The sequence below is a fragment of the Urtica dioica genome, chromosome 8 (genome assembly GCF_054948205.1).
Source record: "Urtica dioica subsp. dioica isolate 48M chromosome 8, U.dioica_male_clone48M_v1_H2, whole genome shotgun sequence".
Classification (NCBI taxonomy): domain Eukaryota; kingdom Viridiplantae; phylum Streptophyta; class Magnoliopsida; order Rosales; family Urticaceae; genus Urtica; species Urtica dioica.
Window position 1 is genome coordinate 37,500,595 of NC_142763.1, and position 72,089 is coordinate 37,572,683.

The following is a 72,089-nucleotide window of genomic DNA, read 5'->3' on the forward strand; positions in this document are numbered from 1 at the left end:
ACTAAGTTGAACGAAAAAGGGAGATTTTATGGAAGTCGTGCCCATGGGGACACGACTGTTTATGCTAAAAAGCCAGAGAGATGAACTCTTCTTCTATAGGAGGATGATGATTAAGAAGAAATGGCCGTTAACTTGAATGTCTGAAACTTCTTGTTGTCGCTCGTTTTCGGACAACGATTTAGAAGCCTCAAGCGGTTAGACCCAAGGTCGGACCAAGTGGTCTCGATTTGGCTTGAGCGTGTCGGACTCGATATCTCGAGTCTCCCCTTACCTGTCAATGGTCCTTGAGTTCGCCGGCATACCTGAAAAAGATAAGAGAACCGTGAACTAAGAAGGGAAAACAGAGGGGGCGCCTCTGTTTACCTCTCCGACGCTCAACATTAGTGGGATTGACATGGAGTATAGGGGTTTTAGAGTGTGAGAGGCCAAAGATGAGTGAAACGAGTGACTCGGAGGTTCGGCAGCGTTTCAATGCTCAAAAATGGATTACCTGACTCAAGGGGTCGAGCCTCGTATTTATAGGCGACCAAGGAGTGTTTGGAGACTCCTTGGCCAAGGGAAGGTCCAGGGCCCGCCATTGGCCGAGGGAAGGCCCAGGGGCGGCCATCGGCCGAGGGAAGGTCCAGAGCCCGCCATTGGCGGCCGAGTGAAGGCCCAGGGGCGGCCATTGGCCGAGGGAAGGTCCAGGGCCGGCCATCGGCCGAGGGAAGGTCCAGAGCCTGCCATTGGCCGAGGGAAGGCCCAAGGGCGGCCATCGACCGATGGAGGGTCCAGGGCCGGCCATTGGCGGCCGAGGGAAGGCCCAGGGCCGGCCATCGGCCGAGGGAAGGTTCAGGGCCGGCCATTGACCGAGGGAAGGCCCATGGTCGGCCATCGGTGGCCGAGGGAAGGTCCAGGGTGCCCAGGGGCGGCCATCGGCCGAGGGAAGGTCGAGGGCAGGCCATTGGCCGAGGGAAGGCCCAGGGCCGGCCATCGGCCGAGGGAAGGTCCAGGGCCGGCCATTGGCGGCCGAGGGAAGGCCCAGGGCCGGCCATCGGCCGAGTGAAGGTCCAGGGCTGTCCATTGACCGAGGGAAGGCCCAGGGGCGGCCATCGGTGGCCGAGGGAATGTCCAGGGTTGACCATTGGCCGAGGGAAGGCCCAGGAGTGGCCATCGGCCGAGGGAAGATCCAGGGTCGGCCATTGGCCGAGGGAAGGTCCAGGGCCGGCCATTGGCGGCCGAGGGAAGGCCCAGGGCCGGCCATCGGCCGAGAGCCGGCCATTGGCCGAGGGAAGGCCCGGGGGCGGCCATCGGCCGAGGGAAGGCCCGGGGGCGGCCATCGGCCGAGGGAAGGCCCAGGGCCGGCCATGCGCCGAGGGAAGGTCCAGGGCCGGCCATCGGCCGAGGGAAGGCCCAGGGCCGGCCATCGGCCGAGGGAAGGTCCAGGTCCGGCCATTGGCGGCCGAGGGAAGGTCCAGGGCCGGCCATCGACAGAGGGAAGGCCCAAGGGCGGCCATCGGCCGAGGGAAGGTCCAGGGCCGGCCATTGGCGGCCGAGGGAAGGCCCAGGGCCAGCCATCGGCCGAGGGAAGGTCCAGGGCCGGCCATCGGCCGAGGGAAGGTCCAGGGCCGGCCATTGACCGAGGGAAAGCCCATGGGCGGCCATCGTCCGAGGAAAGGTCCAGGGCCGGCCATTGGCCGAGGGAAGGCCCAGGGGCGGCCATCGGCCAACGGAAGGCCCAGGGGCGGCCATGTGCCGAGGGAAGATCCAGGGCCGGCCATTGGCCGAGGGAAGGCCCAGGGGCGGCTATCGGCCGAGGGAAGGTCGAGGGCCGGCCATTGGCGGCCGAGGGAAGGCCCAGGGGCGGCCATCGGCGAGTGAAGGTCGGACGGGCCTTTGTCGGCCGAGAGTCGAGCAGATGTGCGTTGGCCGGCCGGACGGGACATGGTCAGCCGGGAGGTGTCATGACGATTTCGCCCTTGTCACTCCGGGACGGGCCGACAACACTTCTTAATATTTATATATAAATTTGTGTATGGGTTTTTGTATCACTTGAATGCTTGAAACTTCTTAATATTTATATTTGCGTATGAGTTTTTGTATGATTTGAAAGCCTGAAACTGCTTATTATGTCTATTTACACTATGTTTTATATATCTGTAATGTTATGGATTGAATGCCTAAGTGAAGAACTAAATTTAAATTCATCCATTAGATGTCAACAATTGATGTCATTTGTTGACATTTGATGTCAATTGTTGACATCTAATGTCAACAGTTGACGACAATTCTTGACATCTAATGTCAACAGTTGACGTCAACTATTGACATCGATAATTGTTGACATCTAATGTCAACAGTTGACGTCAATTGTTGACATCAATGTCAACAATAGACGGATTTTGTTGACATCAATCGACAAAAAAAGCAAATAGACGTCAATGCCATCATGTTTAACACAAAAAAGGAGTACTTAATCTATTACATGAACAAACCAAATGAAGAAGAAGTCATAAATAAGTACTTCAATATTACTTTAACCAACCAAAATAAAAAGTTTCCTAATCATCATCCATCTCCATGCACTAGGACAAAAAAGTCATCTGGTGCGACGATTGTCGCACCAAATACCTAATATGTCGCACCTAATAGTTAGGTTCGACATTAGGTGCGAAAAAGTTGCACCTAAAAGTCCGTCGCTAATACCATTAGGTGCGACATGTCGCACCTAATAGTCATACCTTTAGGTGCGACACTATCAGGTGCAACATTGTCGTACCTAATGCCCAAACTATTTTCCTGCCAAATTTATAAAAATTGGCGGGTTATTCATATCGAGTACGACTAGGATCTGCAGGCACAAGCTCGCCAGTGTCGGGATGAGCGTAAACGAAGCGAAACTCGTTATGAATCGAGTTCATAAGAGCCGCCACACTCTGCGCAGGCACATGATTCCAGTCTGGGAGGTCGACTGGAATGGTACTCTTGATCAGGTTTCCTAATCGGTTTTGGAACGTCCCGATCAACGGATTTTGCTCCCTGACGTCTTGGTAGAACACCTGCGCAGTCTGATCGTATCCAGGGGTCCCAGCACCAGCTCTCGCAGAAACGAGGCCAGTCGTTGGTCCCCGCTTCTTCCTCGGCATCTGCGGGGGGTCACGCTCTCCTCCTGATGGGTCCTGACCTGAAGTAGACATCCTGCAAAATGAATTGTACTTAGTATTTTTACTATTTAATTAGTATTCGACGACTATGGTTATTACATGGTGTTAGTCATTCATCGTTGTCACTCGATGTAATGTTAGTATCGATATCAACATCGTCTCCCTCAAAAATGGCTTACGCCTCAAATTCTTCATCCACTTCTTCATCATCTTCAACAACAGTAACAAGCTCGGCCGTAGCGGTTTCGTGTCGATGATTAAGACGGTTGATATTTGACAATTCTATTGTCAATGGAATCGATGCTGAAGTGGTCGGATCAACTTCAAGAATGTCCCATATCCCTCGTTGATTGCATTCCTGAACGATTTCCCATTCGCGACCCTTAACGAGATCTTGGATGTAAAACACTTACTTCGCTTGAGTCGCGAGTATAAACGGCTCTTCTGTAAACCACTCTTTGGCGGTATACGAACTCGTTGCTCTGGTGGTCTTATCAACGTGCACTATACGTCCTGCATTGTACTTGTCACCATACCATATGCATTTGAACAGTACAACACGACAGTTATGTGTATAGTTCAGCACGATTACGTCTTCCATTCGACCGTAAAAGTTGAAGTCGTTCACGGGCACACAAACACCGCATATGCACCGGACCGCCACACAACGCTTCATCTGGTAGATGAATTGCCACGTGAACCATGATCGTGAAAAAAGCTAGCGGAAATATCATCTCAAGCTTACACAATATCTCAATGATTGAATCTTTCGCTTTTTCGAGATCGTCCACTCTCAGGGTTCTAGAACTGATCAACTTGAAAAAGTTGCAGAGCTCGGAGATCATCTCCTGTATCGGTTTTGGCACAAAAGGGTGAATACCATCAGCCAACAGCCTTTGCATGATCACGTGACAATCGTGCGACTTCAAACCTGTGAGCTTCCCGTCAGCGGTTACATTTTTTTTCAAATTTCCAGCGAGCCCGTCTGGGAATTTAACAGATTGGAGGAACTCGGTAAACCGTTGTCTCTGCTCAAGCGTTAACGTGTATGCTGCTGGCGGTTTGTACCACTCATTCCTTTGTTGTCTCAAGTGCATAGAAGACTAGATTTTCAAGTCCATCAAGTCAAATCTCGACTTCTCCGTATCGTAGTTCTTCTTTTCCAAGCTGAGCATCGTCCCGAGAAGATTCTCGCACACGTTCTTCTCTATATGCATGACGTCCATTTTGTGCTTCAACTCCAATTCTAACCAGTAAGACAACTTATACAAGATGCTCTTTTTGGTCCAATTCAATTCGTACTCAGCACGTTTTTGTTTACCGACATTTTTTCCAGTTGTCATGGAAGAATTACTAGCCAACTGATCGAGTGTGTCTTGCGCAGTCAACTTGACAGGTTTACGGCGCTTCTCGTGACGATTTACGTAGTGATCAATGCTTTTCCTCAATCGGTGAGGCGTGGGCAAGAATCAACGATGGTCATACACTACTACAAAATTGAGTTTCTGATGCGCAAGACTATCAGATGCGACTAGTCGCATCTAAAAGTCGCATCTAAATAACTTTTAGATGCGACTAGTCGCATCTGATAATCAATCAGAAGCCGAGAAAATTCGCTCAAATTGTCTTTTAATTTTGACAATCCGATGCGACTAGTCGCACCTGAAAGTATGTTGAAACTTTCAGGTGCGACTATGTCGCATCAGATAGTTTTAAATTTTTAGCCGGGCCTCATCTCCCCCTCTTTTATTTCATTAATCTGACGTGGCGAATGAAATTTTTATTTTTTTTAATTATAATCTGGTGCGACTAGTCGCACCTGAAGAGTTATCAGGTGCGATTATGTCGCACCTGATGATTAGGGTTTGTTTAAAAACCCAGGTTGCGATGCTTTCTTCTCCAGCCGCTCAAACACCATTTTTTCACTCTCCCTCTCTGCTAACTTCCCTTCTCCGACCACCCTCTCCTCTGTCCACGCAGCTCTCCTCCGTCCCTCTCTTCTCGGCCTCTTCCTTCGCCGACCACCACGCCACGTACCCGTACCCGCCTCACAGCCTCGTACACATTCGGCCTCTTCCTTCGCCGACCACCACGCCACGTACCCGTACCCGGCCACCGGACCTCTGCCTCATCCGGCCACCGGACCTCGCCAGTCACCACTGCCTCTCTCCCACTCGGTATTTCTCTCTCTCACTCCCTCTCTGTCTCGCTTCCTCTCTGCCTCGCTCTTTCTCACTCGGTTTAAACTCACAGTCGTCGTCTCGATCGTGCCTCCGGACCTCGCCGTGCTCTCAGCCCCGGCCCCGCTGCCTCCGAGTCACCACTGCCTCTCTCTCTCACTCGGTATTTCTCTCTCTCACTCCCTCTCTGCCTCGCTCCCTCTCTGCCTCGCTCTCTCTCACTCGGTTTAAACTCACAGCCGTCGTCTCGTGCCTCCGGACCTCGCCGTGCGCTCAGCCCCGGCCCCGCTGCCTCCGAGTCACCACTGCCTCTCTCTCTCACTCGGTATTTCTCTCTCTCTCACACCCTCTCTGCCTCGCTCCCTCTCTGCCTCGCTCTCTCTCACTCGGTTTAAACTCACAGCCGTCGTCTCGTGCCTCCGGACCTCGCCGTGCGCTCAGCCCCAGCCCCGCTGCCTCCGAGTCCCAGCCACCGAGCCGTTGTCCCCGAGTCCCAGCCTCCGAGCTGCTGTCCCCGAGTCCCCGGCCGGCCGTCCTAGCAGGTTAGTGTATGTATTAGTTTTTTTTATAAACATATATTACTTAGTTAACTAGGTTAGTTAGGTTGATAAATATATATTAGTGTATATATTAGTTAGTTAGGTTAGTGTATAAATAATATGTTAGTTAATATGTTAGGTTAGTTAATTAATGTGAGATATGTAAGTTAATAATAATGTGTAACTTAATTAGTATTAATTTGATAATTAATTTAACATGTTTAGTAATTTTAATAATTCTATTAGTTTAGGTTAAAAGTTTAAATTGATTGTAAATTAGTTAGTATTAATATGATAATTTCACATGTTTAATAATGTGATTAGTTTATATTAGGTTAAAATTAAGTTTTAATTGTTTTTTGACATATTTTGATATATAGTTTGTGACATTTTTAAATTTTTTGCTTTTAATTAATTTAGATTAATTGTAAGTAAATTATTACCTAGAAATTGTAATTACTTTAATAATTACATTTATGTTGCTTAGTTTATAATTAGTTAATTAATTTGTGATAAGTTTGTGTAGTTGATTTAACATGTAATGAAATTGTAATTTAAATAAGAAAAATAGTTTTGTGGCATGCGTTGATAGTTTGTGACATGTTTTGATAGTTTGTGATATTTTGTTTATTTCGATTTTTCATTTATAAATGTTGTGATCGAACCACAGAGGTTCGGTTTAGGGCTGAGCTAATTTATAGGATAGTTCTGGATGGTTTGTGTATGTTTTTAAATAATTTTGCAGGTTTTTGGTTTGTCAGTATAATAGGGGAAACTCTGCCGAAATTTCGGTAGAGTTTCGAATTAATTAGTTTAAAAACTCCCAACTTATTCAATCCGAGCTCAAAATAACATAGAATTCATAATCTCTCTTTCATTTTGTTCTCCGTCTTCCTTTATCAATAACTCTTCCAAACTTTCATTTCTCCCTCTCATTCAGCGAAATGTCCAATCCAAGTGGAGATTGGATCACGGAGAATAATCGGGCGACATTGCAGTACAAAACCGGTGTTAACGAGTTTATTCGTGCTGCAAGAAGATTCCCTAACGAAAATGGCAAATATCGGTGTCCTTGCAAACCTTGCAACAACGTGAGATGGCACGACATCGGGGTTGTCAGGAATCATTTGCTGAACAAGGGGTTTACCCCAGGCTACACAAAATAGTATCATCACGGCGAGCTCGAGCGTGTCGTCCTTCCTCATGAAGAAGATTCCATCGGAGGAACAGATCAGAGAGGAATAGGAGGATTGCACGGTGCTGTGGAGGATATCAGGGATCACGAGGATTTCGACGATGCTACGGAGCCGACCCAGAGCGAGGTGCGTGCAGAGGAGCAAGTAGAAGACCTCTTCGCCCAGTTGGAAGCAGAATTGTACCCTGGATGCAAAGAGTTTTCTTCTTTGTCGTTCTTGGTTTCGTTGATGCACCTCAAAGTCACGAACCATTCAACGAACAAGTCGTTTACAGAACTCTTGCAGCTCTTGAAGAAGTCTCATCCAGCTGGTAATCGAATTCCGGAGAAGCATTACGAGGCAAAGGCGAAGCTGAAGCGTTTTGGCATGGGATACGAGATGATCGATGCGTGTATTAACGATTGTGTCCTATTTCGAAAAGATCTCGCGGAAGTCGACGTGTGCCCAATATGCAACGGGAGCAGATGGAAGCCAACTGGGAAAATGATACCGCAAAAGATTTTGCGATATTTTCCCCTGAAAGATCGATTGAAGCGGTTGTACGCGTCTCGACACACGTCGCTTCTGATGCAGTGGCACGAAAGAGATCGCGTCAGGGAAGTTGGTGTTCTACGACATCCTGCGGATGGTACGACGTGGAAAAACCTGGACGAGAGATACCCAGGCTTTGCTGCAAAGCCTCGAAACGTGCGGCTTGGACTAGCTGCGGATGGATTCAATCCGTTCGGAGAAATGAGTTTATCGTACAGCATGTGGCCTGTGGTACTAACTGCGTACAACTTGCCGCCTTGGTTATGCATGAAGAAAGAGTACTTGATACTTTTAAATAACTTATTTTGGAGGATATTTAGGTGCGACGTTTGGTGCGAGAAGTCGCACCTAAAATGTCGCACCTGATAGTAATGACTTTCAGGTGCGACTTGCATCAGGTGCGCACTTTCAGATGCGACTTTGTCGCATCTAAAGTCGCACCTGATGATACTTTCAGGTGCGACATTGGTGCTTTCAGGTGCGACTTTTGTCGCACCTAATGCTATTAATTGTACTAGTGATAGTAGACAATCCTGTTTCTAACTTTCATAGATGGCGTCTCAATGTTGCACGTAGGGCACGCAAGATACCCTTGTCCACTCCATCCCAACAAATACGATCGAGCCAGAAAGTCGTTCATCGTCCATAGAAGCGCGGCACGCAACCGAAACACTTCATCGCTCGCCCCGTCTCGCACTTGGAACCCAGTATCCCACAATTCTTTCAGCTCTTCAACTAGTGGTTCTAAAAACACGTCCATGTCTTTTCCAGGTGAGCTCGGTCCAGGTATCAAAAGCGTCAGCATCAAGTACTCTTTTTTCATGCACAACCAAGGTGGCAAGTTGTACGCAGTTAGTACCACGTGCCACATACTATACGCTAGACTCATTTTCCCAAACGGGTTGAACCCATCCGAAGCTAGTCCCAGACATACGTTACAAGGCTCTGCAGCGAAATTTAGGTATCTCTCATCTAGATTCTTCCACGTCGAACCATCCGCAGGATGTCGCAAAACGCCTTCTTCTTTGACGCGATCTCGTTCGTGCCACTGCATCTCAAGCGATGTGTGTCAAGAAGCGTACAATCGCTTCAATTGATCTTTCAAGGGAAAGTATCGTAATATCTTTTGTGATACATTTTTCCCGGTTGGCTTCCATCTGCTCTCATTGCAAATTGGGCACACTTCAGCTTTCTCGAGATCTTTTCGAAATAATACACAATCGTTGATGCACGCGTTGATCATATCGTATCCCATGCCGAAACGCTTCAGCTTCGCCTTTTCCTCGTAGTGTTTTTCCGGAATTCGGTTACCAATTGGATGAGACTTTCTCAAGAGCTGCAACAATTCTGTAAACGACTTGTTCGTCCAATGGTTCGTGACTTTGATGTGCATCAACGAAACCAAGAACGACAAAGACGAAAACTCTTTGCATCCAGGGTACAATTCTGCTTCCAACTCGACGAACAAGTCTTTCACTTGCTCATCTGCACGCACTTCACTCGGAGTCGGATCCGTAAAATCGTTGAAGTCCTCGTGATCTATTATATCATGGAGAGCATCGTGCAATCCACCGACTTCTCTCTGGTTAGTCTCGCTAGCATCTTCTACTTGGGTAAGCACATGACGTTCGCCGTGATGATACCATTCGGTGTATCTCGGGGTAAACCCCTTGTTCAAAAGGTGATTCTTTACAACCCCGATGTCCAGCAATCTCATGTTATTGCAAGACTTACAAGGACAACGATAATGACCGTTTTCGTTCGGGAGTTTGCTTGCAAGGCGGATAAACTCGTTAACCCCTGTTTTATATTGCAAATTCAACCGATTGTTCTCGGTAATCCAATCTCTACTTGGATTTGACAGTCTGCTGAATGACACGGGAAATTGAGAGATAAAAATGAATCGTTAGAATTCATTTTGTAAGAGTGAATTATTAGGAAATTGAGAGGTAAAATTGAGAGTGAATCGTTAATATTTGAAATTTAGAGTGAATTGTTATGAATTTGAGAGTGAATCGTTAATACAAATTCACTTCACTACTGATTTCATTAACGAGTTAACCAATTTCGACAAATTAGTTAATTCGTTAAAATATATTGTCAAAAGAGTTAAGTTTTCTGACAAATACGTTTTATTCTACCAGAAATTCGGCAGAGTTTCCCCTATAATATTGACTAACCAAAATCAGTAATTTAAAAAAAAACCACATATATAACCAACCAAGACTATCCTATTCATATATATTACTAATTAATTAATTAATCAAATTTTCAACAAATTACAATCAAATTAAACAACCAATTCAACTCAACATATATCTAATAAACTAATTAGCTGTCGAAAAATAGTAAATTAAGTTAACTAATTAAATCACATAAACATTTAAATTTCAATTCAAATAATTACGATAATATAAAAACTAAACTAAATTAAACATTTAGATTCAACTTTACTAACGAAATTACTAAGTAACAATCACATAAACATTTCAATTTCAATTTCAATTCAAATAATTACGATAATCTAAAACTAAACTAAATTAAACATTTCAATTCAATTTCACATAAACGTAACGAACCTAACCAATCCAAAATCTCTAACCAATCCAAAATCTCACTAATCCAAAATTTATAACCAAACTAATCACGTTCCAAAAAAAAATCAACAATCAACGAGAGGAACTCATACCTCCACGGTCGCGGGGTGGGCTTGTCGTCAAAGATGGAGCGGGCTCATCGAGGGCTCAGCTGAGGCGCGCGGCTCGGGGCAGGAAATTGGTCAAGGCGGCGGGCGGGCTAGTCCGGTCGACGGGGCGGGCAAGGCTGGTCACGGCCGGCGGGGCTGGAAGAGAGAGAGACAGAGTGAGATTGAGAGACGGTGAGACAGAGAGAGAGAGAGAGAGAGAGAGAGAGAGAGAGGGGGGACGTACCTGAGAGCGTTTGGTCGGACGGCTCGGAAGGGCGGCGCGGGTTAAGGGAGAGTGGGGAGTGGAGGGGGACGGCAGAGATAGCTTATTTGAAGGAGAGCGGTGACGGCGACTTCGCGGCGGCGGTGAGAGAGAGGGCAGTGGAGAGGGAGGAGACTCGGGCGGCGAGAGAGAGAAGGCTGAGAGAAGGAGATTTGAACGAGATTTGAACGAGTGAAAGAGAATGAGTAGGCTCGGTCGGGTTATAACCCATTTTCATATTGTGTGCGACATTGTCGCACCCAATAATCATATTGGGTGCGACAATATCGCACCCACTACTACAAATTAACATATTGGGTGCGGAAGGGTATTAGGTGCGACATGTCGCACCTAATAGTCACACCTAAGCCCATATTAGGTGCGACATGTCGCACCGGATACTCATCCGGATGACTAAAAATTTCGCTAATGTTTAGTGGTATTCGGTGCGACACTGTCGCACCTAATATGAATTTGTCGCACCTAATACCTTTAGGTGCAAAAAATGTCGCACCTAATACCTTTAGGTGCGACAAATGTCGCACCCAATGAGTTTCAAATTTAAACTTCCCCGCCGAATCCCTCCGAAATTTTTCGGATATGGGATTTCATATTGGGTGCGACATTGTCGCACCCAATATGATTATTAGGTGCGACAAAGTCGCACCCAATATGAATTAGGGTTTTTAAACTCGAACTTCCTTCTTCTTTTTCACTCATTCGCTCTATCTCTCTCTCTCTCAGCCAGCCCCGCCCCGCGCGCGCTCTCTCTCAGCCAGCCCCCCGCCTGGACCAGCCCCCCGCCCGCTCCGGTACGTCCCCTCTCTCTCTCTCTCTCTCTCTCTCTCTCTCTCCGTCTCACCGTCTCTCAATCTCACACACTCTCTCTCTCTCTCTCAGCCAGCCCCCCCACCCTACGCCCCGCCGGCCGTGACCAGCCTCCCCCGCCCCACGCTCTCTCTCTCTCTCTCAGCCAGCCCCCTGCCCCGCGCCACGCCGGCCGTGACTAGCCTCCCCCGCCCCGCCGCCTGGACCAGCCCGCCCCCCGCTCCGGTACGTCCTCTTCTCTCTCTCTCTCTGTCTCACCGTCTCTCAATCTCACTCTCTCTCTCTCACTCTCTCTCAGCCAGCCCACGGCCCCGCGCCCCGCCGGCCGTAACCAGCCTCCCCCGCCCTGCCGCCGCCTACATCTCACTCTCTCTTTCTAATTTTTTTTAAATTAAAATAACCTATTAGGTGCGACAAAGTCGCACCTGATATGAAATGACCCGCTTGGGCATTAGGTGCGACATTTCGCACCTAAAAGTGTCGCACCTAAAGGTATACATATTAGGTGCGACATGTCGCACCTAATACCTTTAGATACGGACTATTAGGTGCGACTTTGTCGCACCTAAAGTCGCACCTAATAAACTATTAGGTGCGACTTTTGAGGTATTTGGTGCGACAATCGTCGCACCGGATGACGTTTTTTGTCCTAGTGACCTAATATGAAATCCCAAATCCAAAAATATTCGGAGGGATTTCGCTGACAATTTTAATTTTAAAAAGCATTGGGTGCGACATTTGTCGCACCTAAAGGTATTAGGTGCGACATTTGTCGCACCTAAACGTATTAGGTACGACAATTTTATATTAGGTGCGACATTATCGCACTTAATACCACTAAACATTAGCGAAATTTTTAGTCATCCTGATGAATATCTGGTGCGACATGTCGCACCTAATATTGGCTTAGGTGCGACTATTAGGTGCGACATGTCGCATCTAATACCCTTCCGCACCCAATATTTTAATTTGTAGTAGTGATGTCCGATCCCACTTTGGTCGCTATTTTCACCGCCCCATGTCGGTATAGGTCGATCGTGAACTTCTGTAGGTTCTTCTGCCGTGGCATGTTGGCGTAGGTTTCAACTTTGAACCGCGCTGAACTGGTGTCTTCAATACCCAGGGCCAAGAGTGTTTCAGAGCCTTGTAGCCGCCATCACTACGTACAACAAAGCATAGGCAGAGTATTTGTTGACTTTAGACGTCAACAATTTCCATCTATTGTTGACATTGATGTCAACAAAGTTCATTATTTGTTGACTTCAGATGTCAACAGTTGACGTCCATTGTTGACATCTAAAGTCAACAATTAATGAACTTCGTTGACGATTTCAGAAAACCTGGTGAACATACCCAGACCAAACAGAACATTTAAATCTCTTTAAACAATCTATAAAAATGATATAAAACTTTTTAAACCACAATTTTTTTAAAAATGAAGAAACAACGAACTTTGAGCTTTAGTTTCAACGAGGATCTGTGGTCGGAACTTGGGCGAGGACGTTGTGCGGGGGCTGAACTTGGATTAGGATTTCAGAGCCACAATTTCATAGCTTGGGTGAGGGTTTCAACGCTTGGGTGTGGGTTTGTAGAAGCAGAGGGTTTCAATGTTTGGGTGGGGCTTTCATGGGTGACCGACCTTGGACGAGATTTACAGGAGAGAGAGAGTGAGAGAGCGACGGAGAGAGAGAGAGATGAAGATAAAATGTTTCAGACTTAAATATTTGCTCATTAAAACGAATTGGTGTGTGTTGGTTTGAGATTGTAAGAAAAAATGTAGTTGAATGTAAAATGGTAGTTGTACAAATGAGTTAGTGGAATTTTTGACCAAATTATGGTTTTGGTGGGAAATTGAAAAAAGTTATTGTTTCGATAGTAGATGAGTCAATTTCCCTAATAATAATAATAATAATAATAATAATAATAATAATAATAATAATAATAATAACTGTTTGCATAGGTTTCAATACAGAGGGTAGAAATTAGAATAGAATGCTTTTTTTTCCATCATTATTTTTGGTAGTTGGCTTGGTTGTAGTACTTAAAAAAAAGAGCGTTGCTAATCATCACGGGCCACGACCAGGGAACGATCCACACATATTTTGACACGTGGCACTGTGCTGCCACGTGTCAAAATATGTATGGATCGTTCCCTGTCGTGGCCCGTGTCACAAAGCTTTTCCGTAAAAAAAAAGGCACACGTTTGTGCACAGAACTCGGTAACTCAACACGATCTCAACACGGCTCGGTGTTAATTCATTTGATTGAAAGTTCTTTTAAAGGACGCATTTTTAAATCTGAGCCGATCTCGCCTTGGCTAATCCAAATTGCCAACCCTTTACTTTAAGATGGTGTCAAATTGTTTTTTCTAGGTCAATAAAGGAAGTAAAAACAAGTTGAATTTGTCGACGAAATTAACTATAGCCACATGTCTTAATAGATTACCTATCCAAGACATTCTGATGGACTAGATTTATTTAACAAAAATGGGCAACAGAAACATGACACCGCATATGATAATGATGTTCATTTGAGCCTACTAGTTGTCAAGAAAAATGCGTGTCTGGACTGGCTTCTAAACCCAAATACTTTTGGCCCATCTCATTTACAAACCCCTAACTCGAAAAGTACAAAATTTATTACACAAAGATTATTCTAAAAATCTTTAGTTGGATTCGATTAAAAAAAAAGAAGGTAATCAGGCAGGTACAGAGGATTTAGTATAATCGGAGATCCTTATCCTGCAAATTTTGTTTATTTATTTGCTTGTTTCTATTCAACCGATCACTTAAATTTCAACGCAATTATATTAAGTTAGTAGCGACTATCAACCTTTATTCTTATCATTTGATTCCTTTGTGTAGCTCAATAATTAAAAAAAGAAAAGAAAAAAGAAATTAAATAGAACATTTTTATCTCAAAATTGAATCCGACAAGTTCATCTAATTTACCCATCACAAGATCTAATCAAATAAATTGGAGCCCCTCTACTGAGATGGAAAATCAATCAAGGCCTACTATTTTAAGAAAAATAAATAAATTATAAAGGTGTTTGTCCACTGATGTAACACCAATTTTTTTCCTCTTTTCATTTTCATATATCTTTTTAATATATTATTGCATATATATATATATATATATATATATATATATATATATATATATATATATATATATATATATATATTCCTTAGTTGGAAAGGTTGGTGGGACAGAGACAGGTAATCCTTCATATATATCATAATTCATAATACATTCACTCCACTAATGGCCTTCAGTTTGGTCTTAGCATTTAATATTAAGCCAATGTTTCATTGTCAAATAATAATGTTTAAAAGACAAAGCCAAAACCAGAAGAAACAAGAAACCGTAAGAGCATATTATTTTTTTTTTATTGAACAGAATTTGTTTATTATCATAACTAAATTCTGACAAGTGTACACATTACAAAAAAAAATTACATTTTGAACCTTAAAGGATATTAATTATTAAGAAACAATATGATACGTTCTTAATTTCTTATACGTCCGTCGCAAAAATGTTACACACAAGACACAACACAAATGTAGTTACGCATTACGGTAGCCAACTATTCAGTAATAGCAATTGATAAAGAAGGCCAAAATGTTACACCCAACAGTCTCTTTAAGCGAGCTTTCAACTGCCAAAGATAAATAAAACCATTATTTAATATTGTTTATTAGCATATATTTTATAGTTCACAGAGACAGGCCAGCCATTGAATTTTATTTTTTTATGGCAATGAATGATGTTCTCGGTTCTTACCTTCCCTGGTAAGGTTTGATTAAAATTAATTTTAGGCAATTATATCGGACTATTCAACATAACTTATAAAAAAAAAATATTCAAGTTTTATGCATAAGTATGAACGGAAATTGAATCATATATACTTCTGTTCTTAGAAAAGAAAAGTCTAAAACTATGAAGTAATTTTTTTTATTTTTGGCAAAAAAAACAATGAAGTGTTGCCACAGATAACTGTTGAGAATAAATTTTTATTTTGTTAAACTAGTATGGTGCTTGGGATTTTGAGGTGTAAAAATAATATGGTTGATAAAAGACAGATAAACATAAACATAATAATATTATATAATAATAATAAAAAGGATAGTAATACACTAATACTAATAATAGATATGTGAATATTAGCGCATGTAACATGTTTATTGACGTCATTACCTACGACTAGTCGAAGTCGAGGTACACGTAAGCTAACTCGACCATATCATCATCTAAATTCTAAAGTATAATACAAGGATGATATGAGTAAAACATCTGAAAATCACACTAAAAAAAAAAATAAAAGCGCCATTTTTTAATCTATAGACTTGACAAAATAGGAAATAACATGAAAAAGGTGCTATTTACTTACAATTAGCACACTTGAACTATGATAATTTACTTATTAATGTTTCAGTACAAATTAGAGGGGATTAACTTAAATTAGTACCAAAAATCTAAGAAAAGATACATGGCACTAATAAGTCACAAGGAAGAAAAAGCAAACTAAAGAAAAAGAAAAAAAAAAAGGAAAAAGGAAAAAGGAAAAGGAAAGACATATCTCTGGTGTGGAGTTATTAATCAAGCTTAAAGTAAGACCCCCAAAACAAACAGAACATTATATCATATATCATATTATCAGTAGTATATATAGTGTATCTCTATATATCTATTTAGCCCTGTGTTCAATCACATCCATTGCCATCTCAGTTGGATCAGTGGCTTGAACTTCATAGCTTATTCCATCCAAAACTCTTCTCAGCCCAGCTTTCGATGTCGCGTACAGAATTTTCTCTCTGATCCTTGAACCCGTTGGAGACCTATAAATATATATAAAACAAATTAACTCTGAGAAGAAATGCGATTAATAGGCATTAAAGACCGTAACGATCGAGACTAATGAATACGTCGCACACAAGGTGTTCGACGGAAGTCCCAAGAGAAAGGAAGACGAACCAAGCGATGAAGAAGATCTTGCTCTTGCGGCAATTGTCGACGGTGACGAAATCGAAGTCGAAGACGGCGTAGCGACAGTCATCGTCCGGCAAAGACTTGGCGAGATCGTCGTAGCCTTCGCCGGGACCGCCGATCTTGTCCACCTTGACGAGCCTCGTCTTCTCTTCGATCTTGTACACGATGTACCTGTGAACCTTCTTCCACTTCATCTCCATGAACGAGCTCTTACACTCGTCTGTCACCCACATCCCCGTCGTTGCCTGTCGTTTTAGCAAAAGTCATCATAACCAGACCCGATAATTAACCAGAGAGACGGAGGAAATAAATTTGGAAGAAAGCTAAATACCATCTTGAAAGCCATAGCCATCGTTGCTGTCCTGTTACTTCGTTGAAATCGAAAGCAACAAATATAAGAAATGTTTTTTTTAAGAGAGAAACCGGGTATGAAGTATGAACTGTGAAAGTGAATATTTCAGAAAGTTGACATTAGTGCTTTTATAAAGATGAAGTTATAAAAATGCATATATTCTTTCCGTTATTTACAACTTTGCCACTTTGTCTATTAAACTCGCCCTTGAATGTTTTAGCACATTCCCGTATGCCTTTTTGTTACTTGTCTTCCTTCAATAATACTAAGATAATACCTAGCTAATCTACCTCAAAGAAGAATTTTTTATTTTTTTTTATTTTTATATCTAGCTAACCAAAATCCATATTTTCTGAACAATGACGGATTAAATGTATGGTCTCACTTTCACTATGTATTTTTTTACCACCGTAGTTGCAAAAGTGAAAAAATAGAAAGAATATCCATTATTGTGGTATATTCAACCTTGTTTGAACATATGAACATGGTACAGGTTACCATTCCTCCTCTTCTTCTTCTTCTTCTTCTTCTTCTTCTTCTTTAGCTTCTTTAACTTTAATTATATCTAATCAATTATATTCAATCATATTTATATCTTTCTGTTTATTGTGAATTGTTCAAGTACCTGTAATGTCTTGATGAGCTTGAATTCAACCTATTCTCCGAGTCACACGTTATGCTTTATATTGCTAGTCTAAGTTTCAAGAACACTACTTGTAATACAGACATTGATGCCAACTATTTTTCTTATTTATAAGCCATCGTATTTGTCTTCCTGCTCTTGTCTTTCAATGCTCCATAATTGGTTTAGGTTTCACTCAATGCTATCTTTTCTTACCATGTTCACGTTGTTACTATCAATAATGTATCAAATGACAAAGAAGAGTTTCATGGGGCATTGCTGAAATTATAAAATATGTTTGATAAATGAAGAAATCGGAGGTATAATATATGTTCCTATTTACTTTGGTACTTGTAATAATATCCATTGCTAGAACTTATCATCTATTGTAACACAATATATACAAATTCACCATAGAAGTCCAAAATAAATCACTTTCTGTCTATGTACGTACAGGGGAAAAAAAAGTAGTAGTCAATTGTATCATTTAATTTTACAACGAAACATTATTAGTTTGGCCGCATTGCTCATTTTTCTTTTTTAAATTAAGCGTCTAGACTCATTTTTTCTTTTTAGATAATAATGATAGATAATGACCTAACACGAATCACGACATAGATACACATATCACGTAGATAATATCATATTATACATAATTAACATATTTGACAACATAAACAATAGATTTTTACGTGTGGTTTATTTTACTGTATTTGAATTTTGAAGTACTATGCCTTGGAAAGAACTAGTGAAAACGTAAGTATATGAACTCTATAAAGTAGTGGTCCCTTTCTCGGATCACACAACCTACATCCTCTTTCCTCTTACTCTGATTTTTTGTTCTTCAAAAAGTCTTTGCGTAAAAGCAAAGAAGAGAGTAAGATTTATCACCTTACAAGGAGGAGAAAAATAAATTAAAAGGGGAAAAAAAGCCAATAAGAAAAATATAAAAATGAGAATAAAGTGTTTCTTGGTACAAATGAGTCAATGAATGTACCTCCAATAACCAACTTCTATTCAGCTTCTCTCAATCAAATTAATTAACCCGCTTTGGTCTTATCCTTGTGTTTGTTTATGTACCACATACTTATTATTCTTCTATTGTTTCCATATTGTGTTTCATTTATTTTTTTTATTATAATTATCTCACACTCACTCATATGCTCGAGTTGTTCCACAACTTTGTCTAGAGAGACTGTAGTCCCGGATTGAAACATCATATAGACACTCACCAAATAAAATAGGGGGAATAATAAAAAGTTGGAGAGACGAGGCATGAGAATAAGAAAACGTACAAATGGCTACGATCCATGAAATGTGAAGCGATCATGAACAGAGAGAGTTATGCATGGACGTGTATGGGAAAATACACCTCATCATGTGGAAATGACCTCGCTCATCGACAAAATAAGTCCATCTAAGCCCACGCAACTTGGTTTTCTCATCAATCTATACTACTATCATGTCATATCTTTTTACGGATATCATCATCATTGATTATTTCACATTATAGCAATATTACAATGAACTTGTTAAAAAAAAAAAAAAAAAAAAAAAAAAAAAAAAAAAAAAAAAAAAAAAAAAGTCTTTAGTCTTATTTAGATAACCATTCTGATCACGGAGACAAATATAGATTGATTGACGTTCACAAAATTGAATAAGAAACACCCATCAAATCCCAGCAATGTGTTAGGTATTTTCCAATTGGAAGTACTTAATAGTTAATAGTGTCAAAATGGATATGCAAAAATTGATATGGGTGGGGGTGTAATCAGGTTTGGTTAGTCGGTTTTTTCATGTTTTACCAATCCAAACCGCTACAACTAATTTTTTAATTTTAAAACTCAAACTAACCCGATTGAAAGGTAAAACCAAACCAAACCAACCCGAAAATAATCGGGTTGGTTTGGGTTGGTTTTTTCAGATTATAATTCTCGTCAAATGACTTTATAACTCGAATGAAAATCATATACGTATATTATATCTAGAACGTTTTGTCAAATAAAATTAAAATTTTACTTATCTTTAAAAAAATTACGTATTAAAATAAAAATTACACATATTTTTAATTACCAAGTTTTCATATAGTCGTAAATAATAAAATATAATACTGAGTATTTTTTATTTAATTATAATATTATTAAAAAAATAATTTTTTTTTAATAATAGTACATATAAAATATTTGCTATCTTACAAAAATTAAATAATTAACACTATCGGGTTGATTTGGTTCAACTCAATCTCACGACTATAAAAAAACCAAACCAACTCGAAACAATTTTGGTTTGGGTTGGTTACAACCCAAACTTCATCGGATTTTAATGGGGCGGTTTAAAAAAATGTGCGGTTTGATTTGGATGATCGGATTCTTCGGTTTGGCGGTTTTGATGAACACCCCTATGAGACACTTGTTGAGCCTTGTTTATCGGATATCAGCTCTTCCCTTCCGAGGTTGGACTTGAAGCCTTACCGTGTTATTTGAGCCTGACAGGAATGTTCCAGCTCAACTCTCTAATATGTAACTTATAATATTTGTATTACTATTTAGCAAATAGGTTTACCCGTTAATTTTAACTGCACGGTTATAATTAACCCATCAATTATTCTTTTACCATTTTGACCCGTCAAAAATCCCTTATGAAAAAAAAAAAAAAAAAAAAAAAGATAAGTATAGGCAGTAAACCTAGAGGACAAGAAAAACTGAAATACAGATGAAGCAAAATTTCTAATATTGGAATGGATATATATATATATATACATCATTGTGTAAGTGTTCTTAGAAATGAAGTATGAATGGTCTGGGGGGGAATTAAAAAGATTCCATTCTTATAATTGTGTATTAGTTGTGCAAGAGAGCAAGAGTCACTTTACCGGCATATTTTTTATTTATTTATTTATTTTAGAAGTGACACTATTGACCAAGATTACATTGATATATTAACAGTGCAAAACGCACATGACAGTATCGGCCAAAATAATTTAGGATAAATCCTAAAGAGACATGCTCGAGGTATGTATTGGATTATCACTAGACAAGTCTAGCCAGCTACAACAGCATAATTATTATTATTAGCTTGTTCCTTTTTAATGGAGGGGCTCAAAGGCAATTTGTCTAAATTGCACAAAGGCTTTGAGCTAAACCTGATTGCAGGAGATTCAACGGAAAATTAATGACAATCATAACCATAGATTGGGCCAGATTAGGGAGACAATATGCAAAACAAGAGGCTGAAATACCACCAACCAAAAACCATACATTTTTGTTTTCTCTCTTTTGTTTTTTCCATCAAGAAAATAATCGTGGTTCACATGGCAAAACCCATCTCATTCATAATATGTTGGAATTCTTTTGCCATTTCTAGCTACAAGTCTATGAAAACACAAATCCGTAAGAAAAGAGACCATATGATTCTTTTAGTTACATTTATATCACAAAGACCCGTGTTTGTGATTTTTGTTGAAACTTCTAACCTGCAAAGTATGTAAAACGGAATCTGAAAATCTTCACTTGTCCTTGTTTGAGGGCTCATCATCCTCTTTTGGCCGCGCCTAGCAGAACAAGAACAAAAAGAAAAAGAATCAAATTATGCATTGCAGATTAATTTTAAGCGGGCGCAAAGTTCAAGGCTCAAATTAATATTACAAACACACCTCAGATTGATTTTTCAAAGTTGCAAGCAGATCTCTCACCGCAGGATCATTGGGGTCAACTCCAGGAAGCTGTGTGTGTGTGTGTGTGTGTGTGAGAGAGAGAGAGAGAGAGAGAGAGAGAGAGAGAGAGAGAGAGAGAGAGAGAGAGAGAGATCAGCGCTGATACAACAGTTTGACTTATTCACGGTTGATTAAAAAACAAAACTTACATTTGCGAGGACAGACGAAACAAAAGCTTGATCCTCCAACACTCCACTGACCTCTGACTCACCACCCTCTTGCATTGACAATTGAAGAGCTTTGTGGAGAACAAAATAAACAGAAAAAGTCATTTACTCGGTTCAAACAATGTTAGCAACTTTCGATTCATGGAATCCAAAAACTTACCGAGGGCCAAGTCTTGATCTTCCCCAGCAGCATCTATCATCACAGAATCATCATCGACTTCACGACCGGATCCAGATATATTTATCGACTCCTGTGCAAAAAGAAAAAAGAAAAAAGAAACAGAGATTAAAAAAGTCAAAATTGAACTCTTAAGATTTCAGACCCTAAATAATAAATCATTACGTCGCCGGTTATCTTGATTTCTTTGGGAGCCGAGGCATTATCACCATCAGTCATCATTTCGTTCTCTACTTTGGATGAGGATTCCCCTGCCCCATCTTGCTTACTAACGGATTCCTCAGCGGATTTTTTGGCGGCGGCCTCTTGTCTGGCTCTTTCCTCTTCCATGGAGACTCTCAGGGCCAGAGCCAGCTCTGGATCCAGATTCGGATCCACGCCGAACTCGAATCCGGCCCCACCGGCTGCCGCGGCCGCCGCTGCCGCTGCATAACCACTTCCTCCTCCGTCCTCGTCCCCGGTGAACACAGGTGTGCTATAAAAAGAAATATATGATAAAAAATGTTCATTTTCAAGACTAGGTCTTTTAGCTATATAGTCATTTGACTTATATCGTTTTGTATAATAGCCAACATTTTTGTAAATTTTTTAGTAAAAAGCCACCTCAACTTATTTACGGCACTCAAAAAGACAAAAAAACTCAAAATAGGCGGGAATTTTTTTTTTTGGTATTTTTGTCTTTTCGAGTGGCGTAAATAAGTTGAGATGGCTATTTACAAAACGTTGGCTATCTAGCAATTCTTAGACTTTCGGTGGCTTATTTGGCTAATTTTTATTTTAAAAATGATCTATTCTATTATATATAATCCTAAATTAAAATACATAGTGATACCTTATCAGCACATCGCAGAGAGCATTATCGCCCGGAGAAACATGAACAATGTGACTAGTATTGTTATTATTAGCAGCAGCAAGAAGGGCTTCCAGCTTTTCAGGCTTCGCGTCGTCGTCTTCTCCAAAATCAACAATATCAAGTGAAACACTGTTCTTCTTTAGTTTCTTCCCAATCCTCTCCAAAGCCTTCTTGTCGTACGAAAGAGGACTAAAAGCAAGAAGGTAAAACAAAAATTAATGAGCCCATTAGACAAATGCTGACCACAAATTGAAGATAGGGAGCTAGTACGATCTCTAACCTTCCAGCGAAAACTATAATCCTCTGTTGCTGCTTCTTGTTTTGGCGATGCTTTAGAGCCAACTGAGCTATCTGGATCCCAGCAGCTATGTTCATCTCACCGCCCATCTCGAGTTCTATATTTTAAAAGAACAACATATAGTTTGTGATTTTAGTACAATGCAAGTTCACTAGACCAACTAAGATTAAGCAAGAAATTATATTGGTTTCACGTGTTTGGAGAAATGTTTTAACATGTCGTCAATCCAAACTGGCAAGGGGAAAAAAAAAAAAACTAGAGATTGGTAAATCAATGTCATTTGATGGACCCTAGATAGGTATATCCACACACCGTGTTAAAAAATTATAAACCAAACAACAATTCAACTCTAGAAGAGAGGTAATATCATTAACAAACACCTATGTCAACACCACAGAGGTTTCAGGTATGAGTCATGAAAAAGACATATACAATCTATACTTCCTTGAACAAAATTCCAACCAATTTCAATTGTATTGCACAGGCACAGATATGTTGGAGAATTTTTTATTTTTATTTTGGACAGTCACTTTTCTTTCTCAACTCCTGTAATTATCCACTTCAACTGTCCAAATCATTCATTTACAGCAAGAAAATAATTATACAAGAAAACCAAACTAAATACAAATGAAAAGCTATTTCAAAAGGAAAAATAATTAGACGTATATCAATTCCAATATTACCATGCATACAAGCCAAAATCTTGCCAAGATCAGATGTGGGTGTTGCCAACACTCGAACCCCTTTTCCCGCCATCGTCAAAACTCCAACAGTATTCTCTGGATTTGACTACAAAATCAAGAAGTAAAAGACGAAGAAATTAGAGAAATTATCACGAAAAACCAAATAATTGTGAAAATACGAAATCGAACTGATCGAGATTAAGGGCGTTATTAAGTGGTTAAACCTGGGTTTTTGCACCACAAATGAGACTGACGGCGTCGGATTGGGCTTGAAACCGAGAAGGAGAGTAATCTCCGTTTCGCATCCACTCTGAATTGTCTATGCATATCATCGTCGCCTGCGAAAACACAACAAACCCTAAAATAAATCCCCAAAGTATGAACAAAATCAATCTAAAGGTCAATGAAATATAAATCGAGGAGGACGTAAATATGGGTCACTGAAATGTAAAACCTCGAGAACCATGGTTGCTTGTCAAACGGAGAACCAGAGAGCACAGTCGCTACGAAATCAAAAGCCGAAGTTGTTCGTTCCCTATACTCAAGGTGATTCTTAAAAAAAAAAAAAATGATTTAACTTTTTATCAAATGACCGGTTTGTTTCATTTATTTAAAATAATGGCCGACGATTGTAAAGTTATTTGCATTTATATCCACAAGTTCGAATAGAATGTCAGCTAACCCTTAAATTATAGATTACGTTTAGAACGATTGATAATTACCAACAGGGCTAGCTGATGTATAGTAAGCAATTTTATAGATCTAACATTTAACAAAATATTATGATTGAACTTATTATTTTAAAAATATATGAAATCAGATTTTTAATCTACTTTTGAACAAAAATACTCCTCTAATATTTTAGCTTTTAATTTTCAAAGAAGTTTTCTGATGGGTTCCAATAATTTCCAATGACTTAATTAGCTTACATTTCTTTTTGGATGATTTGGGATGGTTTATGATGACAAACATGTAAAAACTTATTACACGTACTGAAGGTGTTATAACGACGACAAAGAATCGATTTACCTCTGACTATTATTGTGTTTTCCGGCGAGTTTCGGACTCCGACTACGGCGATCTATTTCGATATTCTTCTAAGCTCTCGCTCTCACTCCTAGATGGTGTTGGTTTTCTGAATGTGTGAGTGAGTTTAGGGATCCCAAAACATTTGCATTTAAAGCATCACAGCAATCAATGAGAAAAATCACAATCCTACTATTGTAGGTAATTACTTGATTTCGGCCATTAATTTGAGCATGATTTTGGCCATTAATTAGTTGGTCAACTTTATATATATGGACCATTATATTGGAGAGAATATTTCTTGATCATTAATAAAAATATTCTTACATTCTTCCACTTGGTCCATACTCCATATTGATCAAAAATTACAAAGAAACAAAATATATGAATCATGGCGATAGGTTCTCTATGAGCGAGTATTATCTTCCATGTATTACAATATATCAAGTCTCTCAATTCAATAGCCTTTTTATTCTTTAGTATATAAACCATATGTTTATTCTGGGTTCACTGAAACGATTTTTCTCGATAAATTAAAATAAATGTGCACAATTATACGAGAAAATATCAAACTAAAATAAGAGTTTATCAAAATAAAAGTACCGTACAATGAAAGATTACATTATGGAACCAAGTCCCATGCTTTCTACATGATCCTTAAATTACTTTGGTGGCATGCCTTTAGTTAAAGGATCGGCAATCATCAAATCAGTGATAATGTGTTGGATGATCACTTTATCATCTTTAACACGTTCTCTTATGACTAGATACTTAATGTTGATGTGCTTGCTTCGACTTTCATTTTTGTTATTCTTAGCCATAAAAACAGCAGCTGAATTGTCACTGTACAACTTTAGCGGCCTAGAAATAGAGTCGACAACTCTAAGCTCATATATGAAACTCTTCAGCCAAACACTGTGTGATGTAGCTTCAAAACAAGATACGAACTCAGTTTCCATGGTGCTTCTCGAAGACACGACTCCGCCAGTCAGCATAAAAACATATCCTAAATGTGAATTTTCTAGAATCCATGCAGCCAACGAAGTCAGTGTCAGAGTAGCCAACCTCCTCCAATTCATCGATCCGTCTGAACATAAGCATGTAGTCCTTTGTTCCTTTAAGGTATCTCATAACCTTCTTTGCAGCTTTTCAGTGGTCAAGACCTGGGTTACTCTGATATCTACCCAATACTCCAACAGCATATGGAATATCAGGTATGGTACAAACCTGAGCATACATAAGGCTTCCTACAGCAGAAGCATATGGAATATCCTTCATATGTTCTCATTCAATGTCATTCTTTGGACATTGATCCAAGCTGAATTTCTCTCTAGAACTTGTTGGTGGGTCTCTTGAGACAAACCCAAAATGCATCGTGATCTTTCTCTATGGATCTTAATACCAATGAGATAAGATGTCTCACCCATATCTTTCACATCAAAGTTCTTTGAAAGAAATTGTTTCACCTCATATAACATTCAATTATCATTAGTCGCAAGTAAAATATCATCCGCATATAAAACAAGGAAGCATATCTTACTCCCACTAACATTTTGGTATATACATTGATCCATGACGTTCTCTTCAAAACCAAATGAAGTGATAACATCATGGAATTTTAAATACCATTAGCGGGAGGCTTGTTTCAAACCGTAAATAGATTTATTAAGCTTGCAGACTAAATGCTCACCATCACTAGAAGAGAATCCTTCAGGTTGTTTCATGTAAACCTCTTCGAGATCTCCATTAAGGAAGTCCGTTTTCACATCCATTTGGTGTAGTTCAAAGTCGAAGTGAGCTATTAATGCCATAATCGAGCGAAGAGAATCTTTCTTTGATACGGCAGAAAATGTATCTGTGTAATCGATTCCTTCTCTTTGAGTATACTCTTTAGCTACAAGTCTTGCATTATGTCTCTCGATGTTGCCTTGTGAGTCTTTCTTTGTTTTAAAGACCCATTTGCATCAACTCGAGAAGATTCCATACTTGATTAGTTGCCATATAGTTCATCTCCTTAATCATGGCTTTGTGCCATAAGTTAGATTCTTTAGAACTTACAATTTGTGAAAACGTTTCGGGATCATTCTCGGCTCCAATGTTGCAGTCCATTTCTTGCAAATACACTTCATAATCACTCGGGATTGCTGATATTTTAACTCTAGTAGATCTTCTCAATGTTGCTTCATCATTCTCTTGAAGATCCTGTTGTTTGATTGGTTGTTCAACATGATCTTAGTCAGCAACTTGAACTAAAGGATCAACACTACTAGCTAGTGGAATTTCAACAGCTGGTTGTCTTACACACGATTGAGCTTGAGGAGTGTGTATGATAATCAGTCTATCACTTGAACTAGAAGGTTGAACTTCATTGTGATCTAATACAGAGATTAAGTCACGCAATTGGTCACTCCTACTAATTAAGTCATTTTCAAGAAATTTAGCGTTTCTTGATTCCATAATCCTAGTACTGTGAGATGGAAAATAGAATCTATAACCTTTAGACTTTTCGGCATATCCAATGAAATACCCACTAATAGTCCTAGGGTCTAGTTTCTTTTCTTGTGGATTATAAATTCTTGCTTTAGACGAGGATCCCCAAACGCGTATATGTCGCAAACTGGATTTCCAACATTTGAATAACTCAAAAGGTGTCTTTAAAACAACCTTGGTTGTAACTTTGTTTAATATATACACAGCTGTCCGTCTTTAGTGCTTCAGTCCACATGAATTGAGGAAGTTTTGTGTTACTCCTTGTACTTCTGGCCATGTCCATTAAAGTTTGGTTTCTTCTTTCTGATACACCATTCTAGTCCGGAGTACCAGGCATAGTGTATTGGGCAACAATCCCATGTTCTTGAAGAAACTTCGCAAACGGCTCAGGTGCTTGTCCATTCTCAATGCATCTACCATAATAATCTCCACCTCTATCTGATCTTACTATCTTGATTTGTTTACTACGTTGTTTCTCTATTGCAGCCTTGAAAACTTTAGAGGCGTCTAAAGCTTCGTGTTTAGAAAAAAGTAAATATAGATACATAAATCGTGAGAAATCATCTATGAAGGTGATAAAATGTTTTGGACTACTTGCATCCATGTCAGGACAACAAATATATGTATGTATGATTTCTAAAATCTCAATACTTCGCTTACCCTTTTTAGACTTGTTGGTTTTCTTTCCCTTAATGCAATCCACACAAGTCTTAAAGTTAGTAAAATCAAGAGCACTAAGTACTCCTTCATCCACCAACCTTTTAATTCTCAAAATAGAGATGTCCCAATTTCCAGTGCCACAATAGAGAAGAATTTTCATTTATAATACAATGCTTCAACCCAGCAGTAACATTCAAGGAGTTATAAGCAGCGTCATTATGCAATGTAATTGAATAAAGGCCATCAGACAACGTACCATAACCAAAAATTTCGGATTTATTTAATAATGTAAAACCAGTATCCGAAAAGTTAAAGTCAAAACCAAAGGGCACAAGTCTTGAAATTGAAATTAAATTCCTTGAAAAACTAGGAACATAAACGGTCTTTTCCAAATGCAAAATAAATCCACTACTCAACACTGAATTGCAAGAACCGATAGCCTCCACATGTTAGCTCATCCTGCTCACTGAATGGATGTATTGCTCACTTCACACTGGCTTCCGTAGGTTTTGAATACCCTGCAAGGTATTGAGACATGGATTGTAGAACCAGAGTCAATCCATCAACTATTATGACCAAAATTTGTTAGATTTGATTCATAACATACAAACGAAAGTTACCTTTCTTGACAAGCCAATTTTTGAACTTAGTGCATTCTTTTTCATGTGTCATTTCTTCTTACAAAAGAAACACTTTGACTCTTTCTTAATGTCCGGTTTGACATGGATCTTGCCTTTGTCTTTGGCATGCTCTCTCTTCTTCCTTTCAAAGAATGTCAGATTCACTTTCTCGCCCTCTTCCATAGCCAGTCGATGGTCTTCTTGAACACACATGGTCATAAGCTCATTAATTGACCATTTATCTTTATGTGTGTTTTAAGAAATCTTAAAAGGACCATATTGCTGAGGAGAGTACACAAAACAAAGTGAACCAGAAAGGTTTCTGACATATCAACTTTCAAAGTCTTTAATTGAGCCACAATATCCCTCATGCGCATGATATGATCACGCACACCTCCAATCCCAGTAAGCTTCATGGATGAGAATTGCATGATAAGGGTAATTGCCAAAGCTGTTGTCAATGGTGCCTACAAGAAGAGTAGTAGTCTTTATTTATGTACATTTGATGTAATAAAGTCTCACGAAAACTCTTACTTGTAACTGCTGAATTATTAATAAAAGTTGAAACTTTCATTCATTCTTCCTTGTCTGTTTGAAGCTTTATGATAAACTATAGTCTTTAGTCCTTAAACAAACCTAACAACAAATGAAGAGTCAAATATAGATTTGCATGAACAAATTGTTCATGGTTTTCTTAAAAAAGTATATTCACAATCTAAGGATCAAAGGGCTATTGATCTCAGTATGATTGTTAGGAGAATCTATGATGTCTGGTTATGTGACATTGAGAGTTGGAGACTCTATAGTTCTTTCTAGGTTCTTCTGAAGGTACTGAATTGACTAGTGCACTTCTAGAGACAGAATAAGAACAAACTATTTAACCTCTCATGTCTCGAAGTCACTACATATGAATTGCATTGTGCTTACCTCAATCCTGAAATGAGACATGTCATTTCATAACTAACGTATTCTCATTTGAGAAAGTCAGAGTTCTAGATTCACTATGTGATATAGACAAGACCTAAGTACTAAGTTATGAAGATGTCATGAGTAACTTTGTGAAGATCTCATAGATATGGAATTCATGTACAAGATTGCTGAAATGCAATGTATATCACCTCATGCTTTATTCCTTGAAATGTGAATAAATGAATTGGCTAGTGTCCAAATTGAGTCATGACTCTTTTGGATGAATCAATGTGACTTGTTAGCTCCTCGTCAATACATTGCTTCTAACTTATTCACAAGCAACAAAGGAGTTGAGGAAATAACAGCTAGAAGGGTAAAATGGTAATTTTGTAAATCCCATCTAGTTGATGATATTCATGAAGGGTAAACATAGATAATATTCAATGGATCCACTCATTACAATTAAGTAGAATTATTGAGTAGAAAATATATTCATTTGAACCGAGATATTTTAGTGTCAACTCTTTAGTGGAGTCAGTTGACATTAAGCTAGAACTTGGAAAAGGTTTGTGAACTTTTGAGTCCAAGTATCCTAGCTCAAGCTTTGTTCATTTGGATCCATGAGGTCACTACCACAAGTCTTTAGAGTAGGATTAGTTAAACATGAAAGCTAAGTCAAAACAAGTTCAAATGTTGAACTATACAAATTTTACGAAAATTGTCTAAAGGGTAATTTTGCCCTTTTTGGACATAGATGGTATGAATGTCAATAAATAAGTTTTTTGACATTGTCATATGATGACAATAAAATTGATCCACACGGCCATATTGGAATATTGGGCCTTGAGGATTGAATTTCATTTCATGGAATTTTATGTGAAAATTCTAAATGGGCTTTTCTTATGTTGTCATGAACAAATAAAGAAACATGTAGAAGCATGTTCTAGAAGGCTCAAATTTCATGCACCATCAATAGAGGAAGAGAGTTTATTTTGTGCAATAATGTATGAATATACTTGCCAAAAGAAAAAGATGAAACAAATTTTCTTCTTGAAGCAATTATGTTGGACGGCCAAATAGGAAGAAAACAAATGAGGAAACAAATCCATGTGGCATGAGGTAATAGCTTGCATGTCCAAATGCAAAAGGGAAACAAGGGATTTGCTCTTGAATATGTGATATTCAATAGAGAAGATGAAACTATCTTTTGAAGGTAATCTTCCTCCTATAAGTACCACACCTCATTCACAATTCACAACACACAATTTTTTAGATTGAGATCTTCTCTCTCTAGAATTGTTGGCCGCCCACCCTCTCTCTCTCTCTATCTCTTCTTGTCCTTTTTGTTTTGGCACCTAGGTACTCATTAGACCTAGTGTTTTGTTTAAGCTCTTTGGCTCAAAGACATATTCTTGAGTCGTAGTGTTTAAAAGTGCCCACACACTAAATCCTAACCACACTCAAAGACTCTAGTGGTAGAAACTTTCGTGGTTACTCACAGGTTCAAAGAGACTAGTGCGAGAGGAGCTACGTAGGGAGACGAACGTTTCAACCTTCCTAAGGCTTCTCAACGTTCAAGCTCCATTCAAGGTTGGTACCGAGTAAAAACTAAATGTAGTTTTAAAATTTTAAATTATATCTTCATGCGTTTTTTCTAGTTTGTAAAAACGTTTTACGAGTTTTTAAAGAAATTTCTTATATTCTGTCGCTTGCTAGAAGCGATAAAACTTTTCTTAACCCTAGATCTATTCCAACAAAAGCCTTATCTGAAGTGATAAATTGTTTGTCTATTGCTTTCATTAAGAGACGAACATTGTCATATTGCTCAATAGAATCCATAATCCCAGCAGATACTTTGGTCTTTATGAACATGACACAGAGACGATTAGATTGCTCCCATTTTTCATAAAGATCAACCTGATCTGGGGTACTCATCTCAGTGATTTCAGGTGGTTCAGGATTTCTTATGGCATAGTCAATATTCATCCATCCCAGCTGAAGGAGAACTCTCTCATTCCTTACCTTAAAATTGTCCCCTTTGAGTTCGAGAACATCACATTTAACATCAGATAACTAACAGGTTGACTAGCTACAATTTACAGAGATTAAATATGCTTATTCAAATTTGTTTTGAAGAAAATAGCTATATCATGTTTTACAAATGTAAAATCATGTTTTTACTCAATGAATTTAGAGACATAAAACTTGCATGTGGGCTAAAGTTTTAATTCTATTAGATTCACACGATCATGATAAAACTATCAAACTATATTCCTTTTCCTAATACATGTGGGTTAATTAGGAAATATAATTTGATATTTTATCCTAATTAATCATACAAATATTACAAAATTCATGTGGGTAGATTCCATGATATATAATATGATTAACCACAATTATTGTTTTATGTGATCTTAACTCTAAATATACAATTTAAATTAATGAAAGATGTTGTGACTACTCTCTAATTAATTAAGACTATATAAATCACTAAACAATATAACAAATAATATTGAGCTAGTCATTAATTTTTTAAATGTTATATGCATATTTAAAAAATAATAATAAAGCATATAACTTCTAACTAAATGACATATTGACACATTTCACACTAACATTCATACACAAAACTTAATAATGCAAATAAATTGGATATCATGCATCAAAAAGATTTATTTTATTTTCCATATAATATAATCATAAATTATATACTAAATAAATAAATGATAAATATGCATGTGAATCAATCGTCCACGATGGTATACAAACACCAAATTGTAATATCACAAGCTAATAAGCACAGTATTAAAATACATATATATCATGTAATGAAGAGGTTTTATGTTTATGAGCCAAACCAAATAAGAGCAGGCCCGTCAAAACATGCTGAGAAGAAAACGACAGCAAACACCAAAAACGACATAATTAAAGTAAAACGAAAATATTCCTGAAACGACGCAAATAACGTCAAGGACCAAACGATATGTTGTTTCTCATCGTCTTCAACGTTATTACGACCCGGTTGAAACCCGTTTCAAGATCCGACTTGTTCTCACTCATTTCAACACCGAATTAACGCGATTCAAAAGCCAAAAGAATCATAAAACAATTTTCCAAAATATTTTCATAATTATTTTTCATGTTTTAAAAACATAAACTCATAAACACCAAAGATCATGAAATTTTTCTAAAACAAGGCAGAGTTATGTAAGACTTTGATACCATATGTAAGAACTCATTACACATACTGAAGGTGTTCTAACGACAAAAACACGTTAAAGCGGAAGCGAAAAAGGATCGGTTTATCTTCGGCCATTGTTGTGTTTTTCGGTGAGTTTCGGACTCCGACTCTGACTCCGGTGAGTTATTTCGAGGTTCTTCTAAGCTTTTTCTTTTACTCCTAGATGGTGTTGGTTTTCTGAATGTGTGAGTGAGCTCAAGGATCCCAAAACGTTTGTATCTATGGCATCATAGCCATCAATGAGAAAATCACAATCCTACTATTGTAGGTAATTACTTGATTACACCCATTAATTTGAACACGATTTTGGTCATTAATTAGTTAGTCAACTTTATATGTACAGACCATTATATTGAAGAGAATATTTCTTCATTAATGAAAATATTCTTACAAAACATGGTTTAAATACTCTCAGAGGTATTTTTTTCAAAAAAATGTGACATATATTCAATTTAAGATGTTTTAAATAATGGGGTCATGATCATATTTTGTGAACTATACATTTTACAATACGAAATCAATTATCATTCTGTTTAAAAAACAATAGAGCATTCAATTACATTTTAGTATTTTCAAAATGTGTTAAAATCAATCACATAATCATATCTCATTTATCACCTAGATACTTTGTTCAACCCCGTCATTAGAATCAAGCCCTCATTGCGAGATTGTGTACATGGTCGATTAGGACGATCTACAACACTTATGATGAGATTATGCCGAAAGTCTTAGTCTTCATAAGCAAAGATTTCTCCAAACCCGTCATGAGTTGAACTTTTAAAATAAAAATGGGACCTCGTCGCCGAGAGTGAGAACCCTACACATCTTCTTTGTTATTGAATATGTCAAACTACCTCTAATCATTTGAATAATTAAGATTTCTCTCTCTCTCTCTCTCTCTCTCTCTCTCTCTCTCAAATAACATTACAAATTGCAAAATTTCTAGAGTGATAAATTATTTCTCAATTGTGATTGTATTGACGAGGTCACAGAGAATGATGAGTTTAAATTGTGTAGTTAATTTTTGTAAGAAAGAAAAAACTACACACCGATGTAGATTATCCGACATTAACTATTTCTACAAATAACCTATCGGATGGAATCGCTCGAGGAAGCCACGTATATCCAAGGTTTTGACATTGTGAAGGTGCCTATCTAGCTCCGTCATAGCACCCCTACTTGAATTGGTGCTGCTAGTTTCCACTCGTTGTTGTGCTGCTTTGCGAATGAGAGATTTATTCTTTGAGATCTCTTTTCATTTTGAAGTTAATATCCATTAACTAGTGCGGTTTAATGACTATGCAAGTTGATAAAATTAATCATGTGTTTAATCAAACACTAATAAATTGTAGTTTTAATAATAAGTTTCAACTCAAATTTGTTAAAACTTCCAAAGTTAAATGCTCTGTTAGTAATCTCTTGAATATAAACTTACATGTTTTTTTTTCCAGCTTGTTAGATATAATGATTTTTTTTAATTATTATCTCAAATCTTTCTAAATTCAATGATAAAATTTTGAAATAAAATGTAAATTTTCATTCTCATAAAAGAAATTCAATTTTGAATCGTCAGGAATCCATATGGAATAAAGAATGAGAACCAACAACGTATATAAATGTCGTGAATTATTTTTATTGCTAATTAGTTATGAGATAGAATCTCATAATACATTCACATGATATCATAACGGGCAACCGGTCTAATTCTTTGAGTTTCAGCCCAACATAATGAGTTATTCTTTAATGAGTCATTATCTTGAAGGGACATACTAGAAATCCCACATGAAAAAGAGAATGAAAATTAACAAAGTTTATACAAGTGATGAATTGGTCAGTTGGATGTGAGATGGAATCCCATTATATTTTCATATTAAACTCTATACTAAAGTAAAAACCTCAAAAACATTGTATATAGTAATGTTTTATCTCAATTAATATGTTCCACATTAACATTTTTCTTTAATGTTGTGTAGTGTTAACGTGGGCCCCACTTCCAGGCCCACTTCCATTTTTATTGGCTTATTTGATTATAATTTTAAATGTGTGAGGTGTCTATGAACACTATTGAGCACACACACCACTTTCTCAATGGACACATTTCATTTTAAAGTATATTTTTTTGTCTCTTCGCGATTTCTCCCTAAAAGAAAACCCAAAGAGAGTTTTTTCGTGCCGCCCCTCTAGGCCTTGGACGTCGTTCGCTCGACTCCGGCACGGGGGGAGGGCGATTCTCGCATGCCTTCGCGATGGGAGCTCCAAGTTCTAAGGCGTTGCTCAATTGACGACGCGCATCTCCTGAAAGATGGCTTCTCCTTCGTCTTTGTTCGTTTGCATTGACCGGTGTCTTCTCGGAGTCATGGCAGAGGCATAGTGCTGGTTTTGTTAAACCTCTTGATAGAATGACATGTCGTTCTAGTGACAAAAGGTCTTGCAGTCGTTTTACACCATGGTCCCTGGTATTCCTCAGTAACTTCTATAGTATTCTAGAACAGCCTACGTGTACAGCCTAACGTGTCTGTGATTATCATAATCTCGTCCTCGTATAACCCTGGCAGCAATTCATTGGTCAACCCTATATCCGTACAAATCACAGTTGTATTGGGCTGTAAATAGCAGAGAATATTCATCAGCATTCCTTTGTAATTACCTTGTATAAATACTGATTGCAATGAATGTGAATGATATGGTTGATTTTATTCTTCTGCTTTGAAAAGCATTTATTGCTTTTCTATCATGGTATCAGAGCCTTTTTCAGCCTAAACAACCAAAACGGCCGACCCAAACATAAACCCTAACCTAGTCCTTAATGAATCACAAATTCCTCAACCTATCATACCTATTGTTCCTCCCCAAATGATAAACCCTGGTCATCAAATCCTAACCATCCGACTCACAGACACCAACTATCTCTTATGGCGTCAACAAGTCCTCACTACTATCAGGGGTTATGGCCTCATTGACATTCTTCTTCCACCTGGACCACCACCACCCCAAACTCTAAACAATCTCCCAAACCCTGTTTTTCTTCAATGGGAGCAACAAGACCAGCTCTTAGCTTTCTGGCTCCTTGCCTCCATTAGTGAAGCCATCCTGGTGACAACTCTTGGTCTCCACAGCTCTCACCAGATCTGGTCCTCCCTTGAACAAGCTTTCGCCAGCCAATCCAAAGCTAAGATTCTCCAATACAAACTCCAGGTGCAAACAATGAAGAAAGAAAACATGTCTATGCGAGATTACCTCTCCTAGATGAAGGTGTGTATGGATGTGCTCTTTTCCGCAGGGCACAAGCTCACTGACGAGGATCAAATCCTTCATGTTTTTGCTGGTCTCGGAAGCGAATACGACCCAGTAGTCGTCTCCATAACTACCAGATCTGAGCTCTTCACCCTCAACGACGTCAGATCACTACTTCTCAGCTTCGAATCATGCCTTGATCGAAACCCCAACTCTTCCTCGGAGTCTCATCTCCCAAGTGTCATTCTCGCCCATTACAACTCACAGCGCCGTCCTACAACTCCTCGCCCATATCCAAGTCAGAAACCAACCTCAAAACAGCCCCTACATTTCAACAAACACTTACCCGACGACACGCGGTGGTAGAGGAGGACGAGGACGAGGCCGGCACAACTACAACCGTCTCCTTTGCCAAATCTGCGGCAAACAGGGACACTCAGCAGCTCGGTGCTTCAATCGCTTCAACAACTCTTTCAACGACAACGATGGGAACTCCTACAACGGCGCCGCCAACAACATCTCGACGAGGCATAATCCGACAGCTCTCGCTGCTGTTTTCCCAGCTCCTGACCAAGCAAATGATGATGCTTGGTACCCTGACTCCGTTGCCTCCAACCACGTCACCAACTACCTGAGCAACCTAAATCTCGCGGCTGAGTACCGAGGAAACAACAGAGTACAAATCGGAAATGGTACAGGTCTTACAATTTCTAACATTGGTAGCTCATATTTAATACCTATTCATTCCTCTCAAAATAAACATTTGGTTCTGAATAATCTCTTACACGTACCTTCAATTACAAAAAACCTAATCAGTGTTTCTCAATTTGCCTCCGATAATGCTGTCTTCTTTGAATTTCACCCATCTTTGTGCCTTCTTAAGGATCAGGAAACTCGACAGGTTCTTCTTCAAGGGACGCTTGAGCATAGGTTGTATCGGTTCAACCTCGACCCCAAAGCCACCAACACACAAGCCACAAAGACTCACTCCGCCACCACTCCATGTGTCAACCTAGTCCTTAGACCACATAAGTCAGTAGTTTTTCCTTTAAATCAAAGTGTCTCCAAAACTAAGTCCATAGAGTCTAAGTTTTTAGCTTTCAATCAAAGTGTTTCCAACACAAACAAGAATGATGTAATTTTTTGGCTTGGTCACCCAAACATCAAAGTTATCAATAAAATTATGTCTTCTTGTTATAATTCTTTGTCAAAAAAAAACTTACTCTATGCACAGCATGCCAACAAGAAAAATCTCACAAACTACCATACTCCCCTGCCTCAACTGTCACCGAAAAACCATTGGAACTCATTCATAGTGATCTTTGGGGGCCATCCCCGGTCCTGTCAAGAAACAATTACAAATACTATGTTAGTTTCATTGATGCTCACACACGATATACTTGGATATATTTTTTGAAAAACAAATCCGATGTATTCAACACCTTTGCCAAGTTTAAATCTAAGGTTGAGCTTCAACTAAACCAGAAAATAAAGAGAGTCCAATCCGATTGGGGAGGGGAATTTCAAGCCTTAACTGATTACTTTACCTCCCTAGGAATTGATCACCTAGTCTCATGCCCACACACACCCGAGCAAAACGGAGTAGCCGAGCGCAAACACCGCCACATAGTCGAAACCGTTCTCACTCTCCTAGCCCAAGCCAACATGCCCCAAAAATTATGGGACGATGCCTTCTTCTCCGGCACATATCTCATAAATCGGCTCTCATCAAGTGTCTTGAACTTTCTCAGTCCCTATGAAAAGCTCCTTAACCGGAAACCAAACTATGATATGCTAAAAGTTTTTGGGTGTCTTTGTTTCCCCAACCTTCGCCCCTATACCAAACACAAACTCAAATACCGATCACAACCGTGCACCTTCATCGGATACACACCCCAACACAAAGGCTGCAAATGTCTAGCCAAAGATGGACGTACCTATATGTCGAGTGACATTGTGTTCAATGATTCGGTTTTCCCATATAGCTCTGCCCCATCACCACTCCCAGACTCGGCATCAGCCCCATCCCGGAACTGATACACCAGTGCTCACGCTTCCCTTGCCACTGTTGTCGACTCCTCAGGTATTTCCACCTACACACTCAAACACGACACCTTTAATTACATCATCATCATAAAACACAACCCACTAATCTACTACTACCCTCATCTCTCACAGCCCCTCACCATCATCAAACCACACTCCTCAAAACTCTTCACCCTCTCATGAGCAGCCTATTTTAGATATTGCACCCTCTGTATCAATTTCGGATTGCACTAACACTCATCACATGGTCACGTGTGGTAAAGCAGGGATTCACAAGCCCAAAGCTTATGTCACCAGTACTCATGATTATTACAATTTATTTGAGGATGAACCCAGGTCATTGCAGGAAGCACTTGACACACCACATTGGAGAACAACTATGCTGGCTGAACTTGGTGCTCTCAGCTAAAATAAAACGTGGTCCTTGACACCTGCACCTATGGGCCGGAAAATAGTCGGGTGTAAATGGATCTACAAAGTAAAAAGAAACTCTGAAGGAAGAATCGCGAGGTACGAAGCGCGCCTCGTAGCAAAGGGTTTTCACCAAATACCTAGATTCGACTTCACTGACACCTTCTCCCCAGTGGTGAAACCGGCCACTGTCCGAGTAGTGCTCACGATTGCTCTGTCCCGGCGATGGCCAATAAACCAACTTGACATCAACAACGTGTTCTTGAATGGTAAATTGACCGAGGACGTCTACGTGGACCAGTCGCCTGGTTTCGAAATCTCCTAAACTTATTCTCGCATCTGCAAACTCCACAAAGCCATCTACTGTCTAAAACAAGCCCCCGGGCTTGGTTCGAGAAACTTAGATCAACACTCATCAGTTTTGGCTTCAAAGAATCAAAAGCGGACACATCCATATTCCTGCGTTTTTCACCCTCCTCGATTGTGTACCTCCTGGTGTATGTCGATGACATCATTATCACTGGCAGCGACTCAAAAGAAGTACAATGTCTCATCACCGCCCTTGATCGCGCCTTCTCTCTCAAGGATTTGGGTCATCTAAGTTATTTTCTTGAAGTAGAGGTCCAATACACCTCCACTAGATTTCATCTATCTCAGAAAAGATACATCACCGACCTACTTCCATGCACGAACATGCTTACTGCCAATCCTCTACCAACACCCATGATCACCGGTCTCCGACTATCTGCCCACAGCGAAGACCAGTCGAAGACGTCACCCTCTACATGAGTGTGGTTGGGGCACTGCAGTATGCTACCATAACCAGGCCGAAAATAAGTTTTAGCGTCAACAAACCCAGTCAATTCATGCACACTCCCTTACAGCCTCATTGGAAAGCGGTGAAACGAATACTCCGGTATCTGCAAGGAACTCTTCAATTTGGGCTTACTCTTCAGCGTTCAAATTCGCTCGACATCACATGCTTCTCTGATGACAAATCTCTCGACATCACTGGTTTCTCCGACTCCGATTGGGCAACAGACATTGATGACCGGCGATCCACTAGTGGTGTCTGCATATTTCTTGGCAAAAACCTAGTGACGTGGAGCTCCAAGAAGCAACCCATTGTTTCCCGGTCGTCCACCGAGGTAGAGTATCGAAGCCTTGCCACAGTCGCTGCTAAAATATTATGGTTGTGCTCTCTTCTTCAGGAATTGCAAGTTCCCTCCAGTAAAAAACCCATAATTTTGGTCAATAACCTCAGCACTATCCTTCTTTCAACCAACCCAATACAGAACGCCCAGACAAAACATATGGAGCTTGATCTATTTTTTGTCCGTGAGAAATTCCAAGATCAATGTCTCCAAGTTCGCCATCTTTAGTCTCTGTAAGATGTTCTTCCATGTTCATTCTTTGTACTTTTAATTTGTTTATATTTATTTTTTTATGTCAATCTTTTTTTTTATATATATAAGCTACAAACATACTACCAATAATAAAATTTTGTTTTTAAATATTGGAAGACCAATATCAATCAAAAAAATATTTTAACAACCATTTCCAACTACTTATTTTATAAACCCCTAAAAATATTTTTCATTTGTAACCAAATAATAGTTAAATTGTGTATAAACTCAAAACATGTTGAATTTTTTTCCCGCTTAACATATTATTTGTTGTCGCTGCGAATTGAACAGCTATTTAAAGTTTCGGGCAGTGCCTCTGGCGCGCGCTCTGACGCTTAATATTAGTCCGATTATTATGTGAGGTGGGGGTCAATATTCCTTAGTGAATTTTTAGAGAGATGTGCTCGGCTGAGGAAACGGAATGCGGAAGGTCCTCGGCAACTTTTCAAAACTCTAGATTATAGTAATTTTGAGTTAAGAGAATTGTGTGTACCTACTCTCTCTGAAGAGTAGTATTTATAGTGTTTGGGAGGCTGAGGAGAGCCTCTTGGAGAGCGCGGGCACAGAAGGCTCCGCGCGCAGTGCTCTGAGTGGAGCACGCGTCGCGCGCGCTCGATTTTTGTGGCACGCGCGAGGCGCTTTTGGAGGAGCGCGCGAGGATGAATCTTCGATGCACCGGCGTCATGCGCCGAGGGGATGGCGCGACGCGCCAAGCCTCTCGCATGTCGCGTGTGTGCTTTTCTTCGCAGATGAGTTTCAGCTTGACTATGGGCCCGTTTCTTATGGGCTTTGGCCTTTTAGGTTTAGATGGGCTTTTTTGTGGTCCGGCCCGTTAGGCTTTGGAATTCGAAATTCGACGCGGTCGCGCTAAATTTAATGTTTCGAAAAAGAGAACGACCGACAACACTATTTAACTAAATTACTAGACTTTTACATCATCAAATCTAGTGGTACAAACGAACTCCAAAACAGTTACAACACTGATCAATATAAGAATACTAATTCCTGCATAGTCCCATATTTGGTTCAAGTGTTTAACTCGCTATCTGGTAACATGATTTCGAGTTACTATATGTAGTGATGGAGAATAATCTCAACGACTATATTCTCTATTTTTTATCACCATGGCCGGGGAGGCTTGTCATCGATGCAACAAAAAATTCAGCACAAACATAGAAAGAGACCGGTTGACAGAAAATAGCATCTTCAACCAAGTGTAGAAGCGTTCAAGATGATTGCAAAGTGTAGCGTTGGAAATCCGTTGGTTGCCGAGATTATTGACATCCGTCATGGCCAAGAGAAAGGGTGTGAATCTAATTCCATCCCCACCATCAACTTGGTGAGCAAAATACATCATCATGTAAGCATCTTCATGAATTACAGTTTTGATTTTATCAGCAGCAAAGGGTAATCGTGAGTCCCCCCCGAAAAAAAATAAATAAATAAATAACGAGCTTGGCCTAATAATAACAAGTCTTCAATCATCACCAAATCTAGTGGTAAAAACAGTCATAACACTGGTAAATATAAGAATACTAATACCGGCATAGTCCCTCATTTTCCGGCCACCTCTGGCGACAATTCATCCCTCTTTGCGGCAACTGAGGCCAAGAATTCCTTCATCCCTCGGCCCACAGACCCGCCCTCGGCCGCAGCGGCCCTCAGAACCTCACGGACTTCCCGGGCCCGCCTCCTCATCTCCGGGCCCACGACCACGGCCCGTGCCACATCGTCCGGGCCCAGCCCAGTCCCGGTGGACCAGCGGGCCAGCAAAACACACACACCCCACTCCTCCTCGAGCATCTTGGCATTGTAAGCCTGCTCTGCGGCCAGCGGCCACCCCACCAACGGAACCCCCTCCGTCAGCGCCTCCGCCACGGAGTTCCACCCGCAGTGGCTCACGAAAGCGCCCGTGGCCGCGTGTCCCAGTATCTCCACCTGCGGGGCCCACCCCCGCACAACCATTCCCCGCCCTCTCAGCCGCTCCTCGAACCCGTCGGGAAGCCACTCGGGTCGAATCTCGCCCGCCGGGTCGAACCCCGTCGGAGGCCGAGCCACCCACAGAAAAGGGACTCCGCTGAGCTCCAGCCCCTGGGCCAGAGCCATCATCTCCGGGGCTCCGATCGTGTTCTGCGACCCGAACGAGACGTAAACCACGGATCCCGGCGCGTGCGAGTCCAGAAACCTCGTGCACTCCTCCGGCGGCGCGCCGAACTTTTTCCCCGCTCTCTTCCTCTCTGCGAGGCCGAGGCCGAGCCCCGCGCAGAACACGGGAACGTTTAAGCAATTCCTGAGGATCCGGAGGCCAAGCGGCTCGAACTCCTCGGCGGAGGCGCAGAGCCAGAAGTGAGACTCCATGGAGAGTCCGATGACTTTCTGGAAGAATCGGGACCAGTCGTCGGTGCCGTCGGCGGCTCGGAGGTAAGGGTGGAGCATGGAGAGAGTGAAGCGGCAATTCTCCGGGAAGCCGGGGACGGAGAAGTCTCCCGGAGGGTTGGGGACGTTGCGGTGGGGGAGGTTGAGCCAGAGCGAGGTGTAGGCGGCGGTGCCGAAAGCGCCGCCGGTGGAGAAGGCGACTGCAGGGGAGCCGATTAGGGCGGCGCAGAGGGAGGCCCAGCCGAGGAAGACGTCGAAGATGAGGCAGAGAGGGCGGCGGGGGAGGGAGCGGAGGAGGGCGAGGGCGGGGGTCTGGAGGGACAGGGTTGCGTGGAAGAAGGCGGCGATGCCGGAGGGGCGGAGATTCTCGGTGTTCTCGGCGGCGGAGGAGGGGAAGGCGAGGGGGGCGAACTGGATGGCGGGGTCGGAGGAGCAGTGGGAGGAGAGGTATTGGATGTTGAGTGGCGTGGTGGCGATGATGACGGTGGTGGTGGAGGAGTGCCGCCGGATCTGGGCCGCCAGAGACACGAATGGGAGGAGGTGCCCGTGTGCCAGGTACGGCAGCATCACCACGTAATCTCTATCTCCCCCCTCCTCCTTCATCTCCATTTTTGCCACTATGATCTTGAAAATCTATCTTACGGCAAGGACATACACTGTATCTATTTCTATTGTTAGTGATAATTGACTAACTAGATATTTTTAATACACATTTTCAATATCGTCGGATAGTAGTACAAAAATAAAAAATAAAAAATAAAAAATTTGTATGAGTATGACTACGCTTATGGGGCCACCAAGTCGTCTTTTATTATGATTAAAAGATATTTATTAAAAAATTATATTAGTTAAAAACGAAAATATAAAATTGAGAAAATTGTCAAAAACAAAAATATTTAGGATAGTCTTGGTCCTCGACCCGGTTTAGGCTCTGGTAGACCATGTGATAACGATGTTTAAACGACACATCAATAATTAAAGTTTATCCAGATTGTACACATATAAAATATGTAGAATGCTCATTTCAAGTGATCAATTTTTCAACTGTGTTTCACATATATGATTTTAGATTCAGTTATCAAGCCATGGATTAATCTTAGCTCAACGCCTCAATTTAAATGTCCAACATGTAATTCAATTTAACGCGGAGGCTATAAATGATAGTTGTTATTGATTCTAACTAGAAAACAATCCACTAATTAATAATATTAATAAAGTCAACTTTATGTTATATCCAATAAGTATATTTAGTGGACAATATTCCTAATAATCTCTCACTTTGACCAGAGGAAATAAGGCAATTTCAGTGGTTAGTTGGATGCCTTGGGCCATTATTGTATTGTGGAGGTATTTCTTTGCTCGTGCTTTTACGACATCTTATATATCGGAATTAGCCTCTACGTGAACTCGTTTTTCTTGGGTTGGAACTTCTTATATTTTCAAGAGACGCCTCCAAAGAGTTTTCCGTTAGGCTTGAAGGCATGGACGAAGCCAAAAAATTTCTTCATGGAGATTAAATATAAATTTGTAATAATGTAGATTCATAACTATTTTTAAATAAGTTATGGGGATAATTATTTTTAAAAATAAGTTCGCGGATTTGAGGTTATAATATATAATTATTTTTTACAATGAGTTACGGGGGAAATCATATTTTAAAATAAGTCAAGGGGGACTAAAGTCTCCCTCGGAGTCCACCTGGCTTCATCCATGCTCAGAGGCAATCTTCGGATGCTCCTTCTACTCCCCCTCCTACGAATTTACTTAGTCTGAAATCCGAAACCTTCAAATCTCCATCTCAGTTGAGAAGGAGATTCTCCGGTTTCATATCGTAGTGAAATACTCCTCTAATGTGGCAATATACTCCACAACGACAATTAGTTGCTCAAGTATTTCATCGCAATGGTTGGGTGGGTTTCTCAATTCGTAGAGCTCGGCAATGTTTGTGTGCTTGAGCTTCGTCAATATAGAGATTTTGGTCTAGGCTGGAACAATCAACCTGCGATGAGGTTATTTGTTTTGATTTTGATTATTTTTCCCATTTGTGTTATTTATTTTCTTTTCATTTTATTTCAATCGGTGTTCTAACATTATAAATTTACTCTCATAAAGTGACTGCGCGTTAAAAAATCTAACCACTTAACTAATCGAATGAGGTGATGTTGCCCCCAAAACTGTACGGCAGCATCACCACGTACCTAGGATAGCCTAGTGGTAATTCCGCACCACCTCCTGTGTGGAGGTCGTGGGTTCAATCCCCACTGCAGCAAAGCTACCTTAAAAAAAAAAAAAAAAAAAACTAATCGAATGAGGCCGAATTGAATGGAAGACTGCAATGTGTAAAATGCCAAAGTTTTAAGGGAACATTTACTCTTCAGAGAAAATGAGCACAATGCGTTACTAGTGCAAAAGTTTAAGGGGGAGTTTATGTAATTTATCATAAAAAGATTAATAAAGTTTTTATTGATGAAAATTGCATAAATTTGCGTCATGTTAAAAAGTACCCTTAAAAACGAAGTTGTAAAATAAAACTCTCTCGCTCTCTTTCTCTCTCTCTCTCTCATTTGTTTCTCACACACACATAATCTTTCTCTCATTTCCAACAGCCTAGATAGGCTAGATTGTTTGTTTTTTTTCCGCAGCTGATTAAATATTTTTTATTTTCACATATTTTTTTGAAGGGTTTTAATATTTTTTTTCTTACCAAAACAGGAAATTTCTAGTCATGGAATGGAAATTTATGTTACGAAGTAACGTGATTTCCGGTCAATAACAAGCATAAATTTTCCTTCCATTAAGAGCCAAAAGAGGCGTTCTATAAAAAATGGAAGAGGACTTTCGTCCGAACCCCCAAGTTTAACTGAATGCAATGCCAAAACTAAGAGCAAGGGCGAGTATCGGTAACATTGATAATATAATTGATGCAAGCACTCGAATGCAACGCCAAAACTAAGAAAACAACTAATTAAAGGTGCGGGAGAGGCAGACTAGTTAGGGGAGGGGTGGCAGTTTTACGAAGGTGGTTAGAGGAAGGCGAGAATAAGGGTGGAGGGGAGTGGGGGATGAAATTCCGAGGAGGGGGTGATGAGAAAAGATTTATAGCATGAGGGCAAACGAGAGGAAGTGGGAGAGAAGGAAAATCTGCTATGGCAACATCATCGCATAATCAACTAAGATTAATTGAGTATGCGGGCGATAATATTGCCCCACTAATAACAAAAGAGAGAATAATGCCACTATAACTTGATACAATTTTGATTCGATCTTCGACGACAAATATTGGTCAAATAAATAAACTTTACTCATATTACAAAGTCATCGACAATAGTAAAATAAAATGAGAGAGAAATTCACTTTGTATCATGTGCAGCGTTATCATCGATGATTCTTTTTAAAAAATTGTCGCAACAAAGTTGTTGTAAATTATAATTAGTTGTGGCAATTCTATTGTCGAAAAATACCCGAAATCAACGACATTTACTTACACTATACATATATTGTAACTAGTTATGTAGTCTATCAATGGCCCTTATTGATGGGGATTGGAGGTTGAAGGAAGGGCATGAGGGAAAGAGGGTGGGGTAATGAGAGAGAGAGAGAGAGAGAGAGAGAGAGATCTGCAACAACATCATCACATAATCAACTAAGATTTATTATGAAATGTCGTAGAGTATCGTCCCACTATTCACAATATGCCGCTATAAATTTGACGTAATTTTGATTTCAACGACAAATATTTGCCAAATAGATAAACTATTACAAATTAATGAGCAATGGTAAAATAAAGTGAGAGAAACATTCACTTTTTTATTTTATTATATTTTATCGTGTCTTATTATTTTAATTATGTGTAAAAAAAAGTTGTCGCAATGAAGTTTATGCAAATTATAATCAGTAGCGTGACAACTCTATCGTCAAGAATTAGCTGAGACATAAAAACTACATTAATATAGATAAATTGTAATGTTGTAGCTGATTATTTTTACCCTTCTGATTTATGATTTGTTGTAGTGATAGAATTACATTTAATTAGTTTTGCGCTCTTTTCATTAACTTTTTTTACTGTTTGATTTATCTTCATGAAAGAGTAGATTAAGAATCTGATCATATGTTAATAGTATTCCATGTGATATTTAATAGTATTTAAATTTATATTCCGTAAATATTTTATTTTTTTAAAGTACTAATTTCCTATTATTGTCTTTAGAGTATCGATTTTTTTTTTTGCTCGAAAATCTGTAGAGTATTGATTAATTGACCATGATGTGGATTGTGGAATAATATATAGTTTTTTAATTTATCGAAATATAGAATAATAGTTGAAGAGTAATATAGAACGAAGTCCAGGAGAGAATAAATAAAATTGGAAGGAAGAAACCGACACGTGTAGCAAATAGCAAGTAAGAGGAAGTAGGATTCGGAAACTGGATAGAAATTGGGAAACCTATCAAACTAGTGAACGCCCACTAAGTTTGTTATAAATACATGGTCTTATTTCCAAAACCACAATCACTATTTGCGCACTTTTGTCATTATCGGAGAATAGAAAGGTCGTATCGTCTAAAAGCATTCTCAATTCCGCTAGGGCGGGGGTTGAATTGAATTGAAGTAACAATGTCGCAGCTGACGGTTTCATCATCATCATCATCGTTGTCGTTGTCGGGCTCCGATGGTGGGAAGGCAATCACGTGGGAACGGCTTCGGGTGATCGGGAGAGGTTCGAACGGCGTCGTTTACGAGGCGATGTTGATGTTACACAATGCGGGGCGGGCACATCCGGTGGCCGTGAAAACATCGTCCCTGAAAGAGTCGGCTTCTCTGAAGAAGGAGTTCAGAATCTACTGAGCCCTCCGAGGCTGCAACGAGATCGTGCACTGCTACATGGCCATGGCCACCAAAGAGAGCGGCCTCGATCTCTTCAACCTCTTCCTCGACTACGCTCCGCTCGGAACACTAACTCGCTTGATCCGCCGTGGAATCCCCGATGAGTTCCACGTCAGAGTGTACGCTCGGATGATCGCGAGAGGGCTTTTGAAACTCCACAGCAAAGGCTTCGTCCACTGTGACCTCAAGCCCGCCAACATCCTCGCCTTCCCGGTTCCGTATGGCACCGGCGTGCAGCTGAGGATCGTGGATCTCGGGATGGCCAAGGAAGTTGAAGAGCCTCAAATGAGGGCCTGCTGGAGGTTCCGAGGGACGCCGGATTACATGTCGCCGGAGTCGGTGAGGGAGGGAGCGATCGGGCCGGAGCTCGACGTCTGGTCTCTGGGCTGCATTGTGTTGGAGATGATGACTGGGAGGGGCGTGTGGAGAGGGCGGTTCGATCACATGACTCAGCCACACTTCATGTATGCGCTGACGTGTCTGCCTTTGGTGCCGGAGATACCCCAACACGTGTCCGAGGCCGGGAAGGACTTTCTTCTAAGATGCTTCCAGAGGGACCCCGAGGAGAGATGGTCCGCTCTCATGTTGCTCCACCATCCCTTCCTTTCTTTACCCACAATTTTGTACCCACTAAAACCACCTCTAAACAAATGCGCAAGTTTATTAGCTTAGTTCATCATCTCTGTTTTATTGTTATTGAGTTAGTGTCTATCATCATCAGTAAAGATCTTCCACTACATTATTCATTCTCCAAGTCTTTCTCATTGGCAAGGATTATACACGTTTAATTTGTTATATATAGTCTTTTGCAATCACTATGATTATGCCTAATTAATGAAAAAACCACTGAATTTCAAGCTTAGAAAATACAATATTATTCAAAAATCAAAACACAACTGTTAAATTATAAAAATGTACACGTTATATACCCGGCTTTTGAAGCGGGTTCGGATAACGGGTAAACGCTAGATAAACGGGTAGAAAAGCGCCATACCCATTACTTATCTAATCAATTTTTTTAATTACAAAAAAAATAAATAAACAACACTATTAACAATATAAATAAATCAGCTAAGCGGTTACTAACTCTGGAAACTACCAAACGACCCAAAATCATTATGAAATTGTAGTCAGCTCTGAACAATTATTATTATTTTTTTATGATTACTAAAAATGATTTAATAATTTATAACTCAAAAGAACTAGAGATTTAATAATTCCATGTAGTATTTATATAGTACTTTAATTTATAGTTGGGAAAATATCTAGAGTATCCTTCGTGTTTAATCGAAATGCGAGATTTATCCCCTCTATTTCTAGAAATATCAGACATATCCCTTCAGTTTATTATAAATGACATATACATCACCTAAAAAAATGTTATATTACAAATATCACCCTTTTCGTTTATTTTTTACAAAAAAATAATTTGAACTCCTCAAAATACCCTTAATAGAATAAATATTTATTTACTATTTTAATTAAAAAAAAAAATCAAAATCTCTCTTTATAAAAAAAAAACCTTAACTTTTTATAAAGAAATTTTTTTAATTTAATTTTTTTGTATATAGAATAGACAATAAAAAATTATTTCATTAAGGGTATTTAGGGGATTTCAAATTATTTTTTTGTAAAAAATAAACGAAAATGGTGATATTTGTAATATAACATTTTTTAGGGGATGTATATGTCATTTATATTAAACTGGAGGGATATGTCTGATATTTCTAAAAATAGAGGGTATAAATCTCGCATTTCGACTAAACACAAGGGATACTCATGATATTTTCCCTTTATAGTTTGAAGGAAAATTAATATTTATTTTTTTAAAACATCTTTAAAAAAATATTATAAGTTTTTAATTATTAATGTCATGAAAATAATAAAGAATACACATTTTTAATTACACATTTTTTATTATATTTATTATTTTCATGAAATTAGTAATTTGAAATAATAATACTTTAAACATTTTTAGATTTACCCAAAATGTTATTTTTGTTATAAGAAGATTTTTTTTCGAAACTAATAATTCAAAACTAATATTAATGTTGGCTTTATTATTATAGTTGTTATATATCATATATATATATATATATCTATATATATATTATGTGCATATTATATGTATTTATCATATATTATTACCTCCACGGATAATAATAATGGCACACAATGCATTTCTTATTGGAAAATAAAATAAAAAGATATTTTAAACACATTTTTTTGTGTTTATAATTGGGATATATAGAAACATCCACAAGATATAGCTAAAGCTAGCATGTATACTAGCTAGTATTTATAGAAAAGACATGCAAATCTCAACGTGATAGTCGAAAGAAAACAACATGTAAATACGGCCATTAATATCGACTTTACTAGTAGTTGAAATCTGATTTTAATAAATTCATCAACGAAGATAACGTCGTTTTAGTAAGACCATCTCCAATATAAAATGACACAATATGAACTCATTTACTAAAGAATATATATATATTTAATAACCACAAAAAGAGAGAAAAAAAATAAAGAAAAATATAGTGTGTATGTGTGTAAGTGAAGAATGATTATTATTTTTTTGGTAAATGACTGTATCCTAAATAAACACATTTAAGTTGCTCTAATGTTAATAAAAAAAATGTTAGTGAAATAATTTTGTGACTACTATTTCTCATGTTCTACCTAAATAGCCAATTAAAAATAGTAGATTTATACTTATTATTAAAATGTATCTAATTTATTATTTTCATGACATTAATAATTTAAAACTTTATAATATCTATTTATTTTTTTAAAATGAATGTAGATGTTTAAAGATTTTTTACTCGGAGAAAAATGTTTTTAGTTATTGTTTGTAATGAATTTTTATTTAGAATTTACTATTTGAAATCACTGTTTAAGAAAGTGACGTCAATTATATTTTTCTATTTTATGTTTACAAAGATTTAACGTCGCTTTATTACAAGGATCGAAATACCGTTACCGTTACCGTTCCGAGCTTTCGAATTTACTGGTAACCTCCAGTACCGTAAAGGAATACCGGGGAAAGCAGGAAAAAAAAAAGAAACCGATACCGTTGAACTTACCGTTACCGTAGAAGAATACCGTCAAATACGGTATTTACCGAGGGGAATTCAGAAAAGAAATATACAAAAAAACATACAAAGTACGTAGGATAAAATTCATAAAATTAAAAATAGTGCAGAATGTTTCAACACAATACCAAATTACAAACACAACAAAAAGTAAGTTCAATAGTACAAACCAAAATGATGAAGTTCAACACAATCCACCAAATACTATAGTTCAACAAATTCAACATAGGAGGAATCAAATGACTACTCAAAGCGACCGTATACACCGGTCATACAGTAATCATACCAAGTCATATAATGAGCACATGCACGAAAGTACCTATCCAAGTGATAGTTGTACTCATACTGAGATGAAGCAATATACATGGAGTGGATGAGATAACCTGGAAATGGTCGCACCGTTTCGGGAGCTTGACTTGATGGATAGTAGTTCTGGTTGTAACTGGAAGATCCGTCATCATAAGAGGACTCCGTGCCTTGAGGACCAATTGATACCGATCCGAAGTTGTAGGACAAGTCATCAACGTCATTGCTAGAGGTAAATGACATGACATCATTCATACCTCCGCCCTGACCTCCGCGCCCGTATCCTGAATAAAAAAGGCAGGGTGATCAAGACGATCAAAATCTTCTTGCGATGGTGCGTATCCAACTTGAGCACCGCCGACATCACCAAATGAAGTGCCTCCGGCAGTAAAGGAACCCTCAGACCGATAGGAACCTCCATCACCTCCCCCTGATCCACCGTCACTTGCACCTCCACCTGCTCCGCTTGATCTACGGCTTGAACTTCCGCCATCTGAATCCGAACTGTCTCCGGATCCGCGTTGAGGTTGGACGTCCTCGTTCAGCACTCGCTCTGGATCAACTCCATGCTCTCGAGCCGTTTCAGCTACTGCCGGATCCAGGTTCTGGTTGACGTCGTCCATGTGAACTTCGTCAATCCAATAGAGCATTTCTTCGTCTCCCTCATTGTCATTCCCCGAGCGTTCGAAAACTCGTTCGATGATGTCCAAAGGATCCATCGGGTTGAGTTTGTTGTCGTGAATCCGAGTTGCTTCACGGAGCTGCAACTTCATGTTGTATGAGCAGAAAAGAAGCTTCTCGAGTCTGCTGTACGCTAGACGGTTCCTTTGTTTTGTGTGGACGAGGGCAAATGTACTCCAATTCCTCTCACAAGCGGAGGCGGATGGAGTTTGTGACAAAATTCACAAAATTTGACACTCTTGGTTGGGTCTACATGGGCTATGTAGTTTTTCACTCTCGTGATGCCGTCACCTCCCATAATGTGCTCGCAAAATATACACTGGTGGCCGCTACTTTTTTCGGGCACGGGTGTACAATACCTCCTAACTGGGTCGGGGGCCAACATTCTTGCAAGCTATAACCTACAAATTAACAAATCACCTTTATTAAATTAAATTAAACTAACAATCATGAATCATATTCACAAACTCTAAATGGTTCCCGGATCTAAATAAAAATATAAAATAATTCATAACAAAGTTTAACATAACCATAATCATAAATCATTACAAAAAAATCATAAACATGAACACAAACTCTAAAATTAAAAACAATTCATAACAAATTCTTCATAAATCAATAAACAAGTTCAACATAACCTTAATCATCACTAACTAATCACAAAATTACAAAATAATTCGGATTAATTACAAAAAAATTAGAATCATGAACACAAACTCTAAAATTAAAATCAAGTCATAACAATTTCTTCATAAATCTATAAACAAGTTCAACATAACCTTAATTATCACTAACTAATCACAAAATTACAAAATAATTCGAATTAATTACAAAAAAATTATAAACATGAACACAAACTCTAAAATGAAAAACAATTCATAACAATATACCATAAATCAATAAACAAGTTCAAAATAACCTTAATCATCACTAACTAATCAACAAATTACCAAATAATTCGGATCAATTACAAAAAAATTATAAACATGAACACAAACCTTAAATAAACACTACATTTAAGTTCACAACTATCAATTTATACTTAATCTTCAAGAATAATAAAAAAAATTTCAAAAATTAAACTCAAAATCATCCAAAAAATATTTAGGTCGGGAAGCTCACCGGGAAATGACGATATCGCCGGGATCTGGGCATAAATTGCCTCCGTCGCGTCGGGAACCTGGCGGGTTGGAGGGATCCGGTCGGGAAGTCAGAAGATTCGGCCTGGGACGAGTCGGGATCTTGGCGAGCTCAAACGACACAAATGAAGAACATTTGGGGGAATCCGGGTTTAAATAGACGGTTTTTTCCTTTTTTTTAAGTGAACCGGACCGGGAAGTGAGAACCGGGTTCCTTCCCGGATCCCGGTCCGGTTCCCCCGGAATCACCGGAAACTTCCGGTTTTGGTGGTTCCGGTGCCGGGGACTTCAAAAAAGGGGGAACCGGACCGGTTCCCGTCCGGTTCCCCCGGAATTTAAAACCTTGTTTTATTATAGAGTGACGTCTAAAGACATGTTTTTATAAAAATTAGTCCAAATCATCGAAACTCATCTAATTTTCGATGAGTTCCGATGAATTCATATGAAATTCATCGGAAATTATCGAAAATTTGAGGTTAAATTGGCTAAAATGGCATTTTTGTCCGAATTTGAGTCAAAAGTCTAATTTTGGATTTTTTTAACTAAGAGGTCTAATATTGATATTTTCCCAATTTTGAGGTCTACAAAATGAAATTTTTCTTGCTATTAGTCATGTGAAAGAATTTTAAATAAAAATCAAATTTTTAAAGTGATGTATCAAAATGGACACCTCTTAGAATTGGAGATGCTCTAAACGTCTAACTAATCTAATTTCCGATGAGTTTCGATGAATTCATATGAAATTCATCGGAAATTATAGAAAACTTGAGGTTAAATTGGCAAAAATAATATTTTTGTCCGAATTTGGATCAAAAGTCCAATTTTGGATATTTTTAAACTAAGAGATCTAATCTTTATATTTTTCCAATTTTGAGGTCTACAAAATAAAATTTATCTTGCTATTAGTCATGTGAAAGAATTTTTAATAAAAAACAAATTTTTAAAGTGATGTATCAAAATGGGCACCTCTTAGCATTGGAATCTGATTTCCGATAAGTTTCGATGAATTCCGATGAATTCAGATGAAAATCATTCGGAAATTATTGAAAATTTGAGGTTAAATTGGTTAAAATGCATTTTTGTTCAAATTTGGGTTAAAAGTATAATTTTTGATATTTTTCAACTAAGAGGTTTAATCTTGATATTTTCCCAATTTTGAAGTTTACAAAATAAAATTTCTCTTGTTATTAGTCATGTCAAAGAATTTTTAATAAAAATCAAATTTTTTAAAGTGGTGTATCAAAATGGGCATCATTGAAGATGCTCTAGTCTAAACATCTATAGCATCTTTAATGGTAAGCTAAATGTCATATTAACTTATTATATCATATAAGCAATTCAAACTACGACCCACTTAAGCTATAACCATCTCCAATAGTAAGCTAATATATCTCTTATTGCTTGAATATATTTTACATGTAAATAATATTTTTTTCTAATTTTTATATAGTTTTCATTGGTTGAAAAAAAATGGGGCCCATTAGTTTTGCTAAGCTAACGGTTAAGCAATTTACTCTATAGAACTACTTTGTTAAGCTAAATAATATCCAAAACAATGATTAAGTAAGTAGCTTAGAACTTTTACTATTTACTAGTAAGTCTCCGATTGTTAAGTAAATGATAATTAAAGATGGTCAACTAGCTTTGTCAACTCGTCTACAGCTTACCCTGCACGCTTTGCCGAATTGAAAGCTTACATTGCACGCTTTGCGTCTGTACTGTACTAGCTCCATGTTTATGTTTGTATGATTTGAAATCGTCCCTCCTAAATTCCACGTTTTGTGTACGGTGAATGTCGAGAAAATGGGCAAGAAACGGCGAGAAAGAGTTAGGGTTCCAGCACCAGACGTGCTATGGAGGGTGTTCGGGCAGCGAGCACGCGCGTTGTCGGACTCAATCGCTTCGCCGTCACTTCTCCGCCGAGGCGACCCCTTCGCTTACCGCAATCTCCTCACCCGCTGCTTCCTCGTCGTCTCCGGCGACTCCCCGACGGCCATTCCCCGCCCCTCTCCCATCTCACACTGGCCACAGCGCGAGGTTCGCTTCTTTCTCCTCGCCTCTTCCTATTCATTCCGTCACGCTCTGAAATCTGAGTTTTTGTTCCTATTTCTCCAGATCGTCGCCAGGACCATTGAGATAATGATCTCCGATCAGTCCTTATCTTCCAACGTCCTTTGTAGCGGCTACGATAAGGTCTCCTACTATTTTAATGCCATTCTCTATGCTCTGTTTTTACACTGAAAGTCACTTTTTTTTTTTTTTTTTTTTTTTTTTTTTTTTTTTTTTGCAGTATAGTCAGTCGAGTCCGTTAATGGAGATCTTAACGAGCCCGGAATGGTGCCTTCTACTCGAAAGGGTATGTTTGTGAAGTTTAAACAATCATAAGAGAATAATAGAGAACGGTGTTTTTTTTTTTCTTCTTCTTATTCTTATAAAGTGTGTCTCTAGCTTCCCTAATTTCTTAGAAAATTCGCAATGCCCGCTATTGGAGATTTGATTGTTCCGGTAAATTCATGGTGGGAGAATTTGACAGGTCGGCGAACAAGTGATGACATTTATGCTCAAACATACGTCGATATTCCTGCCACTGACTCACAAGAAATACCACCAGGTTTCTGGGCCACCCAGCAGCGAGCTGTGCTTCAAGAGGACCGGTGACACTTTTAAAACTTGGGTTTCGAGTTCTCGGCCAACTGGTAACTAACTAAGTCTACCATAAATGGTAGTGTTTTTGAAGTATCAAAAGTGTCTGATCATGGGTGTCTCTTTATTCTACTACAATTTACTACGCAGCTAGCAGCTTCAACTTTAAGTGACATTTTTTGCTATGTATGATTTCTGACAAAAATAAAAAATTGCAATCAGAGACCAGGAAGAAGAGGGGAAGAGAGAATGACGGTGGTCAACTATCAAAGAGACAGCAACGAACTAGGTCTTCTGAGATTGATGGAACATCGAGTACTGTTATTTGCATTCGTGATAGTGAAGTTGGAGATTCTCTTAGGCCGTTGGTCTGTGATCAAGACAGCAAAAGGCACAGCCAATCTTTGGATTTGGAAATAGCTAGTCAAACGACAAAGAATGTGATGTTGAATTCAGAAAACATTGCCACCCAAGAATCTCAGAAGAACTCAGATGAAGGTGCAAAAAAAGTTCGGAAGCGTCAAAGACCGTGTCGTTCGCAGCGTCGCGGAATTCGCAAACAGCTGAACCGGCAAGAAATGGAAGGCGTGGCTTCTTCTCAAACAAAGGTGATTTATTTTCAAGCCAGTTTAAACATTTACTTGTGGATTCAGTTTTTAATTGCCTGAGCACAATCTAACTATCGTACTTGGACTAAAAGGTAATACTAGTTTTTTTTTTTTTTTTATCGAGAATCATGAGTCCAGTCAATTTCAATAGGTTTAATTACTAGCTAGTTAGTTTAGTCAATTAGCTGTGAATTGATGCGTATGTATTTTCCTTCAGAGAGAAGTTACAAGGCATGTTGCTAAAGAAGCTGAGGTGAACAGAAAAATGCTGTTTTATAATTTGGAAGTCTCTTCATCAGCTTTCCCGAAAACACGTATCCTTTTATTTTCACCTAATGCTGTAGTTACGATCCTAAATTCTTTTTTTTATTGAATTAATGACTCATAGTACCTAAACTACAAAAATAAAGGTTTATTGATCCTCTAGTACCATATCTAAAATATTCTGGTACTGATGCGATTTACGGCTGTTAGATTTCATGACAGCTATGAGGTTGAGCTTCTTCAAATCTTGCTTGTAACCATCTTTGCCTTAATGATTTTCAGATATTTTAAATTCATTAAGGCCTGACACGTCTGGTGCGATGTTCCTTCTTAAGAGTATTTTTGGCATATCTGAGGAAATGGGTAGCCCTGACACTGTTCCCTGCTCTCAACATGGCCGTTCTCTGTCGGATTCAGATTCTGATTCTGTATGCCTGTAAGCAGACCATCGGATTGTGTTCGACTTGTTTAATTATAACCATGCATTGCAATTTTTTTTTTTTTTTTTATTGTTATTTGTCATTTTTTATTTTTTTTGGGTGCTGTGATTGAATTTTAATAACTTAGTTGACTCTTTAGATATGAGAGGAAAATTACTTGTTGGTCTAAACTGGATGGCTAATCATGTTGAATATGAAGTAATTCTTTTTCTGTATGCACTATTATTTGATTTGGTATCATTATCATAACCACCATAATATTGTTTTGAAACAGATAATCATCATGATTAGACATGTGAAGAACATATCATATTTGCTGCTTTCAAATACTTGGTAGTAAATCTTAGATAACGACGTGGATGTATTTTGATTGGGATGGTATTTTTCCAATTATTTCTTTGGGGGATTTAGTTTGTTCAATTTTAATGTGCAGGTATCACTCATTGATTAAGTTCCTTAAGAATCTCATTCGCAGAGCGCAGCGTTGCCAGCATTCGAGATTATTGAATAAGCATTGTGTGGTTCAAAAGTGGGATCAAAATGCTGTAAGAATTTCTTGATTCTCATATCATATTATCACGTAATGTTACTAGAGGCATGGGTCTAATAAATTATTTTTAAATAAGCATGATAGGAATATTGCCTCTACAACGCTAAGAGTGTTGTATTATGTGCTAATTTGTGTCATTTTTCTACTATAAAGTTTTGTTTTTGGGCAGAGAGGAAAAAGAGCTTATTCTGACTTCGAGTTGCAGGTTAGTGAGCTTGAGAACCAGGAAGAGAATAGTGAATCCCAACACAGCATGGATCTGAAAGAAAGTGATTGTGAAGATATTAAATCATACAGCCAAAAAAGTCAAGTGGTTTCGTTTGTGTGGGCTGTTTGCAGAAGCGTAATCCCTTCTTCTTTGCTGGGTACAAAGAAAAATTGGAGAGTACTCACAAGAAATATTAGCAAATTTGTTCAGCTTCGGAGATTTGAACAGTTTTCTCTGAAACAGTGTATGCATAGACTTAAAACATCAGGATTCCCCTTGTTTGCAAACAAGCGCTCCTTGTGCTATTTGAGTAATCAGGGGAAAAGTAGTGCTGGATTGAATGAAGCCTCACCTGAAATGAGGCAAAGAATTGTTGAAAGCTGGGTTTTTTGGGTTTTTTCTTACATAGTCGTGCCACTTTTACAAGCAAATTTCTATGTAACTGACAGCGAACGTGGGAGACAGGAAATATTTTACTACACAAAGTCAGTCTGGGAAAAGGTCAAAAAGAGAGCCATTGCTGCTTTGAAAGACAAGAGTTATGTTCACTTGGATGATGCAACAGCTAGGGACATTGTGAAACGAAGGAAATTCGGGTTCTCAAAGCTTAGACTTCTTCCCAAAGAAAACGGGCTGAGATTGCTTGCTAATCTGAAATCACCGTCAAGAATGCCAAAGTTAGACTCCTATCGCCAAAGGGAACTAGTTGGGGCTCGTGGGAGATGGGAAAGGGTTAAAAAGACATGCAATTCTTATTATTTCAAGTCCGTGAATTGTGTTCTTCGGGAAGCGCATGCAGTTCTTAAGGGAACGCAGCTTAAAATTCCTGAGAAGTTAGGATCATCGGTGTTTGATTACAATGATGTCTACAGAAAGCTTTGCCCATTTTTAATTGGTCTGAAACGGAGTTTTCCGGAAATGCCTGCTGTGTTTTTAATCGCTTCTGATGTATCCAAAGCCTATGATTCAGTCTGTCAGAACAAACTTCTCTCTGTACTAAATGATGTTCTGAGGCATGATAAATATACTCTGAAACAGTTTTCTGAAGTCTGCTGCACCGACAGATGTGTGTGGGTCCGTGAAAATCTTGCGCTCTTGGATGAAAATATCAATTCACGTTTTATATCTGCAATCTCATGCCGATCAACAGACAGCATTCTAGTTGATAAGGTATGTGCTGTCTGTACGGTTAAACTGGAACAATTTTTTTTATTTATTATTTTTTTTTTTTATTGAATAATTCTATGATGAATTTGTCAGAAAGTATTTAATTCTATAATGAATTGGGCCTCCAAATTATTTTCTAGTCTAAAAGACCTTAATTCACCTCGTTAGTCTATCATCCAGGATCTTAAACTAGTTGAATCACTTGATAAGAAGAGTGAGAAACCCCTTATTCCAAGAATGTCTTTAGGAGGAACTGAACTTTGGAATCAGTGCTTTAAATTAACGAGACTGAAACTCTATAGTGTTTTGTCATTTATCCTAATACGGTTCCACGATCTTGTCCATTGTTTTTTTTTTTTTTTTTTTTTTTTTTACATTCAGGAGTGTAGAAAAGTGGTAAAGAAAGAAGAGCTTTTGTTCAACCTGTATGAGCATATAAAGTCCAATATTTTGCAATTACATAAAAAGTTCTATTTGCAACGGGTTGGCATTTGTCAAGGAAGTGTTCTGTCTTCTCTGCTTTGCTCACTCTATTATGGAGATATGGACAACAAGGTCATCTTCCCTTTTCTTGAAAGGGTGAATCAACTTGGTTCGAAAAGCAATGGTGCTTGTCAACTCGCTCCGGGGTCACAAATCACTGACAGCTATTTGCTGCTCCGATTTACCGACGATTTTCTTTTCATTTCGACCTCAAGGAAGCAGGCTGAGAGCTTCTTCTCTAGGCTGTCCAGAGGATTTCGAGACTATAACTGTTACATGAACAAGGATAAATACACCGTCAATTTTGATGTTAGCCATGTCTCAGAAGCACCGTCAAATAGGCTTTGCGTTGGCAAAGATGATGTCTCTTATATTCGATGGAGTGGCTTACTTATCAACTGTACCACTTTAGAGGTTCAGGCAGACTACACAAAGTTAGTTTTTGTTGCAGCTTTCTAATTTTTTTTTTTTAATCTCAAATGTGTAGTGGATGATTACTGCTATTGATAACTTCTATTCTTAGCTGTTATCATCCTACTTTCACCCAAAAAGCTTATATTATCAGGTCGTTCAGTGGAATAGTCGTTAAGCTTTTTATTTTTGTTTTTTTGACGAATGAGTAGTTGGTATATGGAGAGTAATTAAGGCCGTTAGTGAAGACTACATAGAGGAGTAATTCGAAGGGAGAGGATTTCTCTCAGTTAAATCAGCTCTCTCCTTAACAAGTGTTCAGCAAAGTCTTTGGGAAAATATTTTGGCTAGCATTATATTAGTGTTTTTTTTTTTTTTTTTTTTAATAATATCTAGTTTTTGCTGTATTTTTTCGGGAAAAAAAATATTGGTTAGCATCATGTTAGTTTTTGTAACAGTGGCGGTCATTTCTGATTTAGTATATACTTTATTGATAGGATTTTGAAGCCCTATGATATGATACTTTCTTATCTGTATGTATATTTTTTCTTAAACGTAAAAAAAAAATGATTAATTGTAAGCAATTTTTCATTAGTGGAACATCCAGTCCTTAGACTGTAAAAGTAAATAACAGATACGAATTTACAATTTGTGCTGCTCCCTAATATGATTTACCTACTTTGTGTTTTGTTGTAATTTTAAAGGGGTGTAGTCTAGTTGTTACTTTGATCCTCGTGACCTATGTCAGCTGGCTTGATTTCGTATTGATTGTAAATTCTCAAGTCGTCACTTTGATTTGTTTGAAAAGTGAAAAACATCGTCATTTCAATGTATAATTAATTAATTAATAAAGTGTTATCTTTTGTATCAGGTATTTCAATAACCATTTGAGTTCAACTCTTACTGTGAGCTGGCAAGACAAACCTGGTAGTCGATTGGAGCAGAAATTGTGCCGCTTCATGAGACCGAAATGCCATCCACTATTCTATGATCCGAATATCAACTCGCCTGGCGTTGTTAGATTAAATATATTTCAATCTTTTATTCTGAGCGCAATGAAGTTTCATTGTTACTTGCGCGACCTATCGTACATCTGCAAGTTTCCCGCCAGATCTTACTTGAGAACCATTGAGAGTTCATTCAGGTAACGGTCTCCTTAACACAGCTCTCATTTGACTTTATTAATGCAATAAATTTATTGTCTCAAGATTTAACAATTTGGCTTTAGTTATATGCATTTTCTGATAAAGAGAAGGATGAGTTCTCCGAGTCTTGGTCTCGATGCGAATCCGATTCAGCATTTGGGAGACGGGGAAGTAGAGTGGCTTGGACTGAATGCATACATCCAAGTACTGACCAGAAAACAGTCGCGTTATAAAAGGCTTGTGTCGTTGTTGAAGGACAAGTTGTCGATCCATGATTTGTCTTGGAAGAGATCTTCCGACCTTGACTACGCAGTCGATGTGTCGAATTCTGCCTTAGTATGGAAAATCAAGTACTAATGAAACTCTCCAAGGTATGTGACCCAGATTGATTCTTTCTTAGGGTAGTTAAAAGGGTATATATGGTTTCTTGAAGAAACATGTTTACATCTTGTGCCTTTTTTGTTTTTTGTGTTTGTTTTGAATATGCAGGTGATAATGCGCAGCTATTTCTTTTGGCGGACCTTACAACGAAATTGGGCAGGGGTAACCCCTTATTTGTGTTTTCTTTTCTGCTCTCGACCGTCCTTCCGGTTTGCGGGAGGATATTTCGGTCCTATTTTTTAGCCCAATGTATTTCTTTTTATTTTTTATTATTTTTTTCCCTTTGTAGTTAGGCTTCCTACCTCTATTAATACAAAAGATTATTGTTTACAAAAAATGTGCAGAGCTAGTCCAGTTCAAGCTTGATTTTAATTGTTTTGAGATAAGTATCTTTTCTGTTTTATTTTTTATGCAAGTGATTGAGAGCGATTATAATGGCCTATGGAAAGATAAATCATGGATATCCGTACTAAAACTACAACCTATGACCAATGTTTGAAATTTCGCTAGCTGTTGGTTTGTCAATGAATCCATTTTGGGGAAATGCCGAAATAAAAGTGATGAACTTTTGGTTGTACATTTAAATTGTTTCGTAGGTTCTTCGTTTCCTTTTTTAGGGTGCATTGGAACGATTATTCAAACTTGGAATCGCAGTTTATTATCTTAGACGCATTGAACGATAACAAACCAAAATAGATTTGAACACCAGTAACGATCAAATGATGATGTATAATATGGCTCGGATGCGCACATTGAGAAAGATATGCCCTTGGACAGTCGACTCTATGGTGGTGCACGAACCACGCTCGACTTGTCAGAGATATGTTCAACTTTGTTGATGCAGTCCATGGAAAAACTTGGTTCGATTTTGTCGTCATAGTCATTAACAACAATAAACTTCAATCAAGTTCTTTTGATGTGCCGAAAGCCTCGTGCACAATCTATATATGTATAACACGTTTTAAATTGTTTAAACAAAGCTCCGATTTCCAACTTACTTGGCCTTTAATTATAATTCTTCAGAGGGGGAGGGAGAGGGAGAGATTCATCGTTTTCCATTCTTATCTTTCCATTTTCTTTGTTCATGTATATCACAGACGTTTTAAGTGCCATTTAATGCCTTAAACATGAATAAAAAATTGTGGCTTCCCTCGGGCGTTCACCTTGTTCCCCCTAGGCCAGACATCAACCATAGCAAGTGTCCGCTTCGTAGTGCTTCTTGCTATGGATAGGACATTCATCTCAAATCTCCCACCTACCTCATACACATTGAGCACTGTCTCTGAGACTAACGCCCGCTCCACAAAATAACTCTGTGTTTTCAGTTTTTATTTTTTTTATTTATCTCATTCCTTGCGTGAATCTTTTTAGTTAATCAGTTAGAGTGGTCTCTGTCAGACAGATCATAGCATAAAGCAAATAGAACATTGTAGCATAAGCTTGCAGATTTTGCACTAGGGGGTGGATATGTTGACGACTTGACATGCCGACGCCTTGTAAGAATGTTGCGGAGTCTTATCGAGTTGAATGTAACCGGAGATGAGTGTAAATGTAGTATATTTGTATTTTGGAAATTATGCCAATGCTCACCAATTATTGAGAAACCATTTATTTGTTGACGGATGGTTATGGTGGTTGAGTATTTCGTGGTGAATTTTTTTCTTAAGCGGCGAGATTGAAAAAGATGAAGGGGGGGGCTATGTATTTATTGGATGCCATATTGTTAACTTGAGAAATTGGAGAGAATTAGTGTAAAGTCCTAAATTTTAAAAAGAGATTTATAAATAAGTAGTCATGATCTTTTAAAATAATAGTCAACGTTTGTTTTTTATTAAGCAATTAGCCAAAAAATAATAATATACCTAAAATACCCTTTTCCCCAATTCATCAGACAAACTTGGAGCCTTTCACGTCAGAAAACCGTAACTGAGAGAGAGGCCAAACCCAAACCCAATCCCTCGCCATTCTCGCCGGCCTCCAACTTTGCGATGTCCTCTTCGCGTTCATCCTCCGTCTCCGACAACGATGGATCGCCTGAATCCGCCACACAATCCCCGTCGGAAGCTCCGATGTCATCAAATGGAGTCGGAGCTGAGCGTGAGATAATGAGCGACGGCTTCGATTCCGCCGCGAGCGGAGTCGAGCTGGAAGATCCGTCGAGCCCTAGAAGCAGCGGATATGCCGGAGGGAGAGGGAGTAGCGGCCGCGGCTCCGGTGTACACGACCCACGGCTACGGCTCCGACACATCCTGGCTCTTCCAGAAGATCTGCATCTCCATCGCCCGCTGGGGCTACGCCGTCTTCGCCGCCAATCTCCTCGGCCACGGCCGCTCCGACGGAATCCGCGGTTACCTCGGCGACATGGACGCCGTCGCCGCCGCGTCGCTCTCCTTCTTCCTCGAAACTCGCCGGAGCGCCGATTACTAGTTCTGGAACGCAACTAGTGGAGCTGACCATTTCCTAGTCTCTCGCCATGATTGGGTACATTAATTTTTTTCTTTTTAAGTCTCAGTGTCTGTGTTTGAACTTTGAACGTGGAATATAACATGGAACTTTTTTTTCTTTTTTTTTTTTGTTATTTGGAATTTGGATGTAGTGAAGAAAATAAGGAAAAAATATATGAGAAAAAATTTAGTCATTCAAATTTGTACATCTAGGGCTCACAGTTACGTCTCTCTACTAAATATCCTTTATTTTCTTTCATATATTTTTTTAATAATTTTATTTGCTGCTTGATTGATTAACTGTTAATTTAAATTTAAGATTAACTAATTGATTATTAATGTTAAGTTAATCCTATTTACTTTTAGATTAACCCTCGAGTCCAGTTATCAACGCTCGGCATGATCGGAAAATCCTGCTCCGTCATCAACGCCCTCTGGATTGCCACCGCATCGAAGATCCACGTCGACACTGCCGCCGGCGCGGAGATCTCCGACCACGTCGTCACCGTCGTTGTGCCCGCCGGATCTACGACCAAGGTCTCTCTGCGGAGTCAAGTCGGCGGCAGAGGTTCCGGCTAACACACTTCTAACACACTTATTTTATGGTTAATCTATTAGATTAACTAGAAAATGTATTAGCAATTCTATTGAAAGTGTTTGTCCTAGAATTTTCTAACAAATATGTAGTAAATCGGATTTACTGTTATATTTATCATATAAACGAATGATTTACTCAATGGTTAATATGATTTATTGTCGGATTTACTGTCCTCGATTGTTCACGGAAATAATTAGTAAATCGTATTTACTGTTAGATTAACTAATCCTCATCTCTGATACTTTTACTGTTAGATTTATTGTCTTCGATTGTTCATGGAAATAATTAGTAAATCGTATTTACTGTTAGATTTACTCAATAAGATTTATTGTCGTTCTTGTTACGGTAAATAAGATTTACTTTTGTTCTTGTTACGGTAAATAAGATTTACTATTGCTCTTGTTACGGTAAATAAGATTTACTGTCGTTCTTGTTACGGCAAATAGGATTTACTGTAGTTTTTATTATTGTTAATTAGATTTACTAAATTTTTTGTTATGGACGATATTATTTACTATGATAGTTAATAATATTAACCTAAGGGTACTATTGGAATATTGAAATGTTGTCATGATAAATTGGCTATTTTCCTAAATATGTTAATAGTTGGGCTATAATTTTAAAGTAGGAGTGTTGTTTTGGCTAATTGTTTAGCCGGCCCTTTTAAAAATTACTCACAATGGGAAAATTTAGTGGAAATTGTAGGGAGAATGTTGATGTCAAGAATCACACTAAAACAGTCTCAACAACTTATGATGAAATTGAGTCGATTTGAATTTGTATTGGACCTCAAATTTCTGTAACTAGCTTAAACTCAATTCCAACTTATGAACAAAAAAATATGTCAATTCCAAAAAACACAAGCAAGAAAAAACGGGTCTTTTGTATTAAAAACTTTATCAAAATAATTACAAGAGGATAATATTAGCAAAGTGAAGTGAAATAATAAGCAGATGTAACGTGCGTATTTGGGCATATCGACCAGGTCTTTATAGCTGGAGAGAGTGGTTAGCGAACTCCGATCTTCTGCGCCATGTCGTGTGTTAAGCTCGGATCTATCCATCATTCAGTGTGACACTTGTCGAGATTGAAACGGTTTTTTTGGGACGGTTAGGAGATGTGTACTTCGGTGGGCAATATGTGTCTTCAGTTTGAATGAACTGAATCATCTCACGACGAAGATCAGCGCGCGACTATATACCGATGTAAGGTCGATGATTTGCTATTATTGGTCCAACTTTGCAGTTTCGGGCCGCGCTTGGCCAGTGTTGGACTTGATCCAATATGTTATTAACGGGGGACGAAGTTCAACATCAACAAAGAATAAGTGTTTAAAATAGTGGCAGATATACCGTGGGTATGTCAGAAATTATTGAAACTTGGTTAACAAAACGTCTATGAGTTACAATGCGCGAAGCAGGGCCGATCCAATATTTACCGAGGCCTTAGGCAAGAATTAAAAATAAGCTTTTTATAAAATATGTAACAAAAATATATGATATTTTAAAGTAAATATATATATATATATATATATATATATTTATAGATATATTGTCCTTTATAAATTAAAAAAATGTCCTAAATTATTTGATTTTATTTTTAATACATCTCACTATTAGATTTAAATTCATCTTCGTTTGGGTATTCCATATATGTTTTGATAATTTACTTTAAGAAAACTCATAGACATCATATATAAAAAAAAAAGTATACATATAAATTATTAACAAAATAGTTTTTTTTCATGCGAAAATTGGTTACGATTTTCTTTCTTCTTTTACAATGTTAGCATACTTATTTCTTGTAATTGCGTTGTTTTTTTTTAAAGTAAATTTGAAGTGTAGTGTATAGATATAAATAAAGAATAATAACAAAACTTATTAGGTGATAATGGGTCAGTAAACATTGACAATTGAAAAGTTTTCACTGGTAATACAAAACTGGAAAAAAAACGAGGAAATGGCGGCATAAAGACCCAATATTTTCGGATTATAACATTTAAGTTCCCAACGTTAAAAAGTTGTGGGATAAATACCCAAACTCAACAATTTGTCCCTCCGTTACAATTTCTACCGTTAAATTAAATGTCGAGACACGTGTCAGAATCTGAGAATGGCATTGATTATATGAGAAAAATTAAATAAAAACAAATTATTAAAAGAAACCTCTCTCTCTCTCTCTCTCTCCGCTGAACAAAGAAAAAAAAAACAGACCATCAGGGAGGAGGAATTTGGTCTTCGACGGAGTTTGAATCGTCACCGAAGGAGTCCACTGAGACTTCATCTCCCTCGCTCGATCGTTCCGAGATCGGACAAAATCTTTCTGGCTTCTTCCGTGAGGCTTTTCCTTGATCCTAAAGCCTTCGCTATCTGTTTCGCGGCGGCGATTAAATCCTCTTCTTTCTCTAGTTCTCCGATCCCGAGCTCGCAATCCGCCATGGCCACAGAACAACAAAGCTCAATTGATGGATTTTTTATTTTTTATTTTTTTATTTTTTTTTGTTTTTATTTTTTACCACTTGCTGAACCAAATTGACTTGGAAAGCTCAGCCAAAAGCATTTAATCACAGAGAGAGACGCTTTGTGGTCGACTCTTCATAGCCACCATTTCACGGCAATAAATGCAAGCCTGTACTGTAAATTAAAAAAAAAATAAAAAAATCAGACCTAAAAAAAACAACGTCAATGGAAAAGCAAACACAGAACCAAAAGTTCAAGGCTTTTACGAGAAACCTAAAAAAGCTTCGTACCTCTCTCAGTAAGTGATTTAGATTCACAATTGGAAATAAGATAAGAACAGAGGATCATGAAATGAGAGCAAGGTTGAAGATTGATCAATAAGGCTATTCAAAGTTCAAACAGCTCAAAACACGGATCGTACGGACTTGTTGACTTGCAATAGTGTGTGCTTTATAATTTAGGGGTGTAACCGGTTGGGCACTTGCTATCAGTCTGAACTTTCACAACTATTTCTTTGTTCAGCGGAGAGAGAGAGAGGTTTCTTTTAATAATTTGTTTTTATTTAATTTTTCTCATATAATCAATGCCATTCTCAAATTCTGACACGTGTCTCGACATTTAATTTAACGGTAGAAGTTGTAACGGAGGGACAAATTGTTGAGTTTTGGTATTTATCCCACAACTTTTTAACGTTGGGAACTTAAGTGTTATAATCCGAAAACATTGGGTCTTTATGCCGCCATTTCCTAAAAAAAAAACAATACGCTTTTTTGCTATTTTGAAGTCTATAACTAACTACAAGATTTAAAAAATAAATGAGCTTTTTTTTTCCCCAAAAGTTTTTTTTGCATTGAGGGTAATGTTAATCACATTCACGAGAATCTTTTGATTACCTTATTTGGTATGAATTAATACTAAAAAAGATTTGCGAGAATGCAATTATCTAGGTAATCATGATTACCTTAGAATGAGATAATCTTAGTGCCACCAAAAATATGTTATTCAGATTATAACCACATCATGAGAATTCTTATAAATATTTATTTATTCTTTATTTTACATACGTACATATTTCTTTCTTTACTACGTACATGTTATTTGTTTTGTATACATATGATAGCTGTTATATTATAATATATGATTTTATATATTATATACGTAGATATATATATGGAATATTATATATTATATATGATGTTTCCTTTAGAAATATAATGTCATTATATTTATATACCTAGATACTAACTCTACAATATATTATATTATAGATGGTTAAATTTTACATGTCAATAAATAAACTAAAAATATAAATTTATTTTAATAAATAAGGATATTAAGTTATATAACCATATATGCTATAGTGTTTTGTAATATAGCCCACGTTTTGTAAATATCCTGTAAATAGCCAAGACACCTTATTTACGGGATATAAAATGACTCTTATAACCCAGCCAATTCCCGCCCATTATTTACAACCCATTAATTAAAAAGAAAATCAAATTTTCGGCCATAACTGCAATCTGCTGGAAAATTTCAAATTCTCACGTTTGAAACTTCCTAATCGGTTTCAATATTTTATTCAAATTTTAAAAAAATAACTGTCTAATTTGAAACACTTGGCCGAAATTAATAAAGGGCAAACATGTAAAAATAAGCAGTTAATAGGATGCCACATATGCAACTTGGTTATTTACAAAAGGCTGGCTAATTTACAATTCCTATAATTTAGGTGGCTTACGTAGTTAATTTTTTTTTTGTAATAAATAAGTTGTTATTTAATTATTTTTACTTTAAACAAAATAATATAAAATGTTAACGCTCGGATCTGGGTTAACACTAAAGAGTCGTCGGCGATTCAGCCCAGGACCGGACTCTGAGGTCGCATGTAAGTTGTGTGTCACCAAATGCCTGAAGTTGCCGACCTCTAAGAGATGGCCAGTGATCTATTATGTTCGTCGCGTGTGAAAGAAAATAAAGATGAACTAGAGAGACCCTGAATGTTTCTCTTCAGCGGGCACTCCGACGCTCAACATAGTATTGGTGTAATGTAAGCGTGTATGGAGCAAACGTCCTCTAAGCTCGGAAGCGTACTAGAGCGGATTTAGTGATTTAGAGTGAGAATCTCAGAGAGTATGTGCTTGCTCAGGTTATGAAAGCTTATAGTTTATGAGGTGATGATTCTTATTTATAGGAGTTTTGGAGCAGTGTCAACGCACGGACTGGGCGGTGAGGAGAAAGCCCGCGGATTTTTGTCAAAAAGGCGTCATGCGAGGCGTTGATCGTTGAGACGGGGCTTGTGTGACCCTCGACGAGGCCCGTGGGGCCGTGGCGAGATGTCGGCGGAGCCTTGTACCCATAGGCGGGGCCTGCTAGGTGCTCCGGGCGGACCCCCCGAGTGGGTTCACCACTCTAGTCTGCGAGGCCTGCCCGAGGAGGGTTGGACCTCGCCGGGAGGTATGCAAAGCCTTAGGTTTCGATTCTACATTTCGCGGAGCATGCTCCTTGAGAGAAGGGCTCCGTAAGCCCTTTTACCAAGACTTCTGGGCCCCGCTGGAAGTTCGCGAGGCCTGCCTTCGTGGGCTGGGCGTTGCTTGAAGCTTGCGGTGTCCCCTTAGACCCTTGGTGCCGTGGTCTGGCCGTCTATGTTGGTGATTATTGCACCTTGATAACCATATTAAGTGCGGAAAAGATTAATTACACTAACAAGATCTAATTAATATTATGGTTATCTAACAAGATCTAGGTTTACTTATTAATTATTCATGAAAGCAATATCAAGTAACCAATAGGAGCTAGGTTCAGAGATTCAGTAATACTTACATGTTTTGGATCAGCTACTGAATCTTCAAGCTTTAACTCCTCCGTCTTCAGTCTTAAAAAGACTATCTTCAACATTTTAGCTCATTCTTCAAGCTTTATTCCTCGATACTCTGAACTCGTATATGACGACACCGTAATCTTCCGAAATGTAATCTCCGATACGAATAAGAAAGATGACTGGGCACAATCTTTATCTCATTACGATCTACAACGAGGTGTTTAGATCGCATCGTGTTTATGATATTGGAATCAGGAGTTCCAAGAGGGGAGAGGGAGAGTCGGCCGAGAGAGAGAGAGAGAGAGAGAGAGAGAGAGAGAGAGAGAGGCTCTCTTGGTTGAAAATTTCTAATGCACAAAAGTGTGTTTTTCTCTTCTCATGAACCCCATATTTATAGTAGTGGAAATGATATATTCTTGGTAGTTTCCAAAATATATTATTTCCTGTTATTTTGTTCACACTAGTGAATCAAAGCTTGTCAATTGAATCTCATCTCATGAATCTTACTTTCTCTCTTAGCTAACAGATCAATATTTATGAGATTTTATTTCCTGTTTAAATATGAATATTTAGTAATGAGAGAATAAATGAAAATATATTATTTCATTTTAAATATTATTCTCTCATGAAGGAGAATAAACGACAATATATTATTTTCTGACAATATCTTATTTCCTTTTAAATATTATTCTCATTAATATTCATGAGAGATAATAAATGACAATATCTTATTTCCTTTTAAGTATTATTCTCATTAATATTCATGAGAGAGAATAAATGACAATATCTTATTTCCTTTTAAATATTATTCTCTCCTCATATTCGTGAAAGAGAATAAATGACAATATCTTATTTCCTTTTAAATATTTTTATCTCTCCTTTATTTAAACAACTAAAGAGAAAATATTGGTAAGTACCAATATATGGCATGTACGAATTTCTATCTCTCGGCCAAGGAGGATTTGCGCAAATCATGTGCCAAAGTCTCCTAAACTTCGTGCACCTCATTTTGTGTAAGACTCAATTGCTTAAAACGCTATTAATGATTTATTTACTTGGTCCAACAATAAACTAATAAGTAATTGATTAATTATTTACTTGATTAAACAATAAATAATTATTTAATTATGCAAATACCCATATTTCAAAATTGATGCTGTCAATCAACAGCTAGTGAGATTATAATAATGAAAACATTATTATTCGAAAGTTCTTATCCGCCTTTATCAGAGCCGAATGGGGGACTATATATGGACATAATATTAGAAGCTTAACAAATCCGATGAAAAACGAAAAAGTCATTTCTATTTTCTACATCGATTTGTCTAATCTTGGTCAGACTCCATATTGCAAGCCAAGAGTGAATCCTCCTTGGTACTAGAATTATATTTACTCATCCTGATGAGTGTCCACTGATATAGTCAATTCGTGATCAAGATCCTTCAGGTTCAGCTGTGTCGAGAAAAGTCAATTATTCCGTTATACTTTTCTTGACACCTATAAGCTCTTAGCATTGTTGCTTCTCCAGCGAAAGATTCTTCCAAACGTACAAACTTCGGAAGTGCGCGCAATATATCGGTTCTGGAATCAACCCTTAGGTGAGAAAACATTTACCTTCTTTCAAGAAGCCTGGATTCCATATCTGTAAATCACTTCATACTCGAACCATGTTCTGCAATGCTCCCAAGACATAAGCTGTGATTAGCATGATACTGACCTTTTAGCGAATGAGTCAAAGAGTGCGGTAACATAATCCAGTGTTCATGATCACTTTAGGATTTTGATCAAGTCTCATTGTAACCATCATTTGTGATCGCGGTTAGTGTGTCGTAACAACCCTTAAACGACACATCTACAAGCAAGATCTATCCGGGTCGTACACTTACCACAAGTGTAGAATGCTCCTACTAAGTGATCAACCTTCACTTGTGTTCCACATATATGATTTCAGATTCAGCTACCCAGGCATAAACCAATCATCGACCAGTTTTAGTTCACCGCCCGATCTCAGATGTCGTGCATGTGACTCAGTTCGATACGGAGACTATTAGTTGATGAATGTTTGATAAATCTTAATCCATAAGAAATAATGCTTTCAATTCGAATAACTTATAAATGTCAAAACTTTATTTTATTAATATTTCAACGAGAATTTACAAAAATATGTTCTCGTCGGCAAGAATTCCTAACAGTCTAGGCCTCAATGGAAGCCCGCGAAACCTACCTCGTGCTTGCAGGATTTCGCCTGTGGCTCGCAAGGTCTGCCTGGGCCGTGCCTAGGGTTTGGTCGGATTTGGGCTAGGGTTTGTCGTATTTTGCCTTTTTCCGGGAGTCGATTTTTTCCCTATAACAAAAAAAAAAAAAAATTATGCATGAGAAATTATATTCATTGTCGTTTTGTTTTTGTGGCACAAATTTTTAATTTTTATTATTTCGTGTTACACTTTTTTTTTTCAAAAGGGAAAAAACTCCAACCACCATAGATCAACTTGGTCAAAATCAAAACAAAAAGACATGAAGCACGTATATAAATTTATTATGATGAAACTGAAAAAAAAAAAATATTGGGCGGTTAACATTAGATAAGGTTGTATTCTTACATTCTTCAAGAATCTGATTACTTTAATCACATCCGCATGAATGTATTCTCTAAAATGTGATCACATTTCATTACTTCCAATCAAATACACTTAGGCAATTACCTACTTCGCTAAAGGATAAGGCCGGCACTAGCATGGAGGTGCCAAGGTTTAAAACATCACTAAATATTATTTTTATTTTCTGATTCACATATTTTTAGCAACTTCCAAAATAAAAACTCTAATGTAAATAGTTGCTCAAAATGAATATTGTTTATCACTTTTTTAATTTTGTTTATAAGATTGTGTTATATTTTATTATTTTATTTAGGGGTGGCAATTTGGGCCGGACACGAGACACGGCACGGTTACGACACGGTTTAAATGGGTTTGGGTCGACCTTAAATGGATCTGGATCCATCCGTGTCGAACACGATTAACACGATTAAATAACGGGTGAACACGACACGAACACGACAACCCATTGGGACCCGATTAGACACGAATATTAAATGGGTAAACACGATCAAACCCGTAATGACCCAGTTAAAATATTAAAAACAACTATCAAATTAAATTATAAGAATAAATATTATATACAATACAAATTATAAGTGAAGTGTATCCACTTTACATAGAATAACCTCTAGTTAATGATTTGTTGGAGATACATTGCTTTTTGAAAGATTGTGTTTGAACTTCTCTTTTGTATTACAAATATTATGTTGGTGGCTTAGTTGATTATATGGAGTATTTTTATTAATTACTTATTATGACTAATTTTTTAATTAATTTGATTTAGAGAATTTTTATATTTTGAAATAAACATGTGTAAGGGCCTAAACCGATTCACGTGTTCAAACGGGTTTAGTGGTCTAAATGAGTTTGTGAGTCTAAGTGGGTTCGTGGGTTACATGGTCCATTAAGACACGATTAATAAATGGGTCTTAATGGGTTGGGTCTGGGTTTGGCAAAAACATAGTGGGTCGGGTTTGGGTTTTGCTCCTAGACACGATTAATAAATGGGTCGGGTTTGGGTCTGTCAAAAAATACATGAAAACGAATAGGACACGACACGAACACGACACGTGACCCGAATTGCCACCCCTAATTTTATTCGATTTTTTTTTATATTAAAAAAACAG

At 38.4% G+C, this 72,089-nt stretch overlaps 5 protein-coding genes and 1 pseudogene across 6 annotated transcripts; 3 read left to right on the forward strand and 3 right to left on the reverse strand.

The window, feature by feature from the left end:
* Positions 1-15,760: 15,760 nt before the first annotated feature.
* On the reverse strand, positions 15,761-16,828 carry LOC149389639 (actin-depolymerizing factor 5-like). Its single transcript, XM_089623671.1, has 3 exons — positions 16,689-16,828; positions 16,343-16,602; positions 15,761-16,206 (listed from the first exon to the last, which is right to left on the reverse strand). Exons 1-3 carry the CDS (start codon positions 16,707-16,709, stop codon positions 16,056-16,058), a joined length of 432 nt encoding a protein of 143 aa, XP_089479797.1. The 5' UTR covers positions 16,710-16,828; the 3' UTR covers positions 15,761-16,055.
* A 3,718-nt stretch (positions 16,829-20,546) lies between these two features.
* Positions 20,547-23,765, reverse strand: LOC149389640 (26S proteasome non-ATPase regulatory subunit 4 homolog). The gene is made up of 10 exons (XM_089624050.1): positions 23,677-23,765; positions 23,447-23,560; positions 23,223-23,328; positions 22,522-22,636; positions 22,221-22,430; positions 21,554-21,863; positions 21,371-21,461; positions 21,193-21,281; positions 20,984-21,052; positions 20,547-20,881 (listed from the first exon to the last, which is right to left on the reverse strand). The coding sequence occupies exons 1-10, from the start codon at positions 23,686-23,688 to the stop codon at positions 20,837-20,839; spliced, it is 1,161 nt and encodes a 386-aa protein (XP_089480176.1). The 5' UTR covers positions 23,689-23,765; the 3' UTR covers positions 20,547-20,836.
* A 14,777-nt stretch (positions 23,766-38,542) lies between these two features.
* Positions 38,543-39,241, forward strand: LOC149389641 (secreted RxLR effector protein 161 pseudogene; annotated as a pseudogene).
* Positions 39,242-40,174: 933 nt separating this feature from the next.
* LOC149389642 (crocetin glucosyltransferase 3-like) lies at positions 40,175-42,314 on the reverse strand. The gene has a single exon (XM_089624164.1). It carries the CDS (start codon positions 42,248-42,250, stop codon positions 40,820-40,822), a length of 1,431 nt encoding a protein of 476 aa, XP_089480290.1. The 5' UTR covers positions 42,251-42,314; the 3' UTR covers positions 40,175-40,819.
* A 4,208-nt stretch (positions 42,315-46,522) lies between these two features.
* LOC149389643 (mitogen-activated protein kinase kinase kinase 20-like) lies at positions 46,523-47,197 on the forward strand. The gene has a single exon (XM_089622688.1). The coding sequence runs from the start codon at positions 46,523-46,525 to the stop codon at positions 47,195-47,197; it is 675 nt and encodes a 224-aa protein (XP_089478814.1).
* Positions 47,198-53,474: 6,277 nt separating this feature from the next.
* Positions 53,475-60,480, forward strand: TERT (telomerase reverse transcriptase). Of its 2 annotated transcripts, none has more exons than XM_089624559.1 (13): positions 53,475-53,783; positions 53,862-53,939; positions 54,037-54,102; positions 54,280-54,442; positions 54,612-54,997; positions 55,215-55,311; positions 55,544-55,697; positions 56,135-56,246; positions 56,457-57,629; positions 58,008-58,543; positions 59,392-59,664; positions 59,749-60,036; positions 60,155-60,480. In XM_089624559.1, exons 1-12 carry the CDS (start codon positions 53,550-53,552, stop codon positions 60,020-60,022), a joined length of 3,546 nt encoding a protein of 1,181 aa, XP_089480685.1. In that variant the 5' UTR covers positions 53,475-53,549; the 3' UTR covers positions 60,023-60,036; positions 60,155-60,480. The 2 variants fall into 2 exon arrangements, with proteins under 2 accessions (XP_089480685.1, XP_089480686.1); XM_089624560.1 differs by having other exon boundaries at positions 54,358-54,442.
* The last annotated feature ends 11,609 nt before the right edge of the window (positions 60,481-72,089 follow it).

Coding starts and splice junctions, on each gene's coding strand:
- LOC149389640 (XM_089624050.1), bottom strand. Junction 23,329..23,446: donor TTTGTGGTGCAAAAACCCAG/GTTTAACCACTT, acceptor TTGATTTTGTAG/TCAAATCCAGAGAATACTGT. Junction 21,462..21,553: donor AAATCAAGATAACCGGCGAC/GTAATGATTTAT, acceptor CTTTTTGCACAG/GAGTCGATAAATATATCTGG.
- LOC149389642 (XM_089624164.1), bottom strand. CDS start 42,250: ATGGAGATGAAGGAGGAGGGGGGAGATAGAGATTACGTGGTGATGCTG.
- TERT (XM_089624559.1), top strand. CDS start 53,550: ATGGGCAAGAAACGGCGAGAAAGAGTTAGGGTTCCAGCACCAGACGTG. Junction 54,103..54,279: donor GGTGCCTTCTACTCGAAAGG/GTATGTTTGTGA, acceptor AGAATTTGACAG/GTCGGCGAACAAGTGATGAC. Junction 56,247..56,456: donor AAAAGTGGGATCAAAATGCT/GTAAGAATTTCT, acceptor TTCGAGTTGCAG/GTTAGTGAGCTTGAGAACCA.
- LOC149389643 (XM_089622688.1), top strand. CDS start 46,523: ATGGCCATGGCCACCAAAGAGAGCGGCCTCGATCTCTTCAACCTCTTC.
- LOC149389639 (XM_089623671.1), bottom strand. CDS start 16,709: ATGGCTATGGCTTTCAAGATG. Junction 16,603..16,688: donor TGGCTATGGCTTTCAAGATG/GTATTTAGCTTT, acceptor CTAAAACGACAG/GCAACGACGGGGATGTGGGT. Junction 16,207..16,342: donor AAGATCTTCTTCATCGCTTG/GTTCGTCTTCCT, acceptor ATATATTTATAG/GTCTCCAACGGGTTCAAGGA.